The following is a 72,089-nucleotide window of genomic DNA, read 5'->3' as shown; positions in this document are numbered from 1 at the left end:
CAGAGAATGATGAAGGCAATTTCTTCAGTATCTAAACAAGAAAATTTGGGGAGAGCATCTTTTAAAAAATGCATATTGTAAACCGCCCAGAGTCCCCTTTTTGGGGGAGATGGGCAGTGATGGAAATTTGAAATATAAATAAATAATAAATAAAATATAGAATTTGGAGAATTAGCAGGGAAATCTGGGAAGCCATTCAACCCCATGTAGGACATACAACCCTATGGAGTTATTCAGTTGTACAGCTTTATCTAGGGACAAATTTCTGAACTTTGAAAAAGCTTAACTCTTGTTTTTCAAAGAACAACCACATTAATCAGAGAGGTGATATTGAATGAATAACAATGAGTATGGTACCACCCCGAAGTGCTGGAGCTGGACCACTGCAAATATTGTAAAACACAAACTAAATGAGGGACTCAATCTCCTACCTGTAAAATGGGAACAATAAATCATATATACCTCAGGATGGTTTAAAAGGCAGCTAAGATGAGGTTTGGAAAGAATGTTTCATATTAAAAAGATATATTTCAATGAATAATAATAACTTTTTCATTATAATTATTTATCCATAACATTTTTTGTAGTGTACTGTGATTTTAATTTGGTTCTCTTTAGTGAGTTGGAAGATAAAAGCTGTATTGGAAGCGTACAATCTGCCTATGGGAAAACCTAACTGATAAAATCTGAGGAGTAGTCAGGAGTGTATTTTGGCAGAATAGAGTATCTGCTCCCACTCACATGCCTGATGTCCATATAATAACTATATAATTCAAGTAGGAGCATTCAGTGTTATATCATTTATCCATTTAGGAGAGTATTCATGCCAGAAGACTTAAGGGTCACGGGGAAGAGTTATATTCAATGTATCATAGGCTATGAACTCCAGTTTAAATTATTGTCATGTTCACTGTTTCAATGGACACTGTACATCATAACGTTTCACATGCCATGGTGCTGACGCGCGTTTCTGTTTGGGAGGGAGCTGCTGTGAAACCTTGTACCAAGCTCTGTATCTATGTTCATTTCAATGGCATGTATTTGGGTTATGTGCTCTGTTCAAGGACTTTTCCCGCAGACCATCAGAAGCCGTTAGGAGCACCTGGGATTGTGAACTTGGAAAGATTCTATGGGGGGAAGGATCTCATTTGTACCGAGGGTTTTTAGTTTGCATTTGGTGCGCTTTTATCATTCTCAGCTTTCTTTGTGATCCTGCATACTATTCTTTAATAAATCAGATATCTTTGCATTCCTGCTCATGAGTCTGAGAGTGTTTTAGAATAGGCATTCATTACATAAAGCTGAGAATCACCAAAGTTGTACCGTTAGCTCCTACCAAGATCAGTTTCTTGTGAGGGAAAATAGTTAACGATGGCCGAGTCCAAGCTCACGACCGGGGGACTTGAGGAGCTGGCTAGCTTGATGCCCGAGTCGACGGTCAAGAGCGGAGAACTGTGCCTCACCCCAGAACCTTCAGATTTCCGGCAGGATTCGAGTTCCAGCCCTGAGGTGGAGGAATCTAATGATGGAGGAGAACCAGAGCAACCGGCACCCAGCGAATCGCCCGCAGAGTTGATCACCTGGGATGCAATGGGAGAACCCCAGCCAGGGATGTCCCAGGAGTCCTGGAAGCATCGGTTCCCGCTGATCCCAGACGTAGAATCTACCATGGTATCATTGGAGAGACAGCCTAACACGCGAGGGAGGGAGGAATCTCAAACCCCTGAAAGGCTAAGAGTGGTGGAGGCCAAAATAGAAGTGATGGAGTACATGTTAAGAAACCTGTCTCTATCATTGGGGGGGCAGGGGAGGCACAACGGAGGTCCCAGCTTCACGCAACTATCCCCGATCCTCCCACCCGGACCGCCGGTGGAGCGGGGCCGGAGACAGCTCTGGGATGAATCTCCACCCCACAGAGTGACAACTACTGTAACCTGGGGCCCAAACACTCAAGCAGCCGCTGGTTCCGCTCCAACAGGTGTGGGGGTGAAAGTCTTTTCTGTCAAGTTTGATGGGGATCCAACCAAGTTATCTTTCTTTCTAACCAATGCTAAAAGTTACATGAGGCAGTTTGGAGCATACTTCCCTTCCAAAGAGGCTAAGATAACTGCCATTGCCACCAAGGGCTTGGGAGAGACACGCAAAGTAAAAAAAACCCTGGGACAGTGCTGAATTGGACGCCTGAATGCCAGGCAGCATTTGAGAAGTTAAAAACCCTCTTCATTGCTGAGCCTATTCTACAGCACCCCGATCCTGAACGCCCCTTTGTGGTCCAAGTTGATGCTTCTGACTCCTCAGTTGGGGCTATATTGTTACAGAGAGATTCTGAAAATCACTTAAAACCCTGCGCTTATTTGTCCAGAAAATTTTCTGAAACCAAACGCCGGTGGCATGTTTGGGAAAAGGAGGCTTTTGCTGTAAAAGCTGCTTTGGAAGCCTGGCGTCACCTCTTGGAAGGCACTAAATGCCCTTTTGAAGTTTGGAACAATCACAGGAATTTGGGAGCCCTCTGCACCCCCCGGCGTCTCAGTCCTAAACAAATTCGCTGGGCTCAATTTTTCAGTCGCTTTAACTTCCAGTTAAAATTTATTCTGGGAAAGAAAAACTTTCTGGCCGATGCTTTGTCACGTTTACCTCAGGACCTTGACCACGTGGCAGATATAGTGGGGACTGTTCTCACTGAAGCACAACTGGGCTTAGTTGCTGTCACCCGGAGCCAGACCCGTGCGCAGGCAACCCCACCCCCAGCCCTGTCTGGGAGGCGAAAAATGCAAGTTCCTTGTCAGTTACAAAAGGACTTTCTCCAGGCACTGAAATCTGACACTTGGTTGCTGGCTAATAGAGACAATGTTTCTTTTGAAGACAGTCTGGCATGGGTGCAACACCGCCTTTATCTACCCGAAACTTTACGACCTGACATTTTACAGCGTTCCCATGATGATAAACTTGCTGGGCATTTTGGTTTTGTTAAAACATTGCATTTAGTTCGTCGTCAATTCTGGTGGCCTACCTTGAGACGCAATGTAAAAGACTATGTGGCTTCCTGTCCTGTTTGTGCAATGTCAAAGCAAAAAGGGGGGAAACCACAGGGGCTTCTGCAGCCTGTGGCCAGCCCGTCCCGTCCCTGGGATGAGATTTCTATGGATTTTATTGTGGATCTTCCTCCCAGTCAGAAGAAAACTGTCATTTGCGTTGTAAAAGATTTTTTTTCCAAACAAGCCCATTTCATTCCACGTGCGTCCATCCCGTCGGCCTCGCAATTGGCCTGCCTCTTTCTCATCCACATCTACCGTCTCCACGGTAGCCCCTCCCATTTGGTCAGTGACCGTAGGACACAGTTTACTTCCCAGTTTTGGAAATCATTTTTAAAATTGATTGGCACCAAACGGGCGCTGTCCACCTCGTCCCATCCTGAGACTGACGGATCTACTGAGATTTTGAACTCCGCCCTTGAACAATTTCTTAGAGCATACATTAACTACCATCAGGACAATTGGGTGGACTTGCTGCCTTTTGCTGAAGTGGCTTACAACAATGCTGTCCATCAGAGTACCGGGCAAACCCCTTTTTGTGTGGTTTCTGGTCACAACTTTGTTCCCATCCCTGAACTGCCACAACCTCCTCCCCAAACATGTTCTGCCTCTGACTGGGCTGTTAAGCTTGCTGATTCCTGGCCGGTGATTCAACAGGCTTTGGCTGATGCCCAGGCTGCTTACAAGTTTCAAGCTGATAAGCATTGTTCTTTGCAACACGATTTCAAGATTGGGGATCAAGTGTATCTATCTACCAAATCCATCAAGTCCCCACAACCCTCTAAAAAACTTGCTCCCAAGTTCATTGGTCCTTTCCCTATTGTTGGTCTTATCAATCCAGTTACTGTTAAGTTGGATCTGCCTCACAATTTGAAACGCTTGCACCCTGTTTTCCATTGCAGCTTGCTCAAGCCTGTCCACCACTCTTCCCGCTGGCATCCCCAATCTCCTCCTCCTGCTCCGATCATGATTGACAGCCAACAGCACTTTGAGGTCAAGGAGGTCGTTGATTCTTGCAAGCTTCGCGGCACCCTCCAGTATCTGGTCCGATGGAAACACTTTCCTCATCCTGAATGGGTGTCTGCTCGCCACGTTAATGCTCCTGATTTAATTCGCCATTTCCACTTGGCGTACCCTTTAAAGCCTGCTGCTTAGTGTTTTCTTTCTTTTGGGGGGGCAGTATGTCATGTTCACTGTTTCAATGGGCACTGTACATCGTAACATTTCACATGCCATGACGCTGACGCACGTTTCTGTTTGGGAGGGAGCTGCTGTGAAACCTTGTACCAAGCTCTGTATCTATGTTCATTTCATTGCATATCTTTGCATTCCTGCTCATGAGTCTGAGAGTGTTTTAGAATAGGCATTCATTACATAAAGCTGAGAATGATAAAAGCGCGCCAAATGCAAACTAAAAACCCTCGGTACAAATGAGATCACTCCCCTCGTAGAATCTTCCCAAGTTCACAATCCCAGGTGCTCCTAACGGCTTCTGATGGTCTGTGGGAAAAATCCTTGAACAGAGCACATAACCCAAACACATTCCATTGAAATGAACATAGATACAAAGCTTGGTACAAGGTTTCACAGCAGCTCCCTCCCAAACAGAAACGCGCGTCAGCGTCATGGCATGTGAAACGTTACAATGTACAGTGCCCATTGAAACAGTGAACATGACAATTATATGTTGCAAAAACATCCCCCTTCTCCATGTTACTGACAGGGAGTTTTAGCTTCAAAAGTGCCAGGGATTCAAGAAAGTTTATTCTAGAAAATGTAATCAAATAAAAGCAATGTTTTTAAGCCATGTGTGATAAACATCATCCCAGTACTCTTCAGAATTATTCATTCAGTGAAAGGTAGAACTTGAAAAGCAACCCATTAACCCAGCACCCTTCTCACAGAGTGCCAATATATGATGCCACTAACTGGAATATTGATACTGAATATGGAAAATTTGTCTTCTGGATACAGCATGACAGTAAGGACCAGAGCCATTATAAAATAGTATTCCCAAGTCGCATCTACTTTCAAACATAAGTCATCCACCAAGACTACCAAAGCAGTCTCAGTACTGTATCCAGGCTAAAAGCTTGACTGAAAAGGGGCCGGATAATCTATAAATATTTATTTTATTTATTTATTCATTGCATTTTTCCACCGCCCATCTCAACAATGACTCTTGGCAGTGTGTGTGTGTGTGTGTATCTCCTCTAAAACAGGACTTAGCATCCTTTTTGGGGGACAAGAACCATTGTTTGCTTTATGTGGCATGCTGAGGGCTGTGGTTTTAAAAGTGTGGGGGGGACATAAATTAATTTACAGTACTCAATTAAACACAGTGAATATGTACTTGTACATAATAATTTTCCCTTCTGTCAATTAAAAGTACAAATGGTAACAATCTTTGGAGAGACTCTTGGGGCTGTACCCAAAGCTTAGGAGGCTACATGAAGTTTTACACCTTCAAGCTGAGCACCTCTGCTGTAAAAAAATATGTAGAGCTTTCATAACAAGTAGTCCCTAGTGTCTGAGTTTCACTAAAAGGGCTGTGTAGAGTGAAAACAAGGGAACAAGCTTACCCAGTTTGCTGAATTATCACTCACTGTGAAGGCATCCTGAATGTATTTGATAATGGAGAGCTGGAAATGTACTTTCACAATACTAGTTGTGGGCATGGGGTCCAGCCCAGAGGAGTTTACCCAGGACAGAGCCAAAGCTTCATTCCTTGCTGATTTCTAATAACACTGATGATGTTACTACAATTGTCATGAGTTCTCTTTCTCACAATGTCTGTTTCTTTTCCCTTGTGGTTGTGAGAGCCAAGACAAAGACAAATCACAGCCGTATTGGGATAGGATGTATATTCTTTCCCTCATCTGGCCATCAAGCATTTTTCCTGCTTACTGCTTCTCCATTTATTCTGCCTAATGAATAGTTAATGGTAACTTTGAATGTTACAGGATTTCTATATAATTCCTTAAAAACTAAATCACACCTTTTTTTTTTAAATCCTTAGACAAGCATGGTCTCTGTTGAAGGATTAGCAAAACTGGTTGATCCCTCCCAACTAACAGAAGAGTTTGAAGGATCTTTGGATTACAATCATGATGAATGGATAGAGCTGAGAGTTTCCTTGGAAGAATTTTTCAATAGTGCCATCCATTTATTATCCAGACTAGAGGACCTTCAGGAAATGCTGGCTAGGAAGGAATTTCCAGTGGATGTGGAGGGTTCAAGAAGACTAATAGATGAACACACACAGCTCAAGAAGAAAGTAATTAAAGCTCCAGTGGAAGAATTGGATCGTGAAGGTCAACGGTTATTACAATGCATAAGATGCAGTGATGGTTTCTCTGGTAGGAACTGCATTCCTGGCAGTGCAGATTTCCAAAGTCTTGTGCCAAAGATTACCAGCCTTTTAGATAAGCTGCATTCAACACGACAGCACTTGCATCAGATGTGGCATGTCCGTAAACTGAAACTAGATCAGTGCTTTCAACTTCGACTTTTTGAACAAGATGCAGAAAAGGTAAGATACAGCCTTTTTCTTCTTGACTATTGCGGTGAAATCAAGTGGCAGTGAGAAATTTGTAGCCAGATCTATTTCTCCATTTTGCCAAGATGAAAAATTAATCAGGGATATAAATCTCAAGTTACTTGTAAAGAAAAATCACTGAACTAATTGTTGAAATAGCAAGAAGCATTAGAGCCAAAAATTGCTCACTTATGGTTGTTCTGATAAAAGGTGATCTTATTTCACTATTCCTGAGCTGTGGTAAAATGAGGTAAAAAATGTCAAGATGGAGGCCACAACTGCATGATCAAAGCCCTCCTCTTGAGGATACTCCTGTTCTATGTCTAGCCTCATTTTTTGTGTTCTTCAGAGCCACTCCTAGACTGTGGTTCTGAAACTTACCAGTGTGATTTCTGATGGGTTATTTACTGAACCAAGAAGCAAAAGAGGTGCATAAAGTCTTTATTAGGCTTAGAACCCCTATTTTATTTAAATTCAAAAACCTTCATCACCCTCCACCCTGAAAAATGGGTTGAACATTTTGATACTTCCTACTCCAATGTTGTCACTACGTCTTTGCCCCACTCTTTGTGGCACTTAGAAGCCAATCATATTTTTGTTTTTTAAAAAATAAACTATGGCCTGCAAATGCCAAAATATGGGCATCACCATTATCTAAGTGATGAATAGTATAGTTGTTTAACCATGTTTTCTAGTCATGATGATTGTGGAGGTTAATGCCCCAGGTAACAGAACTGGGTGATTGTCCTGTTTCCGGTCAGGGTAAATAATACTGGATGGATTATTTTATGCAGTTCAATGAACCATATTTGAATAGAATTGTAAAGTATTTGTAAAAAAACAACCACAAACTATTACTGATGCTTGTCTAATAGGTAATTATTCCTTAAGTTTTCTGATAGTTTTTTCTGGGCTTCTGAGGCATGGCTGTGTAATTTACAGGTATTATTAGATCTATTCATAGCATTCTTCTTTTTTCCTTAAGTGAGTAATCCCATGTTAGTATTACTATCTCAGTACATTTGAATTAGAAACACCTCTCCTATGGTAATGAATAACCAATTATAATAAATACCTAGGCTAGTCAATAGAGAGAACTTTATACTTACACAACAAAAATAAGTAAAAACAAATGTCATGTTGAGAACAGCATCTTATCAGTCCTCAGTATAAAGTGTTGGATTGTGATCAGGAAAATTCAGTTTAAATCTTCATAGATATGAAGATTATTTGTTGACCTTGGATCAGTCACACACTTAGGAGCAGCTAACATCAGAGCCATTCTAAGGGAAGAGTGTCTGAATATATGGCAGAGTTGGGGGGAGGATGTATACCATCCTGAGGCCCTTGAAAAAAGAACAGAATAATAATGTATTTATACATCATAATCCTGAAGGTCTGGCAACAAAGGAGCAAGCATAATACCATACTTCATAAAACTGAGTGTAGAATTAGAAGTGTATGAGAAATTTATTAACCTAAATAAGAACTTATTATATTTACACTTCCTAGACCTCTGTGCAAGTCACAGCATGCTAGTATGCTGAAATCTATACTTTCAGAATTAGTAATACAGTTGATCATTTGAAATATGGGTATCAATTATGTTTAGTGAGGAAAAATTAGCATAAAATATATATGTTAGGATACAGTATGCATAAAAGCATCATGTTAAGGGGAAAAAAACACTTGTTCAAATTTGTTCAAAGTTCACAGAGTACAGAGGTTTCTATATACATACACCACAAATACATGCAACAGGAAGAAAGTTTGAGAGGTGGGTATAAAAAATGGTCTGCTAGATAGACTCTCATTACAGTAGTAAGGAGTTTTAAATCACTCACTCAAGGATTCTGCTTAACCTCTTTCTCACACTTAGGCATTATCAGGGTTTGGACAAAGAGGATACAATTAATCAAATCTGAGGCTATACCTTTTTTCCAGGGGGCTCTTTAAGTGAAGAAGCAAAGTGGATAGGCACAAAAAAAATCTTAAGGACTGCCCCCAACCATAATATTTCTTCAAGCAATGTTTCTCTTAAAAACAAGCAAGTAAAATAATAAAGCTATTAACACTAAGGTTAACACTGAAGCACCGAAGAATATGTGGATATTGAAGGGCATTTTATTTTTCTTAAAGATATTTGACTTTTCTTTGGTAATGGTAATGTTTATGGTCCCATAAAGAATAATCCTTATTTATACCTTAGATGTTACAGATTTATTTTCAAAATTCAATATGATTTCAAAGATTTTGGTGGGGTTTTTAATTTTGTTTTTGATTTTTATATGGATCAGAATGACCAACCAGAAATGTATTTATAATCAGAATTCAAAAGTGCTTTATGCTTTTTGCAGGAATTTAATTTGGTAAATATTTGGTGTAAACTTAATCCCACCACCAGGGATTATATGTTTATTTCCCATGCCCATAAAACTTGTTCTAGACTAGATTTTTTTTTTAATTTTCTTTTCTCTAGTTGATCAGGTTTTAGACTCTAAGATTAATTATATAGTTATGCTCTGATCACATTAACTTTTCAATTTAAAAATGTTGAGTTAGTCAATGATAGATGGTATTTTAATACTTCTATGTTACATGGTGATATTTTTCTTATGTACAGTATATTAAACAACAAATATTACAGTTTTTTGAAGTCAGTGGTAATTCAACTAGTCTTCAAAGGCCAAGGAGCTGGATTGTGGTTTATGCAGCTAGGCAAAAAAAAATTAGAAATTTTTATTATCAGCAGATGGATATCATGGTTAAAGAAAATGTTTTGATATGCAAAAAACCCCACAGAACAAACATTGAAAGTTTAAAAGTTTAGCCAAGGTAATGCTGGCTGTTTTTTATGCTAAGCAGGAAGAATTTTATTTGCAGAGATTGAAGTATTGGGAATCAGGTGAAAAGGATGGTAAATTGCTGTTTATCAATTGTAATGGTTTTTTGTTTTGTTTTTTAATCTGTTCAGTCATGTCTGATTCTCAGAGACTGCCTGGACCAGTCCCTGCAGTTTTCTTGGCAAGGTTTTTCAAAAGTGGTTTGCCCTTGCCTGCTTCCTGGGGCTGAGAGAGAGGGACTGGCCCAAGGTCACCCAGCTGGCTTTGTGCCTAAGGCAGAACTAGAACTCACTCCCATGTGTGTGTGTGTGTGTGTGTGTGTGTGTGGAGAGAGAGAGAGAGGGAGAGAGCGCGCAGCCAATCTGGATGGAGGTATGCTGTCACTAGTTTGGTTAACTTGTTGTTTGGAAGTCCTTCCTGTCCTGAAAGAAAATATACTGCAACATAGGTCAGTTCTGTCACATTGGAAAAAGTAAAGCATGCTATGCTGTTTTGGAAATACTCAACAAAAGGCTGTAGATTACTGATAACTGGATAATCATGGAAGGCAAGTTCATAATACAAATCTGTTTACTCAGTTATCATAATGTGATGGAGTTGCTGTAAATGGTCTTTCACGGTCCTTTATGGAAGCTGCAGTGTCCCAAATGTAATTTCTTTGACTACAGCAGCTGAAAAATGTGCACTTCAGCTGTGGAAATTTGTGATGCACACCTGCAGCTACATTTGAGGAGGCACCAGGTCCCATATTTCTGATCTCCAGGTGAATGTGCTCCTAAAAATAACCCAATTTGCTTACAGCACCAGCAGAGCTGAGTGCTAATTGGGTTGTAAAATCAAAACATTCTGTTTGGTAGAAAGATGTGCCAAAATGGACTCCAGATCTTTCACACTGTAGGAGGCTTGGATGTTGCTGTTTTCCTGAACAGCTATCCAAACTGTAGCCCTGTTCCTCTGGGTATTGTTAGTATTATGAGCAATGACTTTCCATCCTCTAGCCATCTGTAAAGAATTTGGTCTATGTTAAATAGTCTATAAGTCTGATCCTTCCAGATTGTCCTTTTTTAAAATTCTTATTGAAGGGAGAAATGAACAAAATCTCTGACAGGACATTGAGAGGTAACTTGGGAGTAAGTCTCATGGCATTCAGTGGACTTTTGTGTAACTATGTATACTAGGCTTGAGTTGTCCATTAGACTTGGATTCCTTATCCTTATAATCATTTTGTTCATTCAGTGTGAGTAGTATGTTTTGTAGTACAGATAAAATTGTGACACCTGGTGTTTCTTTTCATCTCCACTTAACTTCTGTCTGTTTACATACTTTCTCCCCCGTCAAGAACCAGGAGAGCAGATACAGTATCGAACAGCATCCAAGAATAGAGTTACAGGGAGATAGTTATGTTTGCAAGCTCTGCTTATCCATTGTTAAAGGAATCATGGTTGATTGAATTAATCCAACTAGCCAGGTTTGCTGGGAAAGGAGTACGGCAGGGCTGTATACTCTCACCCTACCTATTCAACTTGTACTCAGAGCACATCATGCAACATGCTGGGCTTGAGGAATCCAAGGCTGGAGTTAAAATCGCTGGAAGAAACATGAACAATCTCAGATATGCAGATGATACCACTTTGATGGCTGAAAGTGAAGAGGAACTGAGGAGCCTTATGATGAAGGTGAAAGAAGAAAGTGCAAAAGCTGGCTTGCAGCTAAACCTCAAAAAAAACCAAGATTATGGCAACCAGCTTGATTGGTAACTGGCAAATAGAGGGAGAAAATGTAGAAGCAGTGAAAGACTTTGTATTTCTAGGTGCAAAGATTACTGCAGATGCTGACTTCAGTCAGGAAATCAGAAGACGTTTAATCCTTGGGGGAAGAGCAATGACAAATCTCGATAAAATAGTTAAGAGCAGAGACATCACACTGACAACAAAGGTCCGCATAGTTAAAGCAATGGTGTTCCCCGTAGTAACATATGGCTGCGAGAGCTGGACCATAAGGAAGGCTGAGAGAAGGAAGATCGATGCTTTGGAACTGTGGTGTTGGAGGAAAATTCTGAGAGTGCCTTGGACTGCAAGAAGATCAAACCAGTCCATCCTCCAGGAAATCAAGCCAGACTGCTCACTTGAGGGAATGATATTAAAGGCAAAACTGAAATACTTTGGCCACATAATGAGAGGACAGGACACCCTGGAGAAGATGCTGATGCTAGGGAGAGTGGAGGGCAAAAGGAAGAGGGGCCGGCCAAGGGCAAGATGGATGGATGATATTCTAGAGGTGATGGACTCGTCCCTGGGGGAGCTGGGGGTGTTGACGACCGACAGGAAGCTGTGGCGTGGGCTGGTCCATGAAGTCACGAAGAGTCGGAAGCGACTAAACAAATAAACAACAACAACAGCCAGGTTTGCATGAAATTTATTTGTTTATTTATCCAGTTTGTCACCGCCCATCTCCTCCCACCAGAGGGACTCTGGGCGGTTTACGACAAAATACTCAGTAAAACAATAAATATATAAACTACATTATAAACTATATTAAAATACTAAATACTAAACTATTATTCACATTGTCTGTAATTGCATAATATGCCAGGCTGACACATGACTGTCTAGTTTGTGGATCAGAGGGTTGTCTCAATATAGCTATTGAAAGGGGGCTTAGGCCTGGCAAATAGGGTAAAAGGACCAGGGCCAAGAAATATTTATCTTTTCCATCTTGTGCGCCATTCACTGTACAATTTAAAAGTGCCGTTTTCCATTTCCTCTCTAACCTTGGCTTGACACTTCCTTCAGTGTCTGTCTGCAAAAGTCTTTAATCTTACTGCTTTTGTATTGCTTTAGCAATGTTGCGTAATTTTAAAGGTTTGCCACTGACTATGAAAAAGCAGTATAGAATAAGGATAACCATTCAAAGCCAAAGGACAAAATATTAATGGAAAGGATGTATACCTTCTGCTTAGAAAAGGGTTTTGGAACTCCAAGCTGCAATTACTCTGTAGCAATGAGGAACAGTGCCACGCTCTTATGCTGATTTAGAAAGCTATGGAATGAATTCTCTTTAAAAACATCTGTGAGCCAGCGGTTAATATTTAGAATGCAAAATTGTATTCTTTTTGCCACAAGTATTAGAAACAGCTGACTAAGCATTTGAGCACTGAATCTTTAGACTGATCTTCTGTTCCATCATTTTTCACAAGTTTTCATGTAACTTTTTTCATTATTATAATTTGGGGATGTAGCAGCAGTTTTATAGAATTCAGAAATCATAAATGAATGCCTCCTACTTTTCAGGACAAAAAACAGGATGCTGTACAGAATTAAGCCTTAATATTTTCTAGAAGCTTTTCAAGCTGGCCTCATTGTTATGCCCACAGACTGAAGCAGAGTTCAGATTCTGAATTCAAATCATTGCAAAAGAGGAATTTGAAATTCAGATCAGGCACCAGTGCAGATGTGACAATTCAAATCTGAAAACTGCAGGCATAAACCAAGAGAATAACCCAACAGGGTCAAAAACATTCTGTATGTATACAAAATGTGCCAGATCTTTGCTTCCTGGTAGCTGCCCTGAGATGGAGATATATTCTTCTGTCTCTCCATTTCATTTTGCTTCATTCAGCTAATCTTAGTAATATCTGCTTTTCTGCTACTTTTTTCTTCACATTGTTTATGCCGGCATATAAATAAGTATGGACAAACACAATAGAGTATCTGATTGCTTTTGTGGATTCCCACTACCCATCGCATTGTGTTGTTTGAGGGCCTGTACATCACAGACCTAGAGTGACATTTGAAATGATGGACTCCATGGAGTAAAAATTCTGCTAAGGGTTTCTGTAAATATATATTGAACCTTCTGTGATTTGTGACCCTCTGAACATTCTGTGATTTGGTGTGTAAATTGGGAATTTAGCTTGGATACATTTGTACTCTGCTCATCTCTCTATCCCCTTCATTAGATTCTGAAGATAGGATCTTTCTGGGTAAATGGCCAAAGACAAATCAGTAATTTCTCCTAAATTCTTATGTTATGTTATAGACTTACCCAGAAAGACCCTATCTTCAGAATCTAATAAGCAGGATAGGGATATGAGCACACTATAAATTTATCCAGTGTGCCACACTGGCCAAGGAGTAACTGCAAACTGCAAAATGTATGAAAGGAGAATGCATGACAGAGGTCCATTTTCAGTGATGATGTAATGGCAGAGTATTAGGATACAGATTAGCATGTAAAAAACCCCGAAGTAATTAGTATCTTTGTTCTGGCATCATGAAGTAAAACTTCCCTCATTCTTTTGGCCAGCCAAAAATGCATAGAAAATCAGAAATGCTAATTGGATGGCTAAGTACATAGGCTACATGTCCCACTGTATAGATTATAATAAATATTGAAAACTAGAAGAGGTAATATCGCTGCTGAAAAAGACATATAGGAAATTACTCAACCAGGTGTGAATGGAGCTTAGCAAGACAGGAGACTCAAATATGAAAATCACACAGTGTAGTTTACAGTTCATGTGCCCTGGCACTGCCAGAAACCCTAAACTGAGGAACAACATTTTATTTATTTATTTAGCGAATTTATATAGCTGCCCATCTCACCAAAAGCGACTCTGGGTGGCATACAACAATCAACATACTGGAAAAGGACACAGTTATTCGTAAGGTTAGTAGTTTCTGGTATATTTCTATAACTCAGAATGACTTATTAAAACTAGTCATCTACAAAAAGTAGAGTTTATTAAATTTTAAATGTCTTTCAAATTTTTTCAAAAGCATTTATAGCAAGTTACAGGTAATCTGAAAGTTTACATGAAATGGAATAAAAGGCAGATAAATACTCAATTACACTTTTATATAAAAGACTGTCCACCTTGGGTCTGAAAGAAAAGAATAGCAAGAATATTGAGGATGAAAAGTGCCATAGACCAGGGATGTTCAGGATGAAAGACATGGGGAGTTGACAGTGGATCAATACACAGGCTACCTCTTCAATGCAATAGCAAGTCAGTCTAAAGATCGATAAGAAGTGAAGGAAATACTGTCAAGCCCTGTTTAAGAGGTATTGTCCAAGAGGTTCAAAAACCGGAGCTGGGCAAACTAGGTAATCTTATTCCAGCTCTTCTCAGCTGCAAACTAAATGTTTCTCTGCTGCTTGTCTAAGCACAGGTGGTGTTCTTTAGAGATTAACACAGGCAGAAGGGCAATGTGCGAGAAAGGACTAAATTTATTTCTGAGTGACTTTCCCTGCAAATGAGCATTCCTGTGTTTGGAACTCAGACTCAGTCAGGTTGTTTGACAACAGCCCTGGTACTGGTAAAGGTGATCCTGTTATCATTTCCTTCAATGGTTCTGGGCTGGTCTGCTATAACAGTGTGAGCCTTGGCTGGCCTTAGGGCAGGGATTCTCAACCAGGGTTCTGTGGAAACCCAGGGTTCCATGAGAGGTCACGAGGGGTTCCCTGAGAGATCACAGTTTATTTAAAAAAATATTTCAAATTCAGGCAACTTCACATTAAAGAGGTAAGTTTCATTCTTTATTTTATAAATAATTATAAAGAATAATATAATTATAAAGAAATGAATATAATGATTTTGTAACTTCTGGCCTGTATATGAGCCTGAATGTGCAGGGGTTCCCCGAGGCCTGAAAAATATTTCAAGGGTTCCTCCAGGGTCAACAGGTTGAGAAAGGCTGCCTTAGAGGCTTATGCTTCCCTGGTGGGTCAATCGTGGTATCTCTGTGGGAGACTTGGGGAGGTTTGGAGAGGTGCCTTTAGATGGATGGATGGGAGGGGTATGAGTGGATGTGCGTGAGAGTGGTGGATGGATGCCACAGTGTGGAATTGGGGAAGGAGGAGTGGGGAAAAGAATGGGGGGAAGGAGAGCAGGCAGAACATCAAGGAACTGGGGCGGGGGCTGCTCTCAGGGATGTCAGGATCACTGTTTGAGAGCAGTCCTGATGTCCAGCCCTCAGGATTCATTCCCAATACGTTACCAGATCCTTGGCGGCCCTGGACTTCAACTGCTGCTTTTAAATGCCATATTGATTTGTATGGGCAGTGATGAGCATTACTTATTATGCCCATGTGACCCTACTGCTCTGCAAGCTGAACTGGTTACCAGCTGGGTTCCAGGTATACTTCAAGGTGCTGGTTATCAGCTATAAAATCCTTCATGACAAAGGGCCTGGTTATCTGAGGGACCATCTGTATCTGGTTGTTTCTGCCCACCTGGTGAGATCAGGAAGAATGTGCACACTTCAGGTCCAATCAATCAAGCAGTGACATCTTGCAAGACCAAAGAAATGTGGTCTTTTATGTCGTGGCACCTGCCTCTGGAATGTTACCCCTCCAGAGATCTAGATGGCTCTGATGACATTCAGGAAGCTATTAAAAATCTGGCTACTTTCCCAGGATTTTGGGCAGAGTGAAGGTTGAGCCCTAGCTGGATGCGGGTTTTTGGTTATATGCTGTTTTTGGGGCCCCTCATGATATCTTTTTGTCTTTTGTTTTTTTAACCTTTTAAATGTAAGCTGGCCAGAATCATTGGAAATTGGGCAACCTATAAATTGTATGAGTGAATAAGTGAGTGAGAGGAAAGAAGGAAGGAAGGAAGGAAGGAAGGAAGGAAGGAAGGAAGGAAGGAAGGAAGGAAATAAGCACCATAAATCCATCTCAAGCTAAGGCTGTCTAGGAATAGCTCCATTTAACACAATGGTATGTCTTCTAAGTACAGTTGGATTGTAAATTGGATGGAGTAAAGGTAGAAGTTGTTGGGCTAAGCCACCCTACATGCACATGGAAGGGTTAATTGTAGCAACTAGTGCCTTGTTAATATGTATAAGTTAGGCAGTCCCTTGGTGGTTGTGAGGTTCTAGATTCCCTTAACTTCCCCCTATTTTGTTGCCCCTGAATAAAAATCAAAGCTGAGTTAAAGTAGTAACCACAAGATTGTCCAATCATTTCTATTTTTTGCCATGCCTTCTGCTGCATAGAATAACTCATACCACACAACTGAAGGAATGATGATGATGGAAGTCAAGTAGCAGGAGAGAGCTAGCTTGATAATGGAAAGCATGGAAGAAGAGTTGTGATTGTCCAGAAAATGCTTTTCAAAAGAAGCAAGATTTGAAGAAAGGAACGCGTGGATTGACGAAATGACAGGAAGTTTTTCTATCACATTCCCCATTTCAAAGATGGAAAAAAAAGAAGAGGTAGATATCAGGCTTCTGGGGGAGGTATGGCAAACTGAAGACAGCTATGAGGAAGCAGAGTTGACAATCACAGCAAAGACCAAGGAACCAGTGAGTAAACCGGTCCTTTGGAACCTCTCCAGATAAAAAGAGGACGGGGGATCACCCACATGTGCTCCAGATTGCTGCTTCTCATAAGGAGACTGCAGGGCAGCAGTTTTCTGCAGGTTTGAGCACTGGGAGGTGACAGGATTAGTCATCTTGCTCACAACTGTGGCAGAGACTTTTAAAGGACACTAAGTTCACAAACTTCACTTTGTAATTACTTTTGGAAATTGTTCATTCACTACTTCTAAGCTATTAGACACCTCCAGAATGAGAAGTTTGAAAACATCAGGTGATTCTGCCTTCAGTCCTGAATGAAATAAAATTTTAATCATAAGCATAAGAATTTAAAGAATCTGAAATAAATAGCAAAATCTAAATAAGATTTTTATCTTAGAAAGTTATAAACAGACTAAGGATCCAGATAAAATTGGAATATTGAAACTTTTACTGTAAGATTTTGGAATTAATTATGAAGTACAAACAGCTTCTCTTGGGAAATAGATCCTGTTTTGGTTTTTACAAGACATAAGATAGATAAGTAATTTTAAGATTTCAAGAATTTGACACTAGAGAGAACTAAAGATTTTAGGTAGAGGAAAGATATAGAGATGATACAAAACATTATGGCAATGAAAATACTGAAGGAGACTTTTGAAGAGTGGAATCAGAAAATAGTAGCCACAATATCAACAATGTCAGTAATGATGTCTGCTTCTATTGATAGACTATGTCCAAAAGATATTATTGAAGAAATGCCAGATGTAGAGCAAATTCTATCTGACACAATAGAGAAGGTATTGAAAGTGGATTTACAACTGACAGGGCAAGGGAATGACTTGAAAAGGATGTTTCACTGGATCTACAAAAAAAACTGGCTGAGGTTTTAAAATTTAAAAGGGAAATACAAATGACAAATCAAGAGAGTGACCTGGATAATTTTTTCCTATTGGATTTACAAAAGAGGCTTGTTAAAACCTTGAAGAACTCTTTGTGACGGGACAAAGAAGAAATGACAAGAAATCAAGTCCTATAACAACATCTGAATGAATTAAATATCAAGATTGTCAGAAATAAAAGGAAGGAATGTAAAGTTGGTTTATTTGATCAAGTTAAAAGAAGATATGTTGTTACTTCTGGCTACCCTTTATGGACTTTGTGCTGACACTAGGACTGAAAAGATGATGTTTTATGGATTTGTTTACAGATAAGAGATATAGGATGAAGAGAATAAATGTTTGTAACTTTAGAGGGGGTGAAGAGTTACTAAATTTGTTTATACTTGTGATGAAAGTTGGAGGTCACTTCTTTATATATTTCTTTTCATTTTATTATATTCTTACTTTTCTCTTTCTTCTCTCTTTTTTCTTTTTCCTTGCACTTTTTACACCTTTCTGTTGTCTTTCTTTAAGTTTAGTTTGTATTAGATTTTACTATTATAATCAAAATTCTTAATAAAGAAGTATATATATGTATTTTCTGAAGCTTATCATAGAGCAAAAGATCTGTGAATCAAAGAGTTTTTCTACCTGATGTGAGTACTGTCTGAAAAGCTGCTAGTAGTAAATAGGATGACTGTTGCAGAGTGTTCTACAGGATAATAATTGAGGGCATTGTTGACATGCCTCCACCATGAGTCAGATAAATTTATGACTGCTGTATCCTTGATGGAATTGTGTACCTTAATTAATTCATCAGTAGGTTTGGAAATAAATGTCTGACACTTATGACGACCTCATTTGTAAGTCTTGTAAATTTGCTTCTAAGGATTTGGCTGTGTAACTTGGCATTCATATCAACGTATGCATTTAGAATGTATTTATAGACATAAACTATTGCTAGGATGGTCCAGCAAGACCATAAAGACGTTTTTAGCTTACCATGACCAGGCAAGTATGCTGTTTCATTTCTCCCACTCAACTTCTACTTCCAGTGGTAGCAGCTAAACAAAACATGAAGTCTCACTGGTGGTTAATTTGTTCCATCAGTGTGTACATATTTCAGGCCTTCACACACATAATATCAAACAAACGATAGGAAGCTTGGTTTGTTTATCCACGTTTGCTAGCAAGAAGAGTCCAGTGGGAGCAATTAAACAGAGTATACTAATTTGTTTGCTCAATCACACTAAACCAAAAGATTGGAATTTTAAAAGAATTCTAATTAATTATTAGGTGTGAATTGGATCATCATTTTAATACCACTTTAGAAATTAAAATACATGTATAGCAATCTGTCTCAGATTTCTGGTTTATAAATTTACCAAAATATTGCATAGAGGAAGCCTACATAATATCTCTGATTCCTTCAGAAAGAAAAATTCATTAAATTAAATGTAATTTTGGAGCACTTAGCTATTCTGCGTCCCTGCTTTTCATGCAGAAACCACAAGAGATAATGAGCTAGAGAGATAATTATCTTTAAAAGACATTTATCTGTAAAAGAATTTATGACATTCAAATAAATCACCAGAGAATTATAAAGGATTAATGGCCTCTTATATTTGTTGGGGGAAGTATAGAGACATGCAAATAGAAGACATGTCAGCAACTAGGGAAGGAGACAGTCAAATGTTCATTATACAAAGCTTTTTCTCCTCCCCATGAATTATCCAGAGTTGTTGTTGGAGTCATTGATTCAAATTTTCCAATCACTGAATTCCTTGTGCCTCTCCCTTCAGCACCCCATAATCTCTTTCAGTCATTAAATAAACACAAACACACACACACCAAAATTTCTAGCATCTCTCTCACCCACACCCACTCCAGGCTTTGTGTGTGTGTGTGTGTGTAAATAAAATACAGTAGTTTGCAAGAGCATTCCTCCTAACAAGCTGCAAGTTGGTATGAGAAGTAGAGATCTGACAGTGTTACCCAATGTTGACAGGGTAGTCTCAAAGGACTTTCTTTTGCTGTATTTCCAGATCAGGAAGCCCTGTGAACTGTATTAATACACATCATGAGCTGTGGTAACATTTTTGCATGCAAGTAAAGATCACATTTTAGTATCCCCCTCCCCACAGGCTGGGATCAGTAGGTGAAATATGAGCTGGTGGGGGCAGGAAGCATGGCAAGCATTTTCCAGTTGGGGGAGAAAAATAATATGCACACAAATGCAGGAGAAACACTCTGAAATACTGTATATGTTTCTTCCAACCCAGAACTTGAGGGGGGGGGGGGATGCTTATCCAAAGGATGGTCTAAAACCGGAGGTGTTTTGCTGCTTTTAGCACATTGCCAGTGGTCTGCTGTCAGTGTTGTGCAATGGGCAGGGGTGGGTAGAGCAGCAGACGCCAAGCAAAATGACCACATAGTAGGGGTTATGGATAATTTGCAAGCCACAGCTCACTCCTAAAAGGGCAGTCACAAATTTCTTGTGGTATTTAGTTTATTTACTACTTTAATTATAATAATTTTTCAGTCATCCTAATTTGACCAAAGTGGCTTGCTTCCCATGATCATTTTGTGTAGAAAAGTGAGGTGTTGGTGTGTACACACATACATGATGTGTGTGTGTTTGTGCATGCATGCGCATAGCTAGTATGAAAGGAAGTATGGGAATACACTGTATAAATAGACAAGACAGAATAACAAGTCCTTCAACATAAACCTCATGAAGAAATGGGAAGGATCACATGCTTTTAATTTTTTTATAGCAGTTGCCATGATAAATATGGCATATCCAGAGAGGAAAATTACAATGTCCCACTTATTCTAAATTGTGTTCATGATTCCATTGGCTTTCATAGTTTTGGCAAAATATTAGCAGTAACTATAGTCAAGTATGGTGATGCTGACTAATGTATGAAAGGGGCTGTTTAGTCTGCTATTGATATTTTCCAAGTAAATTTAGAATAGGCTGATAGGGGGGAGACATAAAATGCAATTGACTGTGTCCATATATTTTTGCAATAGTCCATGAAGAGCCATGCACTTTGTTCCCCCAGAAGGGGTATAATGAAGATGGATAAAGAAAAGCTTTCACAGTCCCTTGGTAACAATATATTGGTGCTTTTTAATTGCTTAATTTCAGGTTTATCCCAGATATATTGCCTATGAGTAATGTACTAAAGAGATGGTTTATTTTTTAGGGCTTGTTGCCAAATGGCTGTTGCCTCGGTAAATGGGTAGATCTTGGTTTGGAGAATGTTCATGCCCAGCATGTTGCTGCTTAATAAGATAAATTGCTGTTGGTTCCTAAGACAGAGATAAAAATCTGTTGTTTGCATGTGACCCTTCCTCTCTGAGGATTTCTTTTTACTGATTCTTCTTTTATGCATGAGTCTTTTTGATTCAAGTTGTACAGTATGTTACCTCTTAATGAGGAACTGTGAAAGAGAAAGAACCAAGAGCACATTAGGCCAAATCGTGCAGTATTCTTCCTTGAGTTGGCTGTCTTGAGAGAATCAGTTCTGCTTTCCAGGAAAGAAAAATGATGAAAGTATGTAAGACCAGGTAGAACTTAGAAAAAGCCACTCTAGTTTTTGACCTAACTTCCTCAGCAGGAATCTATATGGCAAAGTAGCTCAGTGCCCTGTTAGTTTCAACAAATCCTAGAGGTTCACCTGCTCATATAACATGTTCCATCTACTATGGTTTTTCAATACTCCTGCTTCAGACAAGGCCCTGCCTGAACATAAAGTATTTCTGTTCTTCGTCTTCTTGACTTCTTGCCTGTTGTGTTCCTTGTGTCACTGGAAGATGTTATAGAGCAGAAGGCATCAGTTTCCATGAGTGATTAGAGATTGGTAGAAAGTATCAAGTGTCCTGGCTCAAACTTAATAACCATCATTTGGTTTTGCTTGCTATACTAATGCATAAAGTCCAGGTAATGGATATTGCTCATTAACCAAGATTTTTGGCTTACCTGATAGTTGGTGCATATTCCAAACATGAAATATAGCATCTTGGATTGCTGGAAAAAGTAATCTGGAATATGACCCCAATAATTTTTCTCATATTTCCCAGCAACTAATACTAGTAGTAATATATATCCATTCTGCTTCTCGTACTGCAGGTAATCATTATGGCTATTAGCCACTGATTTTTTAAAATTATTATTATGTGCTATCTCTTTTATATTAACTGAATTCCATGTAAAGCTGTCATAATTAACAGCCATTGCTACATTTAGAAGGTGACTTCAGAAGACAAACTGAATGGATTGAGAAGATCAAGAAAACAAGAATACTGCTTGTTCTTTTATGTATTACAGCAATTTTAATTTGTAATTAAACTCCTTTGGCCTGTTTTCTTCTCACATGTGGAATTACTAACACAGTAAAAGCAATTATAGGAGTGAAATTACTAATAGAAAATTCTGTTGTGTTGCTGGAGAAAATGATATGGTAGATCTTCAGAACTGCAAACTCCGTAGGTATAAGGATCATCTGCAGCATGAAATGTATGCACACCTTCTCTCTCTATATATATCTCTTGTCTCATCTGCTAAAATTTCCTTTCATCCCCAGCCAGTTCTGAAACATTCTTTGCCAGCTTAGTATATATTCTGCTAAAGTTTTCTTTACAAATGTTAATTGCTTGTCTGTCAATAGAGCAGAAAGTATATCTTCATATACTTGTTTTTGAATGCTCATTTATCTTGGGTGATTTTTGTGGCAGCCGTATTAAGCATGAATGAATGGAGACTACAGGGATGGCAAAAGTACAATACAGACCAGTTAATTCAGTTATGCTTTATTGTGTTTATTTAAATGATATCTCTCAAATTTAATTTCAGTTACAGTTCTGGATTAAAGGAGCAAAAGACCCTTCTTCTACCTCTTACAGCTCTCTCTACACTTCTAAAGATTATCGTATTTTTTCTTTTCTAGATGTTTGATTGGATTAGCCATAACAAAGAGTTGTTCCTGCAGAGCCACACTGAAATTGGAGTGAGCTACCAACATGCCCTTGATTTACAGACACAGCATAACCACTTTGCTATGAATTCCATGGTGAGTACATGACAGGTTTTCTCTTAGGAGATATGTGGGAGAGATACAGTATAGGAGAGTTGTATAAGGGGAACCAGTCAAAAGAGATGAAGGAATCGGCAGAATGCTCAGTCAGCAAAAGGTCAAATTGATCATCTTGCAGTAGCATCTTGTTATATAAAACAACCCCCCTCCCCCCACACACACGTCTTTGGAAATATTGTCAGCCAATGGAATTTTTACCAGATATAGGGGATGCCTTTAATCTGTCAATTAAAGTAGAACTTAATACTGAACTAGTTTAAATGCTTACATATGTGATTCCTGTTTGTATAGCTTAATAACTGTCTTCTAATGAAAACATCAGATATGACTTGAATGACTTCTCTGTTTGATTAGTTGGTCAATTAAATGCTGATTTTCAGCTTGAGGTATGCATTCCAGATAATGAATTATTGTGTATTGAACTTTTCATTTTTATTGCTTTAATATTCCAAACCAAGGAGAGAAAAGAAAAACAAGAACAGTGTATGGCCTCCACTCTGCTGGAGTGGAAGGGACTTGTAATAATCTATAATAATAATAAACAATAATCTTTTGTTGAATTAGTTTTATCTTAAGATATTAAGAATGGTACTTAGGATTCTTTTAGATTCTTAGCCAATCCTTTATTGATATGGGACATTCCAACTAGTTATTCCAAAGTTCTTGCAAAACAATATCCATCTTAGAAGTATTCATTAATTCTTTTTTTACAAAAAAATTACTGTAGACTTAAAGTTATCCAAAAGCCATTCCAATTATTCTAGTAAGTTAGGACTTTTAAATTGTGCTAATGTATCTGAACCAAATGGTGAAATCAAGAAATGTTTTAACTGAATATACTAGCATTTTGCAATTTTATACAACCCAAATTTCTATTTAAACTCAATTTTTATTTTAAAAAATCTTGATAATAAGTATGCTGATTTAAAGTAATCCCACCTTAGTTTTACTTAAAAAAAATTTGCCTGCAATTTTCAAAACTGGATTGTATTTAATAAGGGTTGAAATGTCTAAGGGGTCACATAACTTTCTGATTATGACCATAATGCTTTTTTTGACAATCACTAGAGTTCCATTTAAAAAGTGAAGTCAAAATATGTGCTCAAAAATAAAGATAAAAATAATTTAGAAAATCCAGGGGAGATTCTTCATGTAAAATAATCTTAATGTATTATCAATATGCTTAAAATAAATGCATTACCGTAAGGAAACCTCTAAATAAACATATCAATCTTGAAATAATATTAATTTGTATTACATTCATTTCTCCCCATAAATTTCAGTGGGACTTTAACAATGTAAATTTTTTCCTTGAAATAACTGTTCCTAGATATATAAAAGAATTCAAACAGCAGCTGAAATCCTAATTATTACAAATTTTCATAGAAACATTAGTTCCTATGGGAATTGTATAACTTACTCCAAATTAATTGAATAACCTCGTACATTATTTATATTTATGAAATGTATACACCCCTCAATCAATTCAGTCTCAGTATCAACAAATTTGGTATAGAAAATACATAAATATCACTGAGACATAACATATCATTGACATTTAATAACAATTCGTGTTGTTACAGCTGCTGTTTTACTCAGTGTTCTCCATTTGTCTAATAAAACAGGCCAATTGTTTTCATATCAAATTAAAAATAAGAGGATCTAAAATAGCTTTGATGACTTCCACAGGTTCATTTTGAAAAGAAACAGATAATTCCAATAGTGTACTACATATTGATCAAAATAATAGAAAAAAGTAGAAAATCCATAATGTCAAAGACATTCTACAGCTTGTAAACCACTACTACTGATTTCAGTTTTCTGAATAAATATCCAGAGTATCACTTAGTAATTTAATTATTGATGCAAATATTGGTAAGTAGGGTACCTAGGAGTGATCTTTTTGGCACCCCTGCTTAATACCCCTCTCACATTTGATGAGCAACTATTGGTGAACACTCCTTGAATTCAAATTTTGAGTCAGCAATATGTCCCTTTAGTTGTCATGCAGTGCAGCTGAACGTTAACTAACTTGCTAATCATGATGCTATGGGATATTTGGCTGAAGTCAAGTTATATTATGTTCACTGCATAACTATGTTCTGCAGTGGATTAAACAATGAGATAAGATTAGTTAGGCAAGAAGTGGCAAAATGATGCCAAAATGACAACATGTACATGGGAACATCATGATGTAAATACTTTAATTATGTGTTTGCTTCTGATTGTGTGATAAAATTATATAATTTACAGAATTTTATAATGCACATTTCATTGTTTCCCCCGACTTCCTATCTTTTGCAGATGCCATAATGTTAAGGTTCTTGACAGATCTATTCTAACTTCTTGTAATTCTTGAACTGCTTTCAAGGCACTTATTTTTATTTTTATTTTTTATTGCTTTTAAAATAAAAGACTTACAGACAAATCTCTTTATCTATGGAACATTCCCAGGTCCCTGACAGACTGATTTTCCCATAGCGCTAGATCTTACTTTTCCCTCTTTTTGAAGAAAGGATAACATTTTTGGTTATCTGGTGCTTTTCCATTTGTCTAGGATTTCTCAAAAATAATTTCTGCAAAATTGTCAGGTAATACCTTCAATACTCTAGAAGTCAATTCATTTGATCCTGAGATTTAAACTAATTCAAAATGAAGAGAGATTCCTTGACCACATTTCTATCAGTCTCAAATTTCAATCATGTCCCTTTATCCTGCCCATCACAATTTCCACAATTAACCATCCTTATGAGGTTCAACCCATCTCATGCCAGCAGTCCATTATTAGTAAAGATGCAAAATAATAACAATAACAATAGACCTTAGAACCTTGTCCCAGAATCCTATTGATACATTTCCATAGACAATGATAGACTACCTGTAATTTTCTTTCCTTTTTCACTCCTCTTTTATGGACTGTAAGGATAGATTAGAATATTGCCTGAGCCATCAGGGGCTTGGGTGTTCTTCCAAGATTTTCAACATCTCCGGTATTATAATTGTAGCTGCTTTGAATCTGTTTTTGTTTTGCAATATTATTTGCCCCCTCTAAGGCCTTCTCAGAAGCTGTACATTTTAGCCTACAAGAACCCATTGGGATACTGAATTTACTGCTGTCAATAGCCTTTGAGGAAATGTTAAACATGAGTCCTGTTGTGCTTCTTAGGAGTGGAGCAATTAATGTAATGTTCTAGCAGAACAGTATTCCAGTTGCTAAAATCTGCTGATCCAAATCCCGCTGGCTGTATCCTTTATTGGAATTTGGAATGGGATATTCATTATCCAGTTAAGGTTCAATTTGAAGTCAGCAAATATGCTTCATATTTGGCTAATATTTATAGCCAAAAACAACAACTATACAGTAGCTGGCATTTATATTTAATCACATAGTAAACATTCATTACATGTGCATAAAGTAGATATTTTCTGCATAAAATTTAGGTACCTGGCAAAAGTTAATCACTCCATACACGTGAGAGTGTTGTATAATGATGTATAGTTTCCATTCACCTCTACTGAATTTGCTTGTTTTATCAAGTTGGGATACACTATGGCAGAGAGTCCCCATGTAAATGTTATGTCTTATAAGATTCCGCATTAGCTTCATTGAAAAGTTCATATGAGCTTCCATGCTGCAAGCAATTCCTTTTGATTTGCCATGTGGCTGGAAATGAGGTACCCCAGTTCCAACTATTTTATGCTATTTTCCAGAATATGCAGAGAATCAACACCTGCACCCAGAACATCCACGAAGGACTGGGAAGGATGGTTCAAGAAGAGAGGGATTTTATGCACAGGGCTCTTCACAGATATATATATATAATCATTCTGAGATAGCTGAAACATAAATTGGTCTTTTTTTAATGTTTCATACCTGAGTTACAGGGGATTGTCACTGGCTGTGTATTGATTAGATATGCATTTACATATCTCACATGTAAATGCAAATGTAAATGCTCTCCAAGGGCCAATATCCTTGAGAGATTTCCTAGAAAGCGGAGCTGAAAGCTAGTGTGATCATCACGAGCTTTATTAAAGGTAATGCTTACGGGAATAAACATGCAGTGCTCCCTGGGACAGACACCAGGTATGTATGCAATGTTCTGCCATTGCAAGTCCGTGCCAGAGGCAGGTTTGTAAAGCTTTTATACCCAACACACTGAGCATTCAATAAACATGGGTGCAAAACAGACTGTCCATTAAAACATGTGTGAGAAACTAACTTCACCTGTGAAATGCCTTCCCTGTGAATGGCTCGGTGTCCCTGCACCTGGCATTACCCCTACATGTATTCCCAGGCCATGCTATGCATCTACTATTTTTTATACTAAAAGTCCATGCAGTAATTAAATATGGCACTAGCTTGGTCCAGGGTATACAATTAGTAATAGCTAGCTTTACACAGCGTAGGTGTTAGTAATGGCTAGGGCTGAACCTACAGCTTCTTAAACAGTTTGCCAATTACTTTTCTTTCCCTGTAACAAAACAGAGAAAGAGGAAGCTGTTGAAGGAAAATGTCATTAAGTAAAACTCTCTAAATGTTTACGTACACTCATTCTCTGAACATTTTTCCCTTGCATGCTCCTTTTCCATCAGCTTTACCTTGGAAATATATGTTGGGTCCAGCTATTAACTGCATTGTCTTCACTTTTGAAATAAGCCCCCAGTACATGGTGTGGAAGGCACCTTCCCCCCCCCCCCACAGCTAATATTAACACATTTGGTTGTCAAGGCACAATAATTATTACAGGTAAATAATGCCCCTATCTTTCTGCCTTGCTGAGTATTGAAATTTATATATTCTTTTCTAAAGTATATAAACTTCATTGCTGCAAATATGTTTGAAAACACGTGAACATGTTACTTTTGATAGCGGTATGAAAAAAAAGAAAAAAGAGGAAAACAAATATCATACTATCTCATTTGGATTCTGACTTGTACTACATTTTTTCAAATGATTTGCCATTCCAGTTTTGAATTTTCAAATAGCTATGTGGTCTGCTAGGTGGCTGGCCCTAGGCAATTCTGGCTGATCAAATTTCCTAGAAGAAGGCAGCAGTAAACCGCTTCTGTTTTATCCCAAGTTTTTTTTTAATCCTCCCATGCAAATTACTGATATGTACCAGACAAAAGTGCAATAATGAAATATGTTTTTTTAAAAAAAATAATCTGATGCAATCACATCTTTGCATAACCTGCATTGCTGAATGGTCAGTTGTTTCCACATTGTGCTATCTGTTGCATTCTTATCACAATCTGGCATGTGGATTGTGGTTGTTGGAATAGGCCTTCTGAATTAAAATGTTAGCTGAACTCCTAGGAACTCTATTAGCAATGTCCCCATTAATAAAATAGCAATGGTATGAAATTTAATTTCAATGGCTGTTAAGAATTTAAAGTCAATAAATATATAGCAATGTGTAGACGAAGAATTTCAGGGTAATACAGGAAAAAAGTTCCTTTCTATTACCATTGTGCAGTATTACATCTATAGATTAATATGTTATTAAAAAGGAAAACTGGCTTTAAAATATATTTGCTGGTCTCATTAATCTAATTGGTTGCCTCAACCAAGTTACATTTTCCTCTTTAAACACAAATCACACTTATTGCCACTGTATATTTTAATTGCTCACTCCATGCTGCTTATTCTAATTGAAGCTGTTCATAACTGCTCTACAGAAACTGGTTTATGCTTTGATATAACCCTTTGGAAGGACAAGTCATGAATTCAGAAAAGTGTGAAAAGTATTTTCAAACATGGCTATATCAGCCCACCCATTATCAAACCAATTTGCCAAAAGCTAGAGTAACTTGTACTTTCTTCCTGAAGTTATTGTCCTAACAGCCAGGAATCACGCTGAGACGAGGAGTAGGTCTCTAGTGTTTATTACTGCTACACAAGACAGAATCCTAACAAACTGAAGAAGCGTGGGAAAACCCAGACAGATAAACCCCAAAAGTTAAGGCGGGTCTGATCTGTGTCTCTTTGAATGGCTGCTTAATTCCTCAGTACTACACATGTGTTTTCCCCCCTGGATAGAGGCCCCCTCCTGCTCGCCATCAGTACTCATGACATCACCCTCCCCTCCAGATTCACATTCCATTTCAGCCCCCTCCCTTCCAGAGGTCTGATAAGAGTCCATCTCTCCTTCCAAGCTCCCATGGGAACTGGGCAACGATGGAAATTCTTCAAAGGAAAACTCCTCCAAGGATGAATCAGTGCTGTTCTCCAGGTCTGATAACGCTTTTGGCCCAGGTGGCTGCTGCTGGAAAATAGCTAGATAATTAGAAGATTCGTCCCCCCTCCCCCTTGGGAAATGCAAGCCTGAGGTGGAGGGCTGCGGCCCTCCCTCCTCCTCTGTTTCTGGTCTCAAGGCTTCAGGTGGGGGTGGAAACTGCAAACTTACAAACTCCTCTGCTTGGGATTCCTCTGCTTGCTCAGCCAAGTGAGGAATCTCTAGTAGAGTGCGAGGCTTGGGTTTGTGAGGGAAAAGCTGATGGAATCGATGAACCAGAGTTGGTGCGTGCACATCTCTGGCATTCTCCCACGTGCGCTCTTCCTCAGGGTACCCTTTCCAGTGTATGAAATATTGGATGCCCCTTCCCCTCCTCCTAGAGTCCAGAATTTCCTCGACTTCGTATTCTTCCTCCCCCTCCACAATTACTGGAGGGGGGGGGCATTTGCGATCGCAAGGTACTTGGGGGAGGGTCTTTGGCTAGCAATGCTCTGTGAAAGACTGGATGGATTTTCATGGATGCTGGCAGCTTTAAGCGATAAGCCACTGAATTTATCTGCTGTACCACAGTGAAAGGGCCCACAAACTTAGAGTCCAACTTCTTGGAGGGTCTGGTAGAGGTCAAAAACTTGGTAGAGAGCCACACTTTGTCTTCTACCGCAATCGCTGACCCCTCTTGTCTGTGAGCATCTGCAGCTCTCTTGTAAGCACTCTTTGCCCTGTTCAGCTGCTCCTTTAACAACTCCTGTGTGGCTTGTTGCTCTTTAAGAAAATCAGCCACGGCTGGAACAGCTCCCTGCTGGGAGGAGGTGGGCAACACCTGAGGGTTAACCCCGTAGAGTGCTTGGAAAGGAGACATCATGGTAGAGGATTGCACAGAGTTATTATATGTAAATTCTGCCATGGGGAGCAGGGCTGGCCAATTGTCTTGCTGATAAGTGGTATAACACCTGAGATACTGCTGTAACCACTGGTTAATTTTCTCAGCTTGCCTGTTACTAGCCGGATGATGCGATGATGATAGGTGGATCTGGACCCCTAATGACTGGAAAAGCACCCTCCAGAACCTGGAAGTGAACTGAGGGCCTCTGTCACTCACCAAGTGATTTACCATGCCTCTATACCTAAAAACATGAACAACTGCGCTGTGGCTTGTGCAGATGGGAGGCCCTTGCAAGGAATAAAATGCGCCATTTTATTGAAAAGGTCCACCACCACCAGTATGGAAGTCAGCCCCTGGACCTGGGGTAAATCAGTGATGAAATCCATGGAGATTGTATCCCAAGGCTGACTGGGGTGGGTAGGGGTTGCAAGAGTCCTGTGGGCTTCCCTGGGAGAGGCTTGGCTCGTCTACAGGTATGACAAGAAGCCATGTAGCCCTTTATGTCTGCAGTCATCTTAGTCCACCAGTAGTCTCTCAGAGCTCTATGGAGAGTTTTGAAAACACCTCCGTGGCCTGCCATTTGATGGTCATGGCAAAGTCTCAGTACTTCTTCCCTCAATGAGGGGGGAATGTATGGTGAGGCAGTGTCTTGCGGGCCCCTCTGGAGGTTATCCATCCTGGCATACGGGTCCTGTTGCTGCTGAGCTCTGACTCTTGTAAATAGGTCCTCTGCTTGTCTGCCTGCTGCTAAAATCTCTGTCTGGTTTCCCCCCATAGACTGATCAAAGTTGTGAGGTTGTAATATAGTAGCCTGTACCTCCTGGTGAGTAGCGGGGGTTGCCTGAATGGATCGAGACAGGGCATCTGCCAAACAGTTCTGCGCCCCGGGAACATAAGAAATAACAAAATTGAAATGGGAGAAAAACTGGCTCCATCTGATTTGGCATGGGGTGAGGGATCTGGCATTTTGTAGAAGCTGTAAATTCTTGTGATCAGTGCAAACTTTCACAGGAAAGGCTGCACCTTCTAGCCAGTGCCTCTGCTCTTGGAATGCTGCTTTAATTGCTAGCAACTCCTTGTTAAAAACATCATAGTTTCTCTCTGCTGGTGAGAGCATGCGTGAAAAAAAGGCACAAGGAAGCAATGTATTCTTGGTTTTGTTTGTATATTGCAATAACACCACCCCAATGGCAATATCGGAAGCATCTGAATGCATTATGAATTGCTTCGTGGGATCAGGGTGTTTTAACAGTGGCTGGGATGCAAAGAGTTGCTTGAATTCTCGGAATGCTGCATGCTCCCTCTCCCCCCAAATGAATTTTGATCCTTTCTTCAAAAGCTGTGTGAGGGGTTTAGCCCTGTCACTAAATTTATTTATGAATCTCCTGTAAAAATTGCAGAACCCTAGAAATTTTTGTACCTCTTTCACATTTTGGGGGGGTTGCCACGAGAGAATTGCCTGGACCTTAGAAGGATCCATGGATATGCCTTCTGTTGATATTTTATAGCCCAGGAAATGTAATTCAGTTAAATTGAAAGGCACATTTCTCTAGCTTGGCGAACAGCTTGTTCTCTCTCAGTCTTTGTAAGACATTACGTACATGGGTTACATGAGTTGTAGCATCCTCAGAGAATATTAATATGTCATCTAGATAAATGACCAGATACTTATCTAGTAAATCAGAGAAAATTTGATTCATAAATCGGGAAAATATGGCTCCTGCATTAGACAAGCCAAAGGGCAAAACAAGGTACTCAAATTTACCAAACCTGGTGTTGAAGGCAGTCAGATATTCATGCCCCTCTTTCATCTGGATCAGATTGTATGCATTCCTGAGGTCCAACCTAGTAAAACTGCATGCTTTCTGTAAGCGATCCAGCAGATCAGATATTAGCGGCATGGGATAATTTTCTTTTATTGTGAGTTTATTGAGGGAACTGAAATCATGGACCACTCTCATGGGTGCCTCCTGGTTTGCCAGTGCCAACGGGTCAGGCTTCTTTGGTATGAAGAAGGTAGGAGCAGATGCTGGGGAAGTAGATGGTCGGATGAAACCCTTTTGGAGATTAGAATCCAAGTAATCCTTTAAGGTGGCTAGTTCCTTGGGGGACATGGGATATTGTTTCCTTGCTGGAATCTTGGCTCCTGGTATCAACTCAATGGTGCAATCACAGTCCCTATGGGGGGGTAGTGCTGTGGCCTCTTGTTCGCTGAAAACGTCTGCGAAATCCGCATACTTGGCTGGCAACTGGACCCCCCCTGCTTCCGTGACTGTATTGGTTGCTGGAGAGAGGAGAGCGGCTTGAATCTTGTGGTGCTGGCATTCCTTAGCTGGGAAGGAGATTGCTCCCGTAGTCCAGTTCAACAATGGGTTGTGTCATGAGTAAGGATGGCGAGCAGGGGGCTCCTTTCCAGACTGTTAAGCGCATGCGTAGCACTGAGGAATTGGTGAGCCATTCCAAGAGGCACAGATTGGGACCGCCTTAACCTGCGGGGTTTATATGGCTGGGTTTTTCCCATGCTTGTTCAGATTGTTAGGATTACTGTTATGTATTAGCAATAAAACATTAGAGAACAGTTCCCTGTCTCAGAGTGTTTCCTGGGAGTCAGGACAGGTTGTGGATCTTCAGCCAAGGTGTGCCCAGGACTATAGGCACATTAAGTGATGCCGTAACATGAAGTTGGATCCACTCAGTGTGGTCTCCTGTTGTTAGTTGCAAAGGTTCTGTGAACCTTCTAATCGGCCCTGCCTGGAGGGGCTGGCCGTCAATGGTCTCCACTTCTATGGGATGTGGCAATTCTATGGTCGGGATGTTGAAGTCTTGTACGGTCTGTACATCAATAAAATTGGTGGAAGCTCCGGAATCCACGAGGGCCTCTAGCTTGACCTGGTGCTCTGGGTTTACATGCATTATTACTGGTCAGTAGTAAAAGGATTGCCTGGAATCTTCGGAATGAGCCCTTCTTAATTGATTGATGGTCTCCCTGCTGAGCTCTGTGGAGGGAGACCAACGGAATTTCCCTGGTTGGAAGTAGAGGCGGAGGTGGCTCTTGTTTCAGCTGCTTGCCCTGGGGCTCTTACGGAATTTGCTTGGCTTCTCGCTGGGCAAGCTCTCACCATGTGCCCCTGGGCTCCGCAGTAGAAACAGAGGGCTCTCTCTCTCCTTCTCTGTCTCTCAGCCTCAGAAATAAGCCTCCTGCTCGCCCCGATCTGCATCGGCTCCTCTGGTCCTGAGTAAGGAGATGCTGCAGAGAGAGCTGGAAATCCTGGAAGCGTCCTGAGGCCCCTGCCTCTGCCCGGCTGCATCTGTCTGAGCTCTTCTAGCCTGGCATGTATGACCACAGACAACTGATATAAAGCTTCTAGGGTAGCTGGTGTTCCCTGGTGCACTAATTCATTCTTAATTTCTTCATCCAGCCCCTGTTTGAATTGGTCTTTCAAGGCACTCTCATTCCAGTCCAGATCTCCTGCTAACAGCTTGAAATCAGCAATGTAGATTCCCACTCTCTTGTTGCCTTGCTTGAGCTTCTGAATTTCCCGGCTGGCAGTGACCTCTCTGATTGGGTCGTCAAAGTGTGCTTGGAACCCTGCCAGAAAATTCTGGTAGTCGTTGAGAATTGGGTCATTGTTCTCCACCATGGGAATATCTCATTTGGCTGCTGGGCCCTTTAGCAGACTTAAAATGAAGGTGACTCTGGTTCTGTCTGTGGGAAACTCTGCCGGTCTGCTGTCGAAAAATGTGCACTGTGTGAGAAAGGTTCTCAACTGTCCTGCTTCTCCTCCAAACTTCTCTGGTAGACTGCCCTGGGATCTCAAGACTACTGGCGGAGCTGCTGTTGCTGCTGCTGGCACCGGTTGCGGGTTAATCGGAGCTGGTTGTTGTAACTGCTGTAGCATAGCTGCTTGTAATGTGTTGATCCGGAGATCTACTTGTTGGTGGTGGTGTTGCAGGGCTGCTGCCAATTGTTGGATGGCTTGCCAAATTTCCTGGTTTTCCAAAGCCATTTTCCAAATGTCTCTCCTTTATTTTTCTTTGTTCCTCCCTCTTTCAATGGGAGTATGAGTTTGTTCTTCAGCAAAGGATCATTACCTTGTCATGGTGCTGGAGCTTGAGCACCTCAATGATGCCATGAGCTAAACTGTGAAGGGCCACCCAAGACGGGAAGGTCATGACAGAGAGGTCAGACTAAATGCGATCCCTGGGGAAGGTAATGGCAACCCACCCCAGTATTCTTGCCGTGAAAACTAAATGGATCAGTACAACCAGAGATATGTTGGTATACCATCAGAAGATGAGACCCCCAGGTCGGAAGATGGTCAAAATGCTACTGGGGAGGAACAGAGGATGAGCTCAACTAGCCCCAGACGTGATGACGCAGCTAGCTCAAAGCCGAAAGGACGGCTAGTGGCCAACGGTGCTGGTGGTGAACAGCAAATCCGATGTTCTAACGATCAACACACCATTGGAACCTGGAATGTAAGATCTATGAGCCAGGGCAAATTGGATGTGGTTATTGGTGAGATGTCAAGATTAAAGATAGACATTTTGGGCGTCAGTGAACTGAAATGGACTGGAATGGGCCACTTCACATCAAATGACCACCAGATCTACTACTGTGGACAAGAGGACCACAGAAGAAATGGAGTAGCCTTCATAATTAATCGTAAAGTGGCTAAAGCAGTGCTTGGATACAATCCAAAAAACGATAGAATGATCTCAATTCGAATTCAGGGCAAGCCATCTAACATCACAGTGATCCAAATATATGCCCCAACCACAGATGCTGAAGAAGCTGAAGTAGAGCAGTTCTATGAGGATCTGCAGCACCTACTGGACAACACGCCTAAAAGAGATGTTATTTTCATCACGGGAGACTGGAATGCTAAGGTGGGCAGTCAAATGGCACCTGGAATTACAGGTAAGCATGGCCTGGGAGAACAAAACGAAGCAGGACACAGGCTGATAGAATTTTGCCAAGACAACTCAATGTGCATAACAAACACCCTCTTCCAGCAACCTAAGAGGGGTTTATACATGGACTTCCCCAGATGGACAACACCGAAATCAGATTGACTACATCCTTTGCAGCCAAAGGTGGCGGACATCTATACAGTCGGTAAAAACAAGACCTGGAGTTGACTGTAGTTCCTATCACGAACTTCTTCTTGCACAATTTAGGATCAGACTAAAGAGATTAGGGAAGACCCACAGATCAGCTAGATATGAGCTCACTAATATTCCTAAGGAATATGCAGTGGAGGTGAAGAATAGATTTAAGGGACTGGACTTAGTAGATAGGGTCCCGGAAGAACTCTGGACAGAAGTCTGCAACATTGTTCAGGAGGCGGCAACAAAATACATCCCAAAGAAAGAGAAAACCAAGAAGGCAAAGTGGCTGTCTGCTGAGACACTAGAAGTAGCCCAAGAAAGAAGGAAAGCAAAAGGCAACAGTGATAGGGGGAGATATGCCCAATTCAATGCAAAATTCCAGAGGTTAGCCAGAAGAGATAAGGAATTATTTTTAAACAAGCAATGCGCGGAAGTGGAAGAAGACAATAGAATAGGAAGGACAAGAGACCTCTTCCAGAAAATTAGAAACATCGGAGGTAAATTCTAGGCAAAAATGGGCACGATCAAAAACAAAGATGGCAAGGACCTAGCAGAAGAAGAAGAGATCAAGAAAAGGTGGCAAGAATATAGGGAAGACCTGTATAGGAAGGATAACAATATCGGGGATAGCTTTGATGGTGTGGTCAGTGAGCTAGAGCCAGACATCCTGAAGAGTGAGGTTGAGTGGGCCTTAAGAAGCATTGCTAATAACAAGGCAGCAGGAGATGACGGCATCCCAGCTGAACTGTTCAAAATCTTGCAAGATGATGCTGTCAAGGCAATGCATGCTATATGCCAGCAAATTTGGAAAACACAAGAATGGCCATCAGACTGGAAAAAATCAACTTATATCCCCATACCAAAAAAGGGAAACACTAAAGAATGTTCAAACTATCAAACAGTGGCACTCATTTCACATGCCAGTAAGGTAATGCTCAAGATCCTGCAAGGTAGACTTCAGCAATTCATGGAGCGAGAATTGCCAGATGTACAAGCTGGGTTTAGAAAAGGCAGAGGAATGAGGGACCAAATTGCCAATATCCGCTGGATAATGGAAAAGGCCAGGGAGTTTCAGAAAAACATCTATTTCTGTTTTATTGACTATTCTAAAGCCTTTGACTGTGTGGACCATAACAAATTGTGGCAAGTTCTTAGCGGTATGGGGATACCAAGTCATCTTGTCTGCCTCCTGAGGAATCTGTATAACGACCAAGTAGCAACAGTAAGAACAGACCACGGAACAACGGACTGGTTTAAGATTGGGAAAGGAGTATGGCAGGGTTGTACACTCTCACCCTACCTATTCAACTTGTACACAGAACACATCATGAGGCATGCTGGGCTTGAGGAATCCAAGGCTGGAGTTAAATTGGAAGAAACATTAACAATCTCAGATATGCAGATGATACCACTTTGATGGCTGAAAGTGAAGAGGAGCTGAGGAGCCTTATGATGAAGGTGAAAGAAGAAAGTGCAAAAGCTGGCTTGCAGCTAAACCTCAAAAAAACCAAGATTATGGCAACCAGCTTGATTGATAACGGGCAAATAGAGGGAGAAAATGTAGAAGCAGTGAAAGACTTTGTATTTCTAGGTGCGAAGATTACGGCAGATGCTGACTGCAGTCAGGAAATCAGAAGATGCTTAATCCTTGGGAGAAGAGCAATGACCAATCTCAGTAAAATAGTTAAGAGCAGAGACATCACACTGACAACAAAGATCCGCATAGTTAAAGCAATGGTGTTCCCCGTAGTAACATGGCTGCGAGAGCTGGACCATAGGGAAGGTTGAGAGAAGGAAGATCGATGCTTTTGAACTGTGGTGTTGGAGGAAAATTCTGAGAGTGCCTTGGACTGCAAGAAGATCAAACCAGTCCATCCTCCAGGAAATAAAGCCAGACTGCTCACTTGAGGGAATGGTATTAAAGGCAAAACTGAAATACTTTGGCCACATCATGAGAAGACAGGACACCCTGGAGAAGATGCTGATGCTAGGGAGAGTGGAGGGCAAAAGGAAGAGGGGCCGACCAAGGGCAAGGTGAATGGATGATATTCTAGAGGTGACGGACTCATCACTGGGGGAGCTGGGGGTGTTGACGACCGACAGGAAGCTCTGGCGTGGGCTGGTCCATGAAGTCACGAAGAGTTGGAAGTGACTAAACGAATAAACAACAAAATGAGTTTGTTAGGATTGATGTCCTAACAGTCAGGAATCACGCTGAGATGAGGAGTAGGTCTCTAGTGTTTATTACTGCTACACAAGACAGAATCCTAACAAACTGAAGAAGCATGGGAAAACCCAGACAGATAAACCCCAAGAGTTAAGGCGGGTCTGATCTGTGTCTCTTTGAATGGCTGCTTAATTCCTCAGTACTACGCATGCGTTTTCCTCCCTGGATAGAGGCCCCCTCCTGCTCGCCATCAGTACTCATGACAGTTATAGTGCATAGGAAGGGATTACTGTTTTCCATTAATGTAACATCTTTTTACAGTTTCATTTTAATCATACATAGTCTTAATGTGATTTCATAAAATTTTACAATGTTCCACTTTATTCTATAGTCTGCATAGAGGAGATACGTATATTGAGGAAACAGTTTCAGATATCCTGTCATTCTTTGAGTGGGCCTAGGTTGTTCATAACCCTTCTGGTCCTCAGGAATGGGCAAATGCTTCAAAACAAATAATAGCTGGATCAGCAGACAGTTCACATCCATGTTAATACTGTTTTCTTTCTAGCATCGGCAAAATGAGCTTCTCTTCATAGAAATAATTGGCTTTTTTCTGGTAATGGGTTCTGTATATTCCCTTTCTGTAGCAGGACAAATCTTTACTATAAATCCTGAAAAATAGAGAATAAGTTCAATCTTATATTCATTGTACAGAAAAACCTCTTTTTTTGCACATATAGGAAGTAATGAAGAGTTTGTCTTATGTACGTACATAGACTGAAATCTGTTGGTAGGACCTTTAAGAAAATAGTATTTTGGTGACTGTGTCTATAAACCTCAGAAAATGAACTGCATAATCAGAGGAATCATGTTGCTAGACTGTACTACATTATACGTGGGCTATTTAAATACTTTAACACGTAAATAATATGAGAAATCAGAAATGTTCCAACCAATCTTTCTTGACCAGGTTTGTTTTCAGATGCAGAAAATACTGCACATCCTTCTCCAGCCTTGGTGCCCCCAGGCATGTGGAATTCAGCTTCCCAAATTCTCACCAATAATCATGCTGGACAGGGAATTCGGGGAGATGAAATCTACACATGTGGACTGTGCCCAGGCTGTGGAAGGCTAATATAGGGAGCGTGTGCAGACACTGAATCTTTTATCTGCAGATCTAATACATGTAATACATCTAGCAATACAAACTGTACCATATGATTTTGTTGACTATTCAGTGTGGCTTTGAGATTCTTTTCAATGCTGCTTTGACTGCAAATGATCTTCTTACCCTCCCCAACTGTCTCCTTTTAAAATATTTTATCACACTGTAAAATGTTGTTTCAATTCTCACATTTGATTTTTCTCTTCAGAACGCCTATGTGAATATAAATCGCATTATGTCAGTTGCATCCAGGCTTTCAGAGGCTGGCCATTATGCATCTCAACAAATTAAACAGATCGCCACTCAGCTAGATCAAGAGTGGAAGAGCTTCGCTGCGGCCCTGGATGAGCGTAGCACCATACTGGCCATGTCTGCTGTGTTTCACCAGAAGGCTGAACAGGCACGTAATTTTTAATGGGACAGATGCATTTCTGCCCTGTGTGTGGCTTCGGTACATCTTAGATTGTTATCTATATAATTAATACAATTGGTGTATTCCTAGCGTTTTCCAACTGTTTCAAGAACTATGATTTGGCTATTGTTTTGTGGTTTAAGACTGGGTTCCTTTTTCCCCCCCCCAAACTTTCTCCAGCCTGGTCAGTACAGTAGTATCTCTTCTTCTATTGGCTTAGACTAGATAGAGTGATGTGAGAGTGGAGTAGTAAGAGAAAAGGTCACGGCCACGCAGGGGAATACTCTTCACAGCTGCAGGCCTAACCTGCTTAGTTAAGTTTCTGCTGGTTTAAAAAAAAATCTGTTGTGGAAAAGTTAAAATTCATGCAGGATTAATTTAAAAGCCATGTTTCAATAAATTTTGTGCTGTGCTGTGTTTTGTAGATGGGTAAAGCAATGGTGTGAGCTTAGTTACTACATTCAGCACATAAGTATTGGTAATGCTTGTGAAGATGAATACATAAAAGGTTGATTACTACAACATTGGTTGGGTTGGGTTGGGCATGTAATCTCTGCATACTCTTCTGTCCTAATGATCTTGAACTTCTATGTTTACCACAACATGTGCGTCTATCTGACAGAAACTCTAACTAACTGACCTTCTGGTTGCTATTTCAGGTATTTTCAGTTGCAATTTAAAAACAATGAATTCAAACATTTTGAAAATCATTTTTTGTCCATTTTTCTTCCTGCCAGTTTGTGGCAGTAGAAAGCAGCCTTCCTATCTTTTGTCCCACGTGGTGTCACTGTTGCCTGCAGAGAGATCCCGATAAAAGAGGTTTTCTATGTCCAATAGATTAGTGCCTAAGATAAATGAAGAACAGTACAACAGAGCTCCAGTACTACACTTATAGGGTTCATCTTTTTCTGCATACTCTCCAAGGCATCTGTCATGCCTGCTGTACTCTCCAGGGCTTTTTTCAAGTATTGGAAAAGAAGAAGCACTTCTTGGATTCATCCGTGTTCATGTCTGAATGGAGCACATCATAGCATAACGTGTGTAACTAAGGAAACCCATGGAGCTACGTTTTTATGCTCTTCTTTAACCAAGAAATTTACTAGGGAGCCAGATGTTCAGATGATATTTGATATGTAATTTTATCTGATTAGGCCAAAAATTCTCTCCCTCCTTTTTTTGTTTCATGTTTGTAGCAATTATGTTTACACCAATCTTTGAAAAGTTTGATGCTCTTTTACTTTTGTCAGTTTCTGGAACTCTCTTGTGACGTTTTGGCCCCTTCTCATCTACTCAGATGAGTCTTTACAACTAGAATTCAGCTCTGTGGCCAGATTGGTCATAGTATTTATTTGATGAGATCCCACAGCTTTAGGCTGAAATCTTCCAACTGCTTGATCTGAGCCTAATTGAAATGAACTAAATCTAGTTAATTATCATTACTCTTATCATATATGAGTTCATACTTAAAATGTTTGTGTGACTGTTTTATATAAATAAGTATCATGAGCAGCCTTCCTCTTTTATGTACAAAAAGTTCACTTTAGTATAAATAAGCTGTAATATAAGATTCATTAACAAGGGGGGAGTAACTAATGGATCTTAAATCTGTTTCCGAAGGATATTTTTTGAGTAACACCCATGCAATCAATAGGCTATCCTACCAATTAATTATGTATCAGATCAAGTTGTACTTAAAGCACTTTAATTACTTTTTAAACTTTTTATCTACTCCTCTGTTAGGAAAGGCAATAGATAATCAAATACATGCACAATGCTCATTTATTTATTGATTGATTATGTGCCATAAAGTCATTGTCAGCTCCTAGCAACCACATAGATAGATTTTCTCCATGAACAATTGTAATGGTATATGGGAAAGACCTTGGGAGACTGGGCAAATATATGCTGCCAAAGGAACAGTCAGATAAGAGACAGCATGGCCTGCAACTGGATAGTGGGTGGGACAAGAGGCTCAGAAGAGACCCTCAATAGTTTCTTGGGCTGTAAAGGTCCGGGGAGAGAATTGTACTTTCAGATTTGCAAGATTGATGTCAGCCTCACAGGGTAAACCAGATAGGAATCACAACCAGATGAGCTAATTCCACTTTTTTGTAAAGCTACGTTGACAGAACCTTGCAAGTCTGACCCTTCCCTTGGCAGCGTCTCTCTGCCCAGTCTCCCAAGGTCTTTCCCACATACCATTACAACAATGCTCTTAATTCATTCTAATTATCTAATTCATTTAGAATGTGCTAATATGTTAAATGAAGGAGGACTTTGTTCCTGAGTAAGGTTGAAGTGGGGTTAGACAATGTAGTTTTCATTTTCTTTTTAATCTCATTGTTCTATGATTATCCTGTTAGATATTGCAAGCTTGCAATAAGTTGTTTCGGGATAAGAATATCTGAGATGATAAACTCCAGGGAGCATAGCATTCCAGGAGCCATGTACAGTTGAAACACTTTGAAAGCAGACTAGAAAGTTACTATTCAGTTTTTTTATGTTTCTCAGATATTGGAGCTGCTAGCTATTCTTTTTACTGTTACACAGTCAAGTTCCTTAAGCACAGTAGAATGAGCAGTAGATAATTTAAGACTGAAAAATATGCCATGGGAAGATTAGTAAGAAGTAATGAGGTGCACTTAAGTGTGAGGTTGTGAAGAGATGTATCAGTGTGTCATGTCAGACATTTTTTATATAGAGAAGGCAAGGTCAGAATAAATAGGACCAAAATGTGCATATCTCATGGATGCAGGACTTTGAAGCCAACTCACTTATTGCTGATCTGTGATCTTAGAAACTATTATGCAATACAGATTATGGATCTACTATCTAACAGTCTCCTCAAAACCCATTTGTTTTAAAACAATTCTTCTTGCTTGGTAATATATAAAATGGCTATGCTTTACTTGGTTGTTAGTTTTGGATTCTAATGGGTGAACTTCCCCAACCTGGCAAATAAAGATGCGTCATGAGTTTATATGGACTTGTCAGAACAAGCCAGCATCCATTTTTGGAGGGCAAAAAGATATATCACCTTTTAGAATTCCCCACTCATTGTCAAAGTGTTATTTTTTTCTGCTCCACTTCTGAAGACACTTGTCTGTTTTGGATAGTGCACTAAATTTGTTGCAGGCTAACCCCAGCATTTCATTGGCTACTTTTGCAGAGGCAGGAATACCCTCTCAAATGAGCCAGTGGCTACCAGTAGCTTGTTAATGTCTTTTAGAGCTACCTTTACCATGAAAGCTATAATAGCACAATGGTTATAAAACTTGCCTTGTAAAAGTTGCTGGTTTGAAACCTGGCAGAAATTTTGTTTAAATCACTATTTTTTCTTTCCCCGAGCTTCCAATTTTTCTCTGGGCTTTGTGTGTGTGTGTGTGTGTGTTTGTGTGTACAAGTTGAACACTGCAGAATTTCATCTTTTTTCTAGTCAGCTGAGGCAGCAGAGTTTCTCCCCTAGCTCCCAAATAGTCCATAGATTATTTGGGCTGTTTGGAAGCTGAGGGTAAACCATTCAACCTTCAGCATCTACAGTAGAAAGTAGGAAGTTCAGAGAAAGAAAAATAGTAATTTGTTTTAAAAATTAGTTTGTATGTGTGTGTGAGAAAGGGGGGAGAGCAAGAGAGAGAGAGAGAGAGAGAGAGAAGGAGAAAGATCCTCTTTTGGCTGCCCTATGCATTAATAATAAATTTTCCTGATGCAACTGGAATTTCTTAAAGCACTTAGTTTCCTTCCACATCATTTTTACTCCTATTTTTGTTTTGTCCTCACAAAAATGTTTTTTTTAAGGTAGCAAAAAAATACAGCTTTTTATTTGCTGTTTTGGGCAGGGGGAAGAGTCCTTGCCATGCTATTTTTACAGGTGATTTTGAAACTTTGGAAGTTGTCCAAAACTATTTGCGGGACTAGAGAATTTACTGAAAAACTGAAGCCCAGAGCCCTCGTGAATACACCAAATGAGTTATGGGGTGGTGTATATTGTGGACCAGATTTCAGCTAGAAAATGTACTCTGTGTCACTCTATTTTTGCTGGTTATGCTGTGTAGTGCTGCTTTTGTTATTATTACATATTTTATTGTTGATAGCTGTTAACGTTTTGTAATCAAGTAAACTCTTCTTGGAACTCTTTCAGTTTCTGTCTGGTGTAGATGCCTGGTGCAAAATGTGCAGTGAAGGAGGTCTCCCATCAGAAATGCAAAACCTGGATTTGGCCATCCATCATCATCAATCCCTTTATGAACAGGTCACTCAGGCTTACACTGAGGTGAGGGTTTCTAGATGAGTTTTTAATAATCACTAGGAGATTTCACAATGTAATTAACAGAGATGGTTGGATATGCAAAAGGCATACGGAAGGTTATAAGCTACATAATTTATAGGATGTATTCATCTGTTTTTTCATTCCATGCTGATCTGCTTAAATAGCCTGGCTAATGGGTCTTCTGTGATTTTTTTCTATTACTATATAGTTTCTTATTCAGTCAAGAGATAGTGCAATCCTATGCTTGTCTATTTAGAAGTAATCCCATTGTCTTGTTCCAGAAATATGCATATAGGATTGCAGCCTGAGCTAAAGGCTACCATGGACCTTAGGAGTGTAAAGTCATTTTCAAGTTTTGTGATCCTAATAGCAGTTAAATGAATCCTATGGTGTAAAATTACTTTCATCAGGAAGACAGTTGATGCAATCCAAACAATTGGCATCAAATAAGTTACACAGGACATAGTCTTCAGAATTCTCTGATCTAACTGTATATGGCTTGAGTCCATTTGCTCAAGAATGAATTTGCTTGCCTGACATGGTCTAGTCCACAGAAAGTACCATGGATACCAACCCACAACTTATTTAGATAATAAATTCTGAACTGCATTCAGAAACCAATCAGTAGTCAATGCAGTGGTGGTGTTATATGACAGTAATGAGATTGTCCAGTTAAGTATATAGGCTGCTACATTTTGCACCAACTGTTATTTCCAAATGGTCTCCATATCAGAAATCACAAGGGCATTCTAGATAAGGCCATAATTGGTGCACCATCCCGAGCAAAGGCCCTCCTGTTGCAACAGGAGCCATGACTCCAGAAGAACCCTGAAATTGCAGGTCTGCTCACCACAGGAGAACACAACCCTGTCAAGAGTCAAAGATAATATAATTCTGAAATCACTAAGCTTCTGAATGAGTTGCTACTTAGTTTTGCTTGGGATGAATCTGAACCTGTTCCTACCCTGAATATTGGGTCAGGGCTTTGACTGTATCCCTTATTCAGCCCCTATTTATATGGGATAACTGGATAACATTTGTCAAGTGATGATGCCTAACTCCAAACTGGCAGATTATCTCTCCCAGTGGTTTCATTTAGAAGTTAGGATAGGGAACAGGGCTGAGCCCTGTGGCACCCCATAATGGAGCACCTGACGAGTGACTTCTCCTGTCTTGTGTCAAGGAAGGAGTGGAAGCTCTGCAGAACTCCCAACCCTTGCATCCTTGTAAGTGGTCCAGAAGGATACTGTAATTGGCAGTATCAGTAGCATTCATGTCTAGCAAGATGAGGAAGATCACATTCCCTCCATTAAAGTCCTACCACAAGTCACCCATGAGAGTGACCAGTGCAGTTTCAGCCCCATTACCAGGTCTGAATAAAGACTGCCATAGGTCTAGATAAACTGTTTCTTCCAGGGCTCTATGTAGTTGTTGCTCACATTTCTTCCATTACCTTTCCCAGAAAAGGGAGGTTCAGTATAGGATTATACTTATCTGATATAAGTGGATCCAAGGCGGATCTCGTGAGGAGGGGGTGGACTACCACCCCTTTCAAGGCTGCTGGTGTCACCCATTCCCACAAAAAAGTGTTGACAGTTTATTGCCTCAAGTTCCCTGCTCCGTCTCTGTGTGCTCTAATAACTAGAAGGGGCAGGAGTCAAGACTACAGAGGCCACAGAGAACTCTGTCTACTTCCTTGGGAGTCACAAACTCAAAAACCTCTCAGGTAATACTTCAGAATACTACTTCTGTCATTCACTGGATTCTGTCCACTTGGCTTCCAATTTGGAAGAAATGAAAGTGAGGTTATCATTGAAATGATCAGCCAGATGATCACAACACACATGACTGGTTCTTCCAGACCCTTTATTCCAAGACACATTTCATATGGAATTGTTTTTTATCAGTGTAAACCACTTATATTACAAATTGCAGAAAGAGAGAGAGAGAGAGAAAGAGAAAGAGAAAGAGAAAGAGAGAGAGATGTATAATACCATATATGTGATTTAGAACATAGTAACATGGGAATTCCCTGGGCCTTGCTTCTGTTCTCATTTTTGCTGGTTAACTAATTCTTGCTGATTAATTAAATATGGATTCCTCCGAGGCAGCCACTTAATGGATGTAGTATTATGGTGATACTAACAGTTGATAATCAGAAGCAATGGATCACATAGCAGAGGACACTGAACTGCTAGACAGTCAGGATGAGTTTCACCTTTAAATGTAAGGCAAAATGTTATCAGAACAAAATTTTATTTTGTGACTCCTCCTGCTACCTAACAACCATGTAAATTAAAGAACATTACATTCTTCGATATGACATGTTCACCATGACTGCATTTTTTACAAATATATTCTATTTATTAAAATGTTTTTGGTCTGCCTAATGTCTTAAGGATCTCAAGGCAGATATACTACAGTGAAATAAAAATAATTTACTTTATTTAAACAACAATGACCATAGAACAGTGATAGAGAAGCACAATATTTTACTAGGAACAATAGAACTGGTTTCCTGAGATGAAAGCGCATTTGCAAATTACTTGACTGAATCTTGGAAATCATATATCCAATCTCTTTCAGAGATTACAATTCTAGTCAAATTTACAGAAGCACCCAAAAAAATTCTTCTAAATTATGTTTGACTTATGAGGTATAAACGATATTATCTGGCCGGCTTGACAGAAATTTCCTCCTGTATCTTACAGGTAAGCCAGGATGGAAAGGCTTTGCTGGATGTCCTGCAACGTCCCTTGAGTCCTGGAAACTCAGAATCCCTCACTGCTACAGCAAATTATTCCAAGGCTGTTCACCAAGTTTTGGATGTGGTCCATGAAGTCTTACATCACCAGCGGCGCTTGGAGAGCATCTGGCAACACAGGAAGGTTCGGTTACATCAGCGGCTTCAACTTTGTGTTTTTCAGCAAGATGTTCAGCAGGTAATGTAATATCTCACTCTTGTGTGAACTAACGATTAAATATAGGCCTGTCCTCCACAAATTGATGCCCTCCCCATTATAAAGAACAACTCCTATAGACCTCAGCCAGCACAGTCAAAGGTAAAAAGGGAATTCTGGGAGTGGTGGTCCAATACAACTGGAGGAAACCACATCAAGGAAGACTGATGTAGGGTGGAGACTATCTGATGGTATGAAAGTCAATATAAAAAAATAAAACAATTTGATAAATTCCATCACATGAAATTACACTAGTTATTAGTTAGCTTTAGGAAATAATTTTGGGGCTTGTCTTTCTGAGCCACAGTCTATGTGTGAAGAGGAAATGTAAGAGAAACACCAAATAAATCGTATCTATATGGATTTATTTCCAACATTGCATATGATTATAAAAGACATGTAGAAGTGATTTGGAAATTATTGTTTACTTTTTCCCAGCATATGAGAACTCCAGGCACAGCTGTTGAAATTAATAGATCCAAGATTTCGTAGCTCCAAAATTAGTCAGAGAGATTATAGTGTAGTCACTGGGCCTGACTTATTAAACCAAGTATCTTTTTGCTCAAGTATGGAATGTCTAGGGACGCAGTGGCACTGCGGATTAAACCGCTGAGCTGCTGAGCTTGCCGATCGGAAGGTCGGCGGTTCAAATCCGCGTGACAGGGTGAGCTCCCGTTGCTAGTCCCAGCTCCTGCCAACCTAGCAGTTTGAAAACATGCAAATGTGAGTAGATTAATAGGTACCGCTTCGGCAGGCAGGTAACGGCGTTCCGTGTAGTCATGCCGGCCACATGACCACGGAAGTGTCTATGGACAAACGCCAGCTCTTCGGCTTTGCAACGGAGATGAGCAGCGCCCCCTAGAGTCGGACACGACTGGACTTAATGTCAAGGGAACCTTTACCTTTACCTATGGAATGTCTAAATCCAGTCCATAAGCTTCTGAGTTGGTGCAGTATTGAATATTATAAATATGAACTTTTGTGAGGGAAAATGATAATCTATGTGTTCTGATATCTTCATGCAACTTTTATATTTATGTGAAACATCACGATACATCTGATGCAAATTACTCAATGATGTCATTTGCACAGTGCCATAATAATGCCCATTTTATTACTTTGATAGCTTCATGGCTTGTTATATGGATGCCACTTATAAACCATGATAATTGATGTGCAAACAATCCCTGTGGGGAAATATAGTGAATCCAGATATAGAGTCAGGGAAAGCATCTGCCCACGTAGAGAAATATATGGAGCTTCAGCTAGGGCCAGCCATTGATTAAACATTAGTCTACATCTTTATTGTTTATTGCTTGTAATCAGTATAGTATTTGGAATGCTTAAAGAATTTGATGTCATTTCAAAGTTGTGCTGCATTCCACTTTATTTATTTATTGGATTTATATAGTGCTAGTTTCAATTAATTGAGTCATGGTGGTTTATTTATTATGATTAATTAATTTTTATTAACATAACACAGACATTTAAACATAATTCAATAGTATCTATTGGAAGTTTATTTTCACAGTAATCAAACACAGTAGAACTTTGGAGAAAAGGGTTTGAAAAGACCTATTCTATTCCATTCCATTCCATTCCATTCCATTCCATTCCATTCCATTCCATTCCATTCCATTCCTGCTGAGTTCATTAGAGCTCACAAGAAATATTGAGTCACCTAATTCAGTTCACTGTCTGCTTCAGCACAATACCCAATCCAGTCAATACTGTCTGGATGTTAGAAAAATTAATATTTCCTGTGAATTAGACCTGTATCAAGTCTTTCCTACTGCAAACTTGACATTATATTACACACCAGAGCAGCTTTGCACATGGATGGTTTTAAGAGTGGACCATTCAAAGTGTTCCATCTGAATTTTGTCTCAAATTTGCAAATTTCAAATTTTCTGGCCGTCTTGCCTAAGTGGATTCAACATATAAGAAACAGCCAAGCAGGATATAATGCTACTTTTGGTTTCCTATTCTGTTTTTTATTTTGGTATTAGGTAGCCTACAATCTCACAGTTTCAGTTTACCTTCTGATCTACAAGACTGCAGAAGAGACATACTACTGCTCTATTTTATAGGGTTACTCTTTAAAGGTTATGATGAAATAATGTTTCTGAACTGTTTTGAGCACTTGAAAGCTTAGTATATCGTACTATTTTAATAGATTACACATTGTTCCCACTATGGCAGTTTTTAAAAATACCACTGCTGTCTTATTCCCCAACCCTAACTGTGCTCTCTTCCCTTACTATTAGCAAGTAGATGTTCACGTGTGGGACTATATGTGGTAAGCCAATATGTGACGCTGAAGCCAGTATTGATTCAACAAACCTGGCAAGCGTGTCTTTAATCCTTTCTAAATGAAGGAAATATCCTTTCTTTCTCTGGAATACAGTGACAGATGTTTGTATTTTCAATCACTGTATTGATTCAGTTCTGAGACCGTCACACTAATCTTGTAACAAGATATTCATGTCTTTGTAGACATAAATGTCAGAATGCATATATTCCAATTCATATTGCTGCAGATTTCTGCCCCTGGTTTAACATCTACAGATGTCTACATTAGTAGCAGCTATAAGACCAAAAGAGTAAATCTGCCATTAATTTTTCAGATGTATGGGAGTTTTATTGCCTCCTCCCCCTCAGCATATACTGGTACAGGTTGCTGGATCAGTTCTGGTAAGATGCACATTAATTGCACCATTCTTTTCTGTGGCATGGCGTCCTTCCTCTTCTGTAGGTAAAGCAGGAGATAATCAAAGGAACCAGGCTTATTTAAATCTCCACTCCTCATTTGTGGATATTTTAATAGCTTTGAGATGGCTCTTCTTTTTCCCAGCTGCTGTTTCAACTGTTGGGGTTATTAGAGAAATTGATTCCAACTAGTAATCTAGGAGAATATGGCTAGGGTCATTATCTCCTCTCCCTTTAACCTGTTCTTCTGATCTCTTCCTTTCATTTCTGTAAACTTCCACTATAACTTAAATTCTTTTCAACAGTGTAGGAAGAGTTTGCTTCCTTTCTAGAAGCAGTTTTTTCCAGATTCACTCAAGCTGCCCTACTTTGCCCATTGCTAAAAAAACTTCCTTAATCTCCTATTATGTTCTAATTCCTTTCCTCTCTTTGGAATGTCCTGTAGAGAGTCACTCTGTTCCAACTGACAGTCCAACGTGCCAAGTTTGATCTCTGCCTCATTTCAGTTGTGGTTCTAGACCACACATTCACTGAGATGGCACTATCATGTGTTGTATGATATCTGGCTTGCAAGGGCACAGCATGGGTCATCTGTATTGTGCTGGACTTGTCTATATCATTTGATACTTTAAAATTCCTGGGCATCAATGGTGTAGCACTCTCTTGTTGTTGTTGTTGTTTTGTAATGTTCTTTTTATCTTTTTATGAGTCATCATCACAGGCATTTCCACTTATGGGGATCATCCATGAGCCCAGGATTATACTCTCCCTTTCTTTTTTTCCCTGGGTCAGTTGATTCTTCTCTGGATTTTCACAATTGTGTCTACACTGATGACACTCCAGTGTCTCAGACTTACCCAGAGCTTTATTGTGGTGTTTGGAAATCCATCTTGAGCTAGTCTCAGCATGGATGACATTCATGCCCTGGTCACCTTGTGGCTTGACTACTGTAACACATTCTACACAGGGCTGCTCTTGAAGACCACCTGGAAGCTTTAACAGTGGTACAGGTGATGATGGACCTTCCTCGATATCCCCATGTGACACCCCTACTTTGCAAGCTGCACTGGTTGCCAGTTTGCTTCCAGGTGTGATTCAAGATGCTGGTCATTACCTATAAAGCCATACTGTGGTGGAGTTCAGGGCTGCTGCTCCTTCCCAAGAGGGAGGAGGTGCATTCCAGGCTGATAAAAGATTACACAGTCCAGGTTCCTCTGGTGGGAAAGTTAAGAGGTTCAAGGTAACTCCGCCTTAGAGCTATCACTTAATATTTACCCATAGTTCAGTAAGAGCACCTTTAGTCTGGCAAGATTCTGTTTTATGGTAAGAACAATGAAGAACTAGAGATGGAATATTGGCTCAATGTCGTTCTTTGCCTGATTCCCTAACACCTACATGGCATAGGGCCTGGTTACTTGAGGGACCACCTATTCTCATAGTACCTGCCTGGTCAATACCATTCAGCAGGGTTGGCACACTCCAGGTTCCTTCAATTAAAAATGCCATCTGTTGGGACTGTAGAAGTGCCTGTCCTCTGGAATGCAGGTTCTCCATGGGATCCAGGTGGCTCCCACCCTGTTGGTGTTTGGATGGCCTTGAAGACTTGACTCTTTTCCCAGATCTTTGGCAAGGGTGAGCGAAACCCCTTTCTAGGTACAGTGGGTCTGCTTTTTGATGTTGCCTGGTTGTTGCCATCTTTTGTCCCTTGTTTTTACTGTTGCATTATTTTATTGTTTTTTTTTCTGTTTTAACTTGTGAACCACCCAGAGTCCCTGGAGTTGGGCAGTATGCTACTACTATGACAAATAATAATAATAATAATAATAATAATAATAATAATAATAATAATAAATAGAAAAGAGACATGGCAAGGCAAAGTATTACATGACCAGTATACAAAAAAACTAGCAGGCAAAAAAACTAGCAGGCAACAAGACCTGGCAATGGCTCAGAGCAGGAAAGTTGAAGAAAGAGACAGAGGGGCTAATTCTGGCGGCACAAGACCAAGCCTTAAGAACTAATGCATATAAAGCCAGAATTGAGAAGACAGCAACAGACAGCAAATGCCTCCTCTGCAAAGAAGCTGAAGAAACAGTGGACTGCCTAACTAGCTGCTGCAAGAAGATCGCACAGATTGATTACAAACAACGGCATGACGGAATAGCAACAATGCTGCATTGCAATATCTGCAAGAAATACCAGTTGCCTGCAAGCAAGAACTGGTGGGACCACAAAATCGACAAAGTAATAGAAAATGAAGAAGCCAAAATTCTCTGGGACTTTAGAATTCAAACAGGCAGGCATCTTCCACACAACACCCCAGATCTAACAATTGTTGATAAGAAAGACAAAAAAGTTTGGATAGTGGACATCACAATACCTGGAGACAGCAGAAAAGAAGAGAAAGAACTGGAGAAAATAACTAAATACAAAGACCTGCAAATAGAAGTAGAAGGATTGTGGCAAAAGAAAGCAAAAATAGTATCAACAGTAATAGATTTCTTGGGTGCAATCCCAAAACATCTGGAGCACCACTTGAACACCATTTGCATTGACAAAATCACCATCAGTCAATTGCAAAAGGCAGCTTTACTTGGAACAACTTACATCCTGCGACTATATGTTTAATATTATTAAAGAACACTATCTGCCTATCCCAGGTCCTTGAGAAGGACACAATAGGTGGACAAAAATGCCAAATCTAGTCTAAACATCTAGCAGACTATGTGACCAATAATAATAATAATAATAATAATAATAATAATAATAATAATAATAATATCCATACATTATTTCTGACTTAACATGGAAAAAAAAAATGAACAGATCTTGGTTTTATCCTTTTGCCCATCCTTCTTTTCTCTCCTTCCACCTCTGTCTCTCTCCATGGCTATTTGGAGACCCTTGTCTCAGTTGTGAGGGTCTGGGGGTTCTGGAGGATAACCAGCAGCTGTTGTAACCATTTACAGTGGACCAGCTAGAGCTGGATGTTGATTTTTGTGTTTCTTCTTGTCCAGGTGGAGAGAGCACTGGTTGTCTCAACCATGGCTCTCTTTGTTTTCAGGGATGTAGAGTTGGGGACTCCCATGTGTCACTCTAAAGTGGTTTGTGACAGTTGGGGAGGTAAAACTGATCACTGCAGGGAAATACCCTTAAATGAAGTTATCCTTGAAATAAAACAATAATGCTTATATACAAACTGCATAAACCAAATAATTTCATTTTTCTGCATTGATATTTCCACAGGATATTTTTGGAGAGCACATTATTAACTATACTATTCCATTTACATAATTTGATTTGAACTTTCATAGGAAATAGCCTGAAATTATAATTCTTCTTTCCTTCCCAGAGTTGCTAATCAAACAAATTGCTCTGCTTCATGCTTTAAAGCAGTTCTAATTAGACAGTAAAAATCACCTTCTTTTTAAAAAAAATATCTGCATATCGGGGTGTGTGCTGATGATCTTGTACATTTTTAAATAAATATTTGTAATGCTGATGTATTTCCATGTAAAATTGGAATACTTTCATTATGAGGGAGAATTATGTTTGATTGGCTTGCAGACCAAATAAAGACTGTTTAGGAGACAACTGTGTAAAATTAGGTGTAGTATGAAGAAAGCAAATAGGGAGTATTATTTTGTCTCTCTCTGTCTCATAATATTAGAATTTAGGATTCTTTACAAGGCTCAATCATGGGAGATTCAAGACTAATAAATAAAGTACCTTCTTATTCAGTGTATAGTTTAATTATTTATTTTCATGATTTATCTTCTGCTCAATCCAGAGACTCCAGACAACTCATATAAAATCATAAATATCATTTTAAAAATAATTTGAATCAACAAACTTCATTAAACCTTAATTTAAAAAATATATTGTGGTGGCCTCAGAAAAGCTTGGTGAAATAATAGCCTCTTCACTATTCTCCTAATATCTGAAAAGAGTGGATAGGGGCATCCAGATCTTGGAGGGGTTGACTGTTCCAGAGTGATGGTGCCATCATCATGCTTGTGGTCACACTAGACTGTGGTTGTGCCAGAAAGGAACATTACTACCCTTCTCAGTATCAGGGAATATTGCAGGTGGCATAGGTACAACTAAGCCTGGTAATCTAGCCTACACTTTTCTTCTTTTCCTGAGAGTATTATTTGAAAGTCTTAATTGACTAAAACCATGATGGTCAGTAGAGGTAGATACTGTATCTGTGTGTCCACCTACTGATGATCATGGTTTATCATAGATTGAAATATAAAAGGAATAAAGAATGAATTAATGAAAGAAATAAAAGAACAAAGAGTAGATACATTAAGTGAAAACTAAGTTGAACTATGAATGAAGATAGGCTAATGTTGTGGAGTTAATCAATATATGCAGGGGAGGGAAGATGTAGGTTTAATTACAAACAAGAGGGCTAAAGTGTATGTCAGAAAGTATTGATTGGTGTCATCCAGTCAATAGGATGGTGATAGTTGCATGTTTTACTCCAATGAATGGTGTTAATATAAGAACTAGGGGTGAGTTTTATGAAAAAAAAATGTTAAACATGCTGAATTAATGTGATACAGAGAAAAGGTTATTCTGCTATGTGACATGGATGGATGAGCAGGAACAGTATGGAGAGATATGGGGAATGGTGTTAGTGTAAGATAGATTTAATTACATTTTCTTTTATCCCTTGCCTTTAATTTATTTTGCCCACCTCTCAGTCCTTTTCTGTGGTTTGCATAATATTGCTTATCCCCAAAGAGTATAAGCATTATGGTATTAACATATATAGCAGAATTACAGTTCTACTAGATTACTTTTTTTCAAGGAGGAGGAGGAGGAGGAGGAGCTTTTCATGTGGAAAAAATATGTGAATTATCATATTTGAACATTTGGGGTTAGCATCTTGGCCAGTGGGTGGAAAGCCATTCTGGTAGTCTGCAATCTCAGAACAAAGTAGAGCATAAAAATATCAGTACAGATGTAATGTGACAAATTTGTTGAACACAGAGTTCTGTGTCTTTGATGATTGTACCAGTGGCCCCCAGCAATGTCTTAAATCAACATAGGAATTTTAAAGCAACCAATTTCTCTACAAAAATAAAAACTTTCAATAGAATCCTTTCAACTCTTTCATTGTAGGGGAAGCAATAGGACATGATTATATGTTGATGCAGACAACATTCTTTCTATCTTGCTGTGCAAGAAAATACATCAATTCTGTTATTTTCAGCTCTTCAATCCACCTAAAATTTATTTATTTATTTATTCATTCATTCATTCTTCAAATTTCTATCACTGCCCATCTCTCCCAAAAAGGGGACTATAAGGAGAAATGAATGCATTTCTCTTTATAGTGATCATTTCAGTTTTTAAATATCTGATTCTTCATCCTACTGTATTAAATATTCAATCCTCCCTTAATAATATAATAATTGAAAATGACTGGGGATCTTCTTTTCTATTTGTAATTTGTTTTCAGTAGTATAAGGAATAGTTTAATTAAGTACTTAATCAACAAATTAGGACTTAATCAAGAGAAAATATACCAGGTTGGGGGTTTTTTAAGCACCTGGAAGAAGGGGTCAAAATAATTCAGATTTTTCATGTTCTTGTATTAGCCCATGATTATACAGTAACAAGTATAGTTACAAATAAGACTGATTTGAAAACTAAATAAATATGATGCATATTGCATCCTAGTATGTTCTTCCATATTTGTATAGTGCTTAGTTTGAGTACAGAACTGCTTTTGAGGGAGATACACACACATACACACATATACATATATGCATGTGTCAAAAATCTTATCTATCTATATACACACATATATCAATACTTATTTATTTGTTTATTAAATTTATTTTTATAGGTATAAAAACCAAATAGAAAAGACATTTTTCAGCAGATGAATATATTTTTAGGCTGTTGGTGGGCAGGCTATGTGTTTCCCATATAGTTTGCTTCTTACTGTAACATTAGTTCAGTAACACTTGGAGTCTGATGAGGAAGGCACACACTTAGAATTAAACAAATCTGAGCCCAGGGATTTGAGTATGAGAACTAAACTGAGCTCACCATCCCTCTGTTTAAAATGCATCCCTAGATATCCGTCATTTTTTTCATTTCACCTATATAATTAGAAAAGGGTGATTGATTTTGTGTTTGCTTTTGTGACGTTTTATTTTTTTTTTATTGTTAAAGCTTTAAAAAGCTCAGTAGAGTTGTAGGATGGAACTATTAATTGTATAACAGAAAGACAATTTATAGAAAAATGAAACATGTGCAGACTGGATTGCTAGCTTACAATACCTCCCTGCAGGGAGACTTTGAGAATGTCTTTTGGCTCAATGCTGGCAAGAGAATAAAGGGAAATGATTAAGTGTTGTAATTGCCTCTGCATTTAATTTCATTCATTAATTTAGTTTTGCTGAGCAAACAGTGATCAATAAATCTGCAAGTTGCTCTTTCCTTCAAGGATAAAACAGATTGCATGTTCACTTTTCAAAGTCTCAAGTGCTTATGTATGTGCGAAAGATTTCTAAGTGGAAAGAAGGAAGACACAGATAGTTGGAAAAGTACTTGAAATAGGTCCTGGATTATTTCTTTTTCCTGCTTTTTTATTATTATTATTGTCCTGATTACCAGGAAACACACTGAGACAATGACTTGGTCTCTAATATTTAATAGTAGTACTTAACAAGAATCCTAACAAACTGAGGAAGCATGGGAAAACCCAGCCATATAAACCCCAAAGGTTAAGGCGGTCCCGATCTGTGTCTCTTTGAATGGCTGAACAGTTCCTCAGTGCTACGCGTGCGCTTGACAGTCTGGGTGGGAGCCCCCTGCTCGCCCTCCTTACTCATGACATCACCCTCCCCTCCAGATTGATATTCCATTTCAGCCCCCTGAACAGTTCCTCAGTGCTACGCATGCGCTTGACAGTCTGGGTGGGAGCCCCCTGCTCGCCCTCCTTACTCATGACAATTATTAACCTTTCAAGATATAATGAAGACACATAATGCAGAATATAAGACTGATAGACTACAAGTCTAAGAAAGAAACAGGAAAAACTAAAACAGTGCAGGAATAAACAAAAAAGCATATCAGATCAGTGGCTTCTGCCCTTTTCCAGCACAGGTATAAAAGTACATGAAAGTTAATCTCTTACTATTAATTAAACATTTAGTAACACTGTATCTCTAAAATCAAACCATTCAGTCATTGAAACCTAAAATCAAGACTTCATTCTTTTGTGTTACAAGCAAATAGTCCAAGAGCGGCTTCCAGATAGAAATGAATCCAGTTGCATTGTTTTCTCTTATCAATGCTGTCAGCTTAGCCATTTGCACCAATTCCATCAACTTAATCATCCAGTCCTCCATTGAGGGAATTTGTGCATCCTTCCATCTTTGAGCATATAAGAGTCTTGCTGCTGTTATCATATATAAGAACAGAATTACATGTTCCTTTTCAAGCTGTTGGTCCATCAAACCCAAGAGCAACAGCTCCGGTTTCAATTGTAAGTCCACTTTAAGAATCTTTTGAATAGTACTACATATTTGGTTCCAGAATTTCTTAGTTTTTCCACAAGCCCACCATAAATGATAGAAAGTTCCTTCCCCCTGTAAACATTTCCAACAGACATTTGATATCCCATTATACATTTTAGACAGCTTATCAGGAGTTAAATACTAACGGTACATCATTTTATGAAAATTCGCTTTCAAATTATAGTTCAAAGTACATTTCAGACCTTTGTTCCACATATTTTCCCATTGTTTTATCATAATATTGTACCCAAAATTCTTAGCCCATTTAATCATACATTCCTTAACATATTCATCTTCTTTGCCCCTATTAAACCTTAAAAAAAATCAAACAAACTTTGAATCATTACGGAAAAATGGAATCATACAACCTTGAAATCAATCCATATACTTATTCTTAATTTCATATCCCACCTCATAATAAACCAGAACATTTATTTGTCTCCATATTATACAAAGGATATTTTTTTAAAAAATAAATCAATGAGCCCGAGTGCCCCCCCTTAGAAAGTCAGCAAAAAACTTCCCACATAACAGAGCCATCTCATTCTCAAAACAAACCCTGAGACAAACAGACCAGTCATTATCTTGCAAGTAGAATTGTAGTTCCTTCATGAACAGCACATATTCACCAGCTAGTATTTCTTTGCATTCTGGATTCTCATGATTGGGAAAGATGCCTCCTTCTTGATAAATCTCTTCCTCTCCTTTCAGAAAATCCTCAGCCAATCGATACATTTTAAAAATAATATCATGAACATCTTGGAAAATAGCTTGAGTAGAATTTGTTTGAAATCAGCACACAGCTCAGCACAGAGTCCTAAAACAGTCCCCTTAAGGTCTTCCATAATCCATCAAGTAAAATCTAGCTCCCTATGAAAGACTTCCAGAAGCTATTGAATGATATTGACAAAACAAAAAGTATGCAAACCAGCAGATATAGCATCCAAGGAAAGTGAACAGAAAGCTGAAAACTCAAAACATCAAATTAAACTTGTAGGAAAAAGTTACATCCTTCAAGTTAAATACAAAAACAGTAGCGGAGAGATGATTATTTGTTCTCAGTCCTCCTTAAATTTTAAGTGAGGAGTAAACCAGCAGTTAAAGGAAGTTTTTAAGAGTAATCCAGAAACATGAATGTTTAACACCAAGAGATTCATTTCTTCTTGCTGTGGAGAGTTTCTCGTGAGGTACAAAACTTAAACATATATAAATTGGGTGATTTATTTATTTTATTATTATTCATTATTCAAATTTAATTACTGCCCATCCCCCCAAGAGAGGGATTTAGAAATGAGAAAGGCTTAACCTAGTGTCCCAAAGGGGCTGCAGTGTGGTCTGGAAAGTGGTAGTATCCCCCAAGTCCCATCTCCTCTTACCGGATTAGGGCCAATGCTGTTGACGATCCTCAGATGTTCCGAAGTACATATGGGGTGATTCCAAGTGTTTTCTGTCCATGAAAACACTCCAGGGCAACAGGAAAAGCCTGTCTGCACCCCCAAAAAGAGTCACACACTGCCAGGTCTGCCCAGGCAACTCATGGGCAGGCTGTTCAGTTGGCCATCTTCCCTCACATTCCCAAAATCCTTTAGGTCTTATCTGTGCTGCACAAAGAACCAGATCTGCATGTCATTAGGCAAATACATGTCTTCTCCTTAATTTTCAGATTTTATTTTTCTGCTGCTTGTGTGGAAGGTAGCTTAAGCTTAAATAACCAAATAGGTTATTTTTAATCAAAGTTCTGTGAAATCATCCAGATTTAGATGAATCCAACATCCTTTTCCCATTTATTTTTTTAATTTTAATTTTTTTTGTTTATGCCTTTGAGTCAGGCTTGATTCCTGGGGACTGCCTGGGCTAGTCCATACAGTTTTCTTGGTCCTGGATTACTTTCTATACTTTCTAGAACAATACAGTACTTGCAGAATAATACATGTATATTTTTGAAGTCATAGTTGTGGAAAAGGGGACATTGAAGGCTGCATTTGTAACTAGGCAGTTGATAAAGAAGGCAGAGGAATCCTGTCCTTGGGTGGTATCATACAAATGCAATCACCTTCTTTTTCATGGCAAAAACACTTAAGGTACTCTGCTGATTTTTGTTTTTGCCAATTTTTTAAATTTGATGGGGCTATGTTTGTCTGTCACTCATGGCACAGTGGTGAGAATTTTTATTTTTCATTTTTAATAAGAAATGAGGAAAAAAAATACAAATATTAACTTCACCATATCACTAGGATTAAATGACAGCATAATGTAACTTTATCAACAAAAATTGTACAAATTCAGTATAATACACACACACACACACACACACACGGAAAAAAGGAGGTGGTGGAGGAAAAAGCCAATTCAAAGAAATCTTGCAGAATGATTCCACAGAGGATGAATCCTGAATGGAGAAAGACCATGAACCCTATTCTTAGTGTCCATATCAAAAAATAAAGGAACATAATAAAGGGAGGAATGGTAAACTCAGCCTTGTCTGGAAAATTCAAGCAGATGTATGGTACATCCCAGAACCAGATTAGGTTTCTCACTGTAGCAGACAAAAGATGAGTGAAGGCCAGCCTGAAGTTTGTTTCTTAGCAGCAAAGTGAAGGAACCTGATGAGAAAACAAACAAACAAAAAAAAACCACCCCAAAAATATGGCTGCAGAATGATGATATGGATTAGCATGAATGTTTCCCTTTGGAATGCCTAAGGAAGAACTACAGATGATCTGATTGCGTGGATGGTCATTAAAGTCTTCAGGTGGAAGTGTTTGTTAGGGATAGACGTGGTATTGGTAAGCTAATCATTTCTGCTAAAATGGACAGGAATCCTGTGGACTAATACATAATTGCCTTTAACTGCCTCAATGATGGTTTTCCTGACAATTATTTATCTCCAGTTGGATTACTGTAGTTCATTCTGCTTCTATAGAGGCAAGGCCTAGTGATGTTCCTGTGTGCAAGTGCTGCCCTTGCAATGGTGCCAGAGCATCTGCTAGTAGTAGCAGTGTTAAGGAAGTTAAAGTTTAGCAAAAATTCCGGCTGTTCTATTATCTGGCTAATTTTGCCAGTGCCTAAAAGAGAAAAAAATGCAAAAAAATGTTGTGATATTTAAATTTGATTTGTCCTCTAATAACACACACATACACACTCATACACACACACACATGGAGTGACTGTAACCTGGTTGTACATACATAATATATCCATCATGCTATTCTTTTTTCAGAGTAAGTGTTGTTATGTAGTTTGCAGAAAAGAAGTGAGAAGTAACAGGCAAAATAAATTAAAGACTCCCCCAATTAGTCCATTAAAATTAGGTTTCACCTAAATTTTAGGTGAAGACCCTTCCAGTAAAAAACCCCTACTTGAATAAAAAAAAATATTTGTAAAAATGAAACCCAGCATCTATAACTCTGGCTCAGTTGTGTATTCACAACTGTGTATCATAAGCCACCTCTGTTGGTTGTAATTAAAAGAGAACAACTGTGTATTAACTCCTTAAAATATTAATAGTGATGAAAATGTTGCAGAATTTGCTATGAAGAATGTGTTCTCATGCAAATGGAAGAGGTTAGAATAGGTCTTGAGCTGCACTTAGATGTAAGTGCATACCAAATAAAAATACAAATATTAGTAAGAATGTCATTATTTTCAGTGGCTACCTTGTGCAATACTATAATTAATATATGAGCACGGCTGATATAATCTCAAAGCATAGAATGCATCATAAATTAGTAAATACCTTATTATCAGTGTTTTGAATGAATGACATTAAGGATTGATTCTGTATTCTACTCATGATTTATTTATTTATACCACTTTCTCAAGGAAATCCAAAATGTGGAGTTCTTGGTGCTCTCTGAACTTGGTTGTTTGCTTACATTACCCAATTAGGTAACATCATCAGTGTGAGCAAGTGTGGGGTTTGCTGCCTGTTAACATGCAGTAGTTTGCTCTGTCAGTTTTGGTGGAGGACCATTTTTTTTTGCCACCAAAAAAAAATCTCCCAACTCCAGATCATGTCATCATTGCCCTAGCATGTGACTCCACAGTGCATTGGGGAGCTCTATGAAGAGCTGCCCCAAATCCAAAATGACTTTGCCACCAAAACTGGCAGGACAAGCTACTGCATGTAAACAAGCAACAAATTCACACTGAAGATGTTACCTAGTTGGGTAATGAAATGTCTGCAAGCAAACAGCCAAGCTCAGAGAGCACCAAGAACAAAGTTCAACCCTCAGTTCAACTCAGTTCACCAAGAACCCACCAAAAATTCAGTTCAACCCTGAGCTACAGGGATGCTCTTCTTTTGAAGTCCAAAATATTAATTCAGAGGAAAATCGTATTTTGGCCAAAAATGTATTTTCTAATAACTGTTGGGTATGTGGAATGTGTCTTTCACTCAAAGTACAGTACATAAAGTGGTGTGCAATTTTCTTATGAACATTGTCCGTGTGTACCTAGTACCCAAAATACAACAAATAGCTGCAGTACCAAGGATAGCTCCGAAGGAAGCCTTTCCCCTCAGTAAGCTCTGCAAGAGTTCTGTACCTTTAATCCTGTTTACAGCTCTCCCTCCCGAGGTCCACCCCATTGCTCTAAGAGCCAGGCAGCTTATATGGAAATAGATGATCCTCACCTGCTTGGTGCAATTCTTGATGGGGTAGAAGTAATGGCGCCACAGGCACTGGGTTTGTAGGTACCTGAAGAGCTCTAAGCTTTGAACAGCTTTGGCTCAGGATCAGGGATCTAGATTAAATCTTCAGGCAGAAGCTCAGGCAGCTTATCTTCCTCCTTCAAACTTCAAACTGAGAGCATGACATAAATAGGAAGTAATGGTTTTCTCTTCATAATGAGTGAATTTATTGAACAGTTTTTACCGCTTTTGGGTAATATGGCCTCCCAACATTCAGTTTTGCTGAGATTGTATTATAATACAAGGCAAAAATACTCCCCAATGACAGGGTGGGATGTTGAGGGAAATGTCAATAGAATGTCAACAGAGCTAGTCAGAAACTTTCAAATCATTCTTGCTGTTGCAATCCATGTTCAAATACTAGCTCTAAGATAGATCACAGGAACTTCATATTCACTGTCTCTGAGATGTGACAATGTTTCCTGAAAGGGAAATGGTAGGTGTTTCTTTTATAACGTTTGCTTATCTGTAACCTAACAAAGTTGTAGGGGACCCAAGCATTACATTAACTATTGTATCTTTCTGTGTTTTAGTGCAACTTTGAAATATATACAGTAATAAAGATAGTAGGCATTATAATAGTATTTTAAACAAATATAGCAGCTTTTTAAAAAGTTTTAAAATAAATCTTGTTTCATGAAATATATCTGTAGCCTACCCACCCCTCCTCCAAATATCCTAAAAGCATTTCACTTGAAATAGTTCCCTGGATTTATTTAAATATTGGTAATTACAGTAGAAGACATTATTCAATGAATGTTGAAATCCACAGGGTGAGAGACGAGAGGGGGAGTCTGGGGGTGTGTTTGTGTGAAATGGCACTCACCCCCTGAGTGAGAGACAGGGGGTGGGTGAAGAATGAATGAGTGCCCCCTGTTGAGCAGTGAGAGAGTTCAAGGGGGGGCATAGTGAATGGAGGGGTGAGGGTTGGGCTCTGACGGCGCTGAGAACGGAAGCTGGTGCGCCGGAGGGCCTACCATCACCCTGTGGGAGATTGACTGTGAGTAAGGATGTATGAATGGAAGGAGGGAACCCTACTTAGAGCCAGAGACTTCCAAGGTCCAGGAGTGGGGGCTAATGGATCAGGAGTCACTGGGGGCAACATGGCGGGGCTCATTATTGAGGTAGTGACGGGTAGGGGAAGTTATAGTGGGAGCCGGAGGGTGGGCCATCTTCAGGGAAGACGCCCCCGGTGTTTGTTACCAGTGGCATGTTTCGGCCCTCTGCACTCAGACCCAGGCCCTGGTCAGCAAATCCATAGGGGCCCTGGTTTCCAGCTGCTGCTTCTTAATGCCAGGTCAGTTAATAACAAGGCCCCCCTCATATGTGACTTGATCACTGAGGAGGGGGCAGACCTGGCATGTATTACCAAGACCTGGCTGGGCGTGGAAGGGGGGGTGCCCCTTTCGGAAATGTGCCCAGCTGGGTTTACGGTATGGCACCAGCCGAGATCCCAGGGCAGGGGAGGAGGGGTGGCTGTTGTCATCCAAGAGTCTCTTGTGGCCTTCAGGAGCCCTGCTTCACAAGTGGCTGGTTGTGTCATGAGTACTGATGGCGAGCAGGAGGGGGGAAAATGCATGCCTAGTACTGAGGAATTAAGCAGCCATTCAAAGAGACACAGATCAGACCTGCCTTAACTTTTGGGGTTTATCTGTCTGGGTTTTTCCCACGCTTCTTCAGATGGTTAGGATTCTGTTTATTGTAGCAGTAATAAACACTAGAGACCTACTCCTCATCTCAGCGTGATTTCTGACTGTTAGGACAGGTTGTGAGACCCTGTTCTTCAAGTTGGGTTCCCGAGAACAGTTGGGAGTGTTGCTGCTGTACCAACCTCCCTGCTGCGTGGCAACCTCCCTGCCTGAGCTGCTTGAGGCCGTCTCGGGGCTTGCGGTGGAATTCCCCAGGCTTATGGTTCTGGGGGACTTCAATCTGCCATCCCTGGGGTGTGCCTCAGAGGCAGCTCGGGAGTTCATGGCTACCATGGCAGCCATGGGCCTGTCCCAGATAATTTTGGACCTAACTTGAGACAGTGGTCACACCCCAGACTTGGTTTTCTTGTCAGAGCAGTGGCAATGTGATCTGAGGGGAGAGATAGATCTGTCCCCATTGTCATGGTCAGACCATACCCTGGTGGCCCTGAGATTCCCTTATGCTACCCCCCTCCACAGGGAGGTAGGATCCATTCGATTGGTCTGCCCCCGGCGACTGATGGACCCGGTAGGGTTTCAGAGGGAGCTGGGGGTTATACCCGGTGATCTGCTGCATGGTCCAGCAGAGGCCCTAGCTGCAGCCTGGAATAGGGAGGCAGCCGGGGCCTTGGACAGGATTGCGCCTGTGCGACCTCTCTTGTCTCATCGAACCCGGCACTCCCCGTGGTTTACGGAGGAGCTGAGGATGCTGAAGAGGGTTAAGAGACACCTAGAGCTGCTGGAGGAAGACAAAGACTGAATTCGACCGAACACAGGTAAAAGCCACCGTTAAGGCCTACCTTGTGGTGATAAAAGCGGTGAAACGTCAATATTTCTCTGCTCTTATTGCATCTGCAGAATGCCGCCCGACGGACCTGTTTAAGATCACTTGATCCCTTTTGGGGAAGGTGGGTTCAGCGACCCACCTACAGGGCTGTGCAGACGAATTTGCTGAGCATCTTCAGGACAAAATCGCTCGGATCCACTTCAAGTTGGACTCCAGGCGTGAGGCGTGGTCTGGAGAGATACCAGGGGAACAGGCTTACCCAGTTATCTGGGAGCAGTTTGATCCTGTTGGACCTGAGGAAGTGGACAGGATCCTATGGACAGTAAATGCCACCACATGCCATCTAGACCCATGTCCCTCCTGGCTAGTAAAAGCAGGCCGGGAGGTCACATGTGGTTGGGTCCATGCAATGGTTAATACATCCTTGGGAGAGGGGGTGTTTCCGGCGGCCTTTAAAGAGGCGTTGGTACACCCCCTCCTCAAGAAGCTGTTGCTGGACCCTACTGTTCTGGGCAATTTTTGTCCAGTCTCCCACCTCCCCTTTTTGGGAAAGGTGGTTGAGAAAGTGGTGGCTTTGCAGCTCCAGAGCGTCCTGGAGGAAATGGATTATCTAGACCCCTTTCAGTCAGGTTTCAGGCCCAGTTATGGGATGGAAACAGCAGTGGTCGCACTTATGGATGATCTCTGGTGGGAATGGGATGGAGGCAGTGCATCCATCCTTGCTCTCCTTGATTTCTCAGCGGCTTTCGATACCATCGACCATGGTATCCTTTTGGGGCAGCTCAGGGAGTTGGGGGTGGGCAGTGTAGTCTTACGCTGATTCACCTCCTTCCTCCAGGGCCAATCCCAGTCAGTGTTGATAGGGGAAGAGAGATTGGCCCCGCGGCCCCTTCTTTGTGGGGTGCCACAAGGATCAGTACTCTCCCCTCTCCTTTTTAACATCTACATGAAACCGCTGGGTGAGATCAGTATGCTGATGATACTCAATTGTATATCTCCATCCCAGGTGAAATAAGTGATGCTGTGACCACCCTCTCCGAGTGTCTGGGGGCTGTGGGGGCCTGGATGGGGAACAACAGGCTTCAACTGAACCCTGGTAAGACCGAGTGGCTGTGGGTTAATGGTTCTTCTGTATCCGGGATATTAACATCTCTGGTTCTGAATGGGGTTGCACTGCCCCAGACAGACCCGGTGCATAACTTGGGGGTCCTCCTGGACTCACGGCTTCTGCTCGAAGAGCAGGTAGCAGCCGTGGTCAGGAGAGCCTTTGTGCAGCTACGTGCTGTGCACCAGTTACGCCCCTTCCTGGACCAGGAGGCCCTTCGAACAGTCACTCATGCCCTTGTTATCTCTCAGATAGACTATTGCAATGCGGCCTACATGGGGCTACCCTTGAAAGGTATCCAGAAGCTTCAGCTGGTCCAGAATGTAGCTGCACGAGCTGTTTTTGGTGCCCCCAGAAGGGCACATGTAACACCACTGCTGCGCGAGCTGCATTGGGTACCAGTTTGCTTCCGGGTCCAATTCAAGGTGTTGGTTATTACCTTTAAAGCCCTACATGGCATGGGACCAGGTTACCTGAGGGACCGCCTCTTCCCCATTACATCAACCCGTCCTACCTGATCGTGCAGAGAGGGCATGCTACGGACCCCGTCTGTAAAAGAATTTCATCTGGCGGGGTCCAGGAAGCGGGCCTTCTCCGCAGTAGCTCCCGCCCTGTGGAACATGCTGCCCCTGGAGGTGAGATTGGCCCCATCGCTCCTGGCCTTTCGGTGGAGTCTGAAGACCTGGTTCTGCTGCCTCACTTGGGGTGGAGAGGGGAATAGAGTTACATGGGGATGGTTGTTATAGACCACTCCTCCCACACTTGGACTGTTTTAGATCTTTCATCGCTTGGATTTTTATTTCTATTTATAGTATTTTTATTGTATTTTATTATTCTGATAGTTTTAATCATTTGTTGTAAACCGCCCAGAGGCCTCCGATGGGAGGAGATGGGTGGGGATAAATTAGATAAATAAATAAATAAAATCACACACACACTGCTATTCCAGTGGTGAAGTGCAGCAGCTCAGGCAGTGATATTGATATTGTCAGTAGCCAGCCACCCACCCACTGCCAGGCTCACCGCTGATGCCAAACTACAACTGAACATATCTCTGAGAGGGGAACAACTTCCTCTGGACCCACCTGGCTCTTGGTAATTTTTCTTGGGAGTAACGGTCAAAATAGCATACTATAGTTGTCTGATACAGCATTATATATTCATTTTGTCTTGAATCATTTGCATTCATGAAATACTTGTATTAACCTTTTAAAAATGTTAATATATGAGATGTTTTTGATGTAAAATGATTTTACTATTTGAAAGCTTATATAATTTTGAAAAAACAGTTTTTAAAGTTCAGTGGTAGATTTGCCACTTTGTTTTCTTTCTAAACACAGGAGTACACTGAATTCTGATATTACTTTAAAAACAAATGTATTATAATACTATGTGGTTTAGAATTTCCAACTTCCACATATTAAATGTTCAACTAACACACACCCTGTTCCTCAACTTACATTCAGTACCTGTTCTTCCAGTTCTGATTTTAGGTATTTTGCTCTTGGGTAGCATGTCCATATGAACTAAATCATTGCAGATCTAAGACATGAGTTGTGCTTACACAGGACAATGGAGGAGGAATGTTAGTTAATTTATGTTAAGTTCATTTTTCTTTCGAAGTGTGGGCCAGTTATCCAGAAATGAGCAGATGGATGAAACTCAATAAAGGCGCTTTATCAATAAAACAATGAAAAAATATTTTGGATTTGATTGCATGCAGCGATGAAGAGTCTGGAATGGGGTTTCTCAACCAGGGTTCCATGGAACCCTAGGGTTCCTTGAGAGGTCACTAGAGGTTCCCTGGGAGATCATGATTAATTTAAAAAATTCTTTCAAATTCAGGCAACTTCACAAGGTAAGTTTTATTCTTTATTTTTAGCTTAAGAACACTGTTAATGCATATATACAGGCCTACACACGAAACAAATATAATAATTTGTAATTTCTGGACTATGTTTGAACCTGACTCTGCAGGGGTTCCCCAAGGCCTGAAAAATATTTCAAGGGTTCCCCCAGGGTCAAAAAGTTGAGAAAGTCTGGTTTAGAATGTAGACAAACTTTTCAAACTATTAAGTTAATATACTGTATATGAAACAGTATAGTTTTTAAGTGGTGTCCAAGATAAAATGTTTTGTGCTGAACAGCCAGGAATAATGGATTGGATGATCTCTGGAGGGAGCGGGATGGGGGCAATGCATCTATCCTTGCTCTTCTTGACCTCTCAGCGGCTTTCGATACCATCGACTGTGGTATCCTTTTGGGTCAGCTCAGGGAGTTGGGGGTGGGCGGCGTAGTTTTACACTGGTTCACCTCCTTCTTGCAGGGCCGGTCCCAATTGGTGTTGATAGGGAGCAAGAGATCCAGCCCATGGCCCTTCCTGTGTGGGGTGCCTCAGGGTTCAGTTCTTTCTCCACTCCTTTTCAACATCTACATGAAACCACTGGGTGAGATCATCCATCACTACAGGGTGAGGTATCATCAATATGCTGATGATACCCAGTTATACATCTCCATCCCGGGTGACTTAAGTGAAGCTGTGGCCACCCTCTCTCAGTGCCTGGAGGCTGTAGGGGTCTGGATAGGGAACAACAGGCTTCAGCTGAACCCTAGCAAGATGGAGTGGCTGTGGGTTGGGGGCTCCTCGGTATTCAGGGAACTTACCATCTTTGGTTCTGGATGGGGTTGCACTGTCCCAGACAGAGCTGATACAGTGGTACAGTACAGAGCTGGTAACTTGGGGGTCCTCACGACTCCTGCTTGAAGAGCAGGTGGCAGCCGTGGCCAGGGGAGCCTTTGCCCAACTTTGTGTTGTGCGCCAGCTATGCCCTTTCCTGGATCAGGAGTCCTTTCGAACGGTCACTCATGCCCTGGTCATCTCCCGTATAGACTATTGCAATGCACTCTACATGGGGCTACCCTTGAAGAGCATCCAGAAGCTACAACTGGTCCAGAATGAGGCCTCACAAGCAGTTTTAGGAGCCCCAAAGACAGCCCATATAACACCTTTGCTGCACAAGCTGCATTGGGTGCTGGTCTGCTTCCAGGTCCAATTAAGGCTATTGGTTATGACCTTTAAAGCCCTACATGGCATGGTTCCAGGTTACCTAAGGGACTGCCTCACCCCCATCACATCAACCCATCCCACCTGGTCAGGCAGAGAGGGCACGTTATGGACCCTGTCCATGAGAGATTGCCGATTGGCAGGGTCCAGGAGGAGGGCCTTCTGTGCTATGGCCCCCGCCCTGTGGAACATGTTATCTCCAGAGGTGAGGCAGGACCCCACTCTCCCAGCCTTCCAAAAGGGGCTCAAGATGTGGCTGTGCCACCTCGCTTGGGGTGGGAGCGGGGATAGTTTGTCATGGGGATGGCTGGCACCTTGATGTGGCCCAGGGAATTTTATCAAGACTGCGATCTTACCATCCTGGGTTTTCATATTTTATATTTTAGAGTTTTTAGTATATTAGTATATGTATACTTTATAATGTATCTCTTTTAATTGATATTTAATTTTTTACTGTTTTAAATTCACTTGTAAACCACTCAGAGTCATTGTTGAGATGGGCGGTGGAAAAATGAGATAGACAAATAAATAATGGGTTCTTCCTCTTCCTCCTCCTCTTCTTGTCTCTCCCCCCCCCCCCCCCATCTCTTTGTTGTTCAGGTCCTGGACTGGATTGAAAACCACGGGGAGGCCTTTCTTAGCAAACACACCGGAGTGGGGAAGTCTCTTCACAGAGCGCGAGCTCTTCAGAAAAGGCATGATGATTTTGAAGAAGTAGCACAGGTAAACATGTAAAAGATCTGGGCATTCTACTGTAACTGAGAATAGCTTGGTGCTGTTGCAGTGCGCTTTCTTTCAGACTTGGGAATTTTGTGATCTCAGACACTTCATGGGATTCCTTTTTAAGCATATGAAATAAACAGCATGTGGAAATCTGAGGACTGAAATCCATTAACATCCCAGATTCAGTCAATATAGAAAATTGCCACAGGAACCAGGATAATTTAGTTTTGCACTATGAGACATAGAGAAGAGGTGGTTGGTGGCAAAACAGTTTCAGTTTTCAAGGATGTCACATCTTACCTCAACCTTTTTCATCCTGGGTTCTGTTCTGAGTATATCATCAATATGATGATTAGGAAAATACTTCCAAGTCAATCTTGCCAAGAGTCTCCAAGGCTTTTGAGATAAAAAAAGTATATAATTTTGACACCGTTTGGTAATGGCTCTCTAATCAGCTAGTTCTTTCAGTTTGTTCATACACACATAATGTCAGTTACAGAGACTAAGCTAGACCAATAGCAGTTAACATGTGTAATGGTGTCTCAAAGGGATCAGTATAGATAATAATCTGTTATTTGACACCAACGTTATTTAACTTGCAGTGAAGACTATCTTTTTTTAAAAAAATTATTTCCTTTGAGTCAGCCTTGACTCCTGGCGACTGCCTGGACATGTCCCTGCAGTTTTCTTGGCAAGGTTTTGGAAGTGGTTTGCCCTTGCCTGCTTCCCAGGGATGAGAGCGAGTGACTGGCCCAAGGTCACCCAGCTGGCTTTGTGCCTAAGGCAGGACTAGAACTCATGGCCTCCCAGTTTCTAGCCTGGTGCTTTAAGCCCTACACCAAACTGTCTCTCATAAAAAATGTAGGATTGAGGTAATTTGCTGATGATATCGAGCTCTATGTCTGCTAACAAAACATGAAAGTGACATTTCAGTCCTGAACAGGTTTCTGAATGCTTTGGTCATGTTGACAGAACTGAACAGAACAAATTTAAATCCATACATTAGAGATTATACTATTTGGAATTATTAGCAGCTAAAGAGAATTGGTATGTCTGTGATAGATGGATGCTTATATTCCTGCCTAGATTTGGCTCCTGTGGGTACTTCTAAACCCAATCTTCCTTTTTAAGAGTGCTTGGCTAGAATGCATTTGTAAAACATTCATCTTCTGTGGGTTTTTCTGAAGAGCCATGATGTGCTATTTTTGCAGCTTCCAAGTTTGGCCGCTATGATTTGCTGTATGTGATGCTAATTTTAACAGTGACTTGTTGCAACTGATCGTGAAAAGACACAACAGTATTCACTTATGCTGTGTATAAGTGTATATGTGTATAGCTGTCTAGGGGGATATTTTCCCCCTTGGTCCAAGACTGTTAAAGCCTCAGTTTTTATTGATTTGGGATATATATGCTCCCACGGGAAGCATTTCACAAAATACTTGGACAGGATTCACATTCTTTGTATCATTTTATGCCTTAAACAAAATGTAAAAATGGAACATGCCCAGTCTTTGCATTAGCTCTTTCTCATTCTCAGTTTCTAGGTTGCTTTTCTCAAAAGAGGTCTTAACATGACTATTTCCCAGATATCCAACTGTAAGTGACTTTATTGCAAACATATGGTTTTAGCAACACCACATTACTTATCAAGAACAAGCAGAAAGATTGTCCAACCAAGTATTGGACAGGCAGAACCCCAACTACATACAAGATACTTAAAGTTTAACTGTCAGCAGCAGATAAAATACAAACCAATACAACAACACTGTTTTTTTAAAAAAAATCATTGCCTTCACAGCTGACTGCCATTTCTGCCACTGTTCCTACTCTAAGCTTCCTTGTTGTGACTGCATATATCACTATTTGCTAAGTTACTTATGGACCTTGTCTTCCAGCAAGAAGCAAATCATGTGATGAAATGTGTCTATGAAGGGGGGAGGTGATGTGATGGACTACAGTAATGCAGCTAGTTCTCAGGAAGGAGGGGAGCAAGATAAGAGAAAACACAGCCCGGAGCTGGAATGTGGGGAGATTAAGAGGTTCAGAGTAGCCCCGCCCTAGAGCCTCCCAGGTTATTTCCCCTTAGGGTAGGTAGAGTAGCTTTAGTCTGGCAAGCTTCTGTCTATGCGGTGTGAGCAAATAAAGAACTGAAGTTTGGCTGGATTGACTCCTTGTCATTCTTGGGCTAGGCCTGACAAATCATTTTACTATATGAGCTCTAGCGTCACTGCATCAGTAAAGGATAAGTAAAGCAGGTTCTGGGTGCTATGCACAGTTTGCAAATCAGAATATCATCAGTTAGATTGTCCATCTGTGGAGCACCACAATGTCCAACAACTTAGCTGTTGCTACTCCCCTATATTTTCCATCCAAATATAATAGCATAGAGTGGAGTTCTGGCTATGTTAAGGCCTAGAGATAAACAGACATTCCACTATATAATTTAATCAGCCAGAACCATTAGGACAGCCCTCTATTAAAGACTGTGCTCCAGTCCTTAAAATTGTCCATGGATAACCAATAGTCCTTTAGTTTACCCTTAAAACCTGGAATATACATAGTCCACAGTTAAGGGATGCATGTCAAAATACTGTAAAAAGGACTGGGCCCAATGTCCTGCTTCACACTGTTCCTACAAGCACTGTCTGGCCAGATAAGAATCTGGGATATTAACTATTCTTTTAAAGAACAGAAAAACAGACTTCATCCCCTCACAGTGATCAAGGGCAGGCTCACTTCTGTTCTCAACAAGGCAGAAGTAATTGAGAAAAGGGCCAAGTTTCTTCTTACAAATTTAATCCATATCAATTCCAAATTGTCCAATTTTCCCATTCTCCATATAGCAATGCAGAATTACTTTTCACTGAAAATGTTTTATTTTGGGGTAAACAAGGTGAGAGGAGGAGGAGGAGGCTTGAGATCTCATTGCTGTCAACTTAGCATTCCTTGTGTGTGTCCTATGCAAAGCTTTGACTGAAAGCAGGCAGGCAGAGAGGCAATTTACAAGGCTGTGATCTTTAATTGCCTTGTTGTAAATTACTAATAGTAGCTGAGGAGAGATAAACTCTCCCAGGGAGCCATAAATCCAAGAGAGGTCTGTTTAGAGCGGTAAACAGTTCTTGCTTAGATAACAATGAATATGGGCTGGATAGAGTCTCAAGGCAGAAAAACTGAGTTGTCTGAAAAACAGGTAATGGATTTAATGCTGATGACAGAAGCTGGTCCAAGATCAAGCTGGAGGTCTGTCCAGAAGGCAAGGAACCTGGAAACCAAAGACACAGAAAAGTCGGTTAAAAAACAGGAGAGTTGCTTTCAACAAAGGGAGAGGGCCTAGAGGGCACACTTATATAGCTAGAGCTCCTGGCTCTTTTTAAAGCTCTCTTTAGTGTGTTTCAGGGCTTGGTACTCTGCCAAGGTCAGGATCCAAGTCCTTGCTCATTAGAATCAGCAGGCACCTATGCTGGGTCTGACTCATCACTTACAGGTGGCTGACAGCCTGCAGACTTCCCAACTACAGGCTGAGGATCTGCTAGGTTTCTCTCTTTAGGTTCAGAATTAGAGGAGTCCATAACTATGTTTAGGTTCTAAGTCAATGTCTGAGAGAAGAATATACCTGTATATTTAAAGGAATTCACTTGTTATTGCACTGCTATCCAGGCCCTTTGGAGCTAATTTTACAATATTCTCCATTTCCTCCTGCCCCTTTATTTACCTTTCCTGCTCAACAAAGATATTATGGATCACCCCAGCAGAAGAGATTATGTAAGCAGTGATTAGTCTTTTTACTTCCTTAGAAGTAACTTCCTTTTTCCTTAGAAGTTTACTTCCGTTTTACTTCCTTAGAACTCTCAAAGACTAATTCCAAGGATCTAGTTTTGTT

At 40.2% G+C, this 72,089-nt stretch overlaps 1 protein-coding gene across 1 annotated transcript; it reads left to right on the top strand.

Moving 5' to 3' along the window:
* Window positions 1–42,809: 42,809 nt before the first annotated feature.
* On the top strand, window positions 42,810–68,221 carry LOC134501247 (kalirin-like). The gene is made up of 3 exons (XM_063308923.1): window positions 42,810–42,942; window positions 45,651–45,881; window positions 68,087–68,221. Exons 1-3 carry the CDS (start codon window positions 42,841–42,843, stop codon window positions 68,219–68,221), a joined length of 468 nt encoding a protein of 155 aa, XP_063164993.1. The 5' UTR covers window positions 42,810–42,840.
* Window positions 68,222–72,089: the final 3,868 nt, after the last annotated feature.

The sequence above is a fragment of the Candoia aspera genome, chromosome 1 (assembly GCF_035149785.1).
Source record: "Candoia aspera isolate rCanAsp1 chromosome 1, rCanAsp1.hap2, whole genome shotgun sequence".
Lineage (NCBI taxonomy): Eukaryota > Metazoa > Chordata > Lepidosauria > Squamata > Boidae > Candoia > Candoia aspera.
The sequence above is the reverse complement of the archived record's forward strand: the minus strand, read 5'-3'. Positions and strand labels throughout refer to the sequence as shown.

Bases quoted from the DNA above. Each gene is read 5' to 3' on its own strand.
- LOC134501247 (XM_063308923.1), top strand. From the start codon at position 42,841: ATGTGCAGTGAAGGAGGTCTCCCATCAGAAATGCAAAACCTGGATTTG. The intron at 42,943-45,650 runs GTGAGGGTTTCT...TGTATCTTACAG, and splicing joins TCACTCAGGCTTACACTGAG to GTAAGCCAGGATGGAAAGGC. The intron at 45,882-68,086 runs GTAATGTAATAT...TTTGTTGTTCAG, and splicing joins TTCAGCAAGATGTTCAGCAG to GTCCTGGACTGGATTGAAAA.